Source organism: Maylandia zebra, linkage group LG19 (genome assembly GCF_041146795.1).
Source record: "Maylandia zebra isolate NMK-2024a linkage group LG19, Mzebra_GT3a, whole genome shotgun sequence".
NCBI lineage: Eukaryota > Metazoa > Chordata > Actinopteri > Cichliformes > Cichlidae > Maylandia > Maylandia zebra.
The window spans coordinates 27,781,346-27,852,966 of record NC_135185.1 but is presented as its reverse complement, the minus strand read 5'-3'; the positions used below and the strand labels follow the sequence as shown (position 1 = coordinate 27,852,966).

Sequence of the window (71,621 nt, the reverse complement as noted above, 5' to 3'; positions counted from 1 at the left end):
TCTGCATTGCTTTCCTGCCAGGTGTCAAAGGAAAAGGTAACATAGCCTCGACCATATTTTACCCATGATGCACTGCAGTCACACAGGAACAGGTTCTCCAGGCAACCGTCAAACCAACACTGGTTCATCGAAATGCCAGAAGGAGAAGAGTGATCCGTCGAGTCCAGTAGCGGTGTGTTTTACACCACTTTGCATTGCACTTGGTGATGTAAGGCTTGGATGCAGCTGCTCGGCTATTCCATGAAGCTCTCTGTGCACTGTTCTTGAGCTAATCTGAAGGCCCAGTCGCTTCCACTTTGTTACAATACCACTAACAGCTGACTGTGGAATATTTAGCAGTGACTGCACTTGGACTTCATGACTGGACTTGTTGCACAGGTGGCATCCTATCATGATACCACACTGGAATTCACTGAGCTTCTTTTATAAATGTTTGCAGAAGGAGTTTGCCTCCTAGATTTTAGACACCTTTATGCATTTTTTAAAAACACCTGAATAGGTGATTTGGATGGGTGAGGGAATACTTTTGGCAATATTATGTACATTTGAATTGCTTTGATCAAACATTAAATGCTCTTCACCCTGCCAGCTCTACCCAGGAACCATAATTGAAACCAACGAGTATTTTGGGTAATTAGAACATGTTCTCCTGTTGTGACAACAATGGGCCTGATTCTCCTGACATAGTTCATGGTTGAAAACATCTTAAAGCGCAGAGTACACTTTAAAGTGCCCAACAGGATGTGGAGAAAGAGCAGATTAAATGAAATTGGGCAATCATAAGAAAGTACACAGCACACAGTTCGCTTTTCAAGTTAGCTGAATTTCCCATGGAAATGAGATCACAGCTCTCACCGCTGCTCCTGATGGATCATCCTCATCTGGCTCTAATATCCTATCCAAAACTTCATCCCGCATCACCCTCCTCTCTAAAATGAACACCACACACAGCCTTGTGTTTGATTACAGGTCTTGTCTGCTCACCTGCATTAAGTACATCCAGACATGAAGACTAACCTCATTTTTTGTCCCCCCGCCCAGCCGGCTGGAGTTTGTGCAACGTGTTCAAACACAGCAATTTATCATGAAAATTTATTTTGGGTGCAGCTGGATAGAAATAGCAAAGCCCCAGATGTTTTGGAGCAAATAATCAGTTTTTGTAATTGTAATGAACTGGCCTTTTAAATAGCCCTTAGGGAGAAATTCCATGTTGTAATCGAGGGAGAAAATCTCTGTGAAGTCTAACGGCCGCGCAAAACAACAATATGTCATTATTATCACATTAGCCCAAAATCTGTCGTTTGTTTTGTTGATAAATTTCTTTTATTAGTTTATTATGGACTTCTTGATTTCGTAAAATTAGGAACATGTATAATGATAATTTATTTAACAGTTAATGAGTCCAAAAAATGTGTTTTTATTGTTACCAGACTAACCATTCCAATCTTTTTGTTGTTTTAATGATTAGAGAGGGGATAATACATTATAAATACTCATGTGTAGAATAGAAATATTGCAAATAATGCAAATAATGACTCTAGTCCACACATTAGACTTTTATGTAAAGTTAAATGTAAAGGTTCTGAAAGCTGTGATGAAGCTCAGGGCCCAATCTTAACATGGCCTCATTAAACACTTGCAGTGACTCCCTGAATACTCCAGCCAGCAGGTGTTTAGCTCAGCACAAAGACTAGGGTCAGACGTAAACCTCAGCTTTCCCTCATGGAGCGCTTAGGCTCTGTGTGTGGACATGAGTACTTTCAACAAAAATGCTCTTTTACAGGGTTAATGCACAATCCCTTCCATTACTTTAAATTCAGCTGCACGAGAAGTTTAAAAAAGTGCACGTTCCCAATGCTGAACTATTCCTTTAAATAAGCGTTTCTTTGAGGGAAGCTGTGGATGAACCAGGCAGGCGGAAAGCGAGGGTGTGTTTCATTTATTTATGGTCAACTCCAGGACTGCGATCGGGTCTCTGCTGATGTTATATCTGGCTACGAGTCCTGCCACGCTGCTAATCACACTAACCACAGCTCCTTGAGGGTGTAGGTCGACATTTTTGACCTCAGCGGGGAATATTTTTTCAAGCCTTTCCAGAAGTCTGATTCGCAAAAGAAAAAAGGAGATACATAATAATTTTCTTCTGTGGATCGCATAACTCCACTGTTTGTGTTTTTGCAGAGGGAGCAGTTAGAGAATTTGAGGCTAGATTCCTATCTGCTGTGTTGCCAAATGTTAGTCTCAGCTCCCTCCTTTGCTATTAGATCTCACAGGAGGAGGTCTGGCCATAAACCTGGGCTACATAAAGTAATCCATCACTAAGCACGAAGGAGTGCATTATAAATCTCTTAGTATTACTATTTTCTGGACTTTTTAATTTAACAAGCATACACACAATTTTATGTGACCTATAGTTTGTATTTCAATTAGCTTTTAAAGTTCTTTCTGCACACATAAATCGTGAAATGTTATACTCGGCTGTTGTTGCTGACAGTTCACAATAATCACTACTCCTTCCTTTTCTACCTCTCACTTTGTAATCTTCCGCAGGCCCTGAGCCTGTTTGTCTTTTCAAAAATATAACCCTTTCCTCATCACAATATGAGCCACAATTAAAGCTGAAAAACGAAACAGTCACTCACTCAATTGGGAATGAGAACACCACAACCACCTGTTTAACATCAGTCGATTTTAAGTTTTATGTCATCGTTAAATTTGTTGGTCAATGAATTCTTCTTTGTTTGACAGTTTTGCAAGCAAATGTGATAAACATTACCAGAAAACTCCAGTTTCAGATCGGTTTTGGTCTTTTTTCCTTTCCTATGAGACACTTTTACTTATCAAAGCACAGCTGTTAATCAGTGAATGATATGGCTCTGTTTGGATTAGTCTGCTCTGACACTCATAGATCGGATATAACTGTGAATACCCAGAAAGAAAATAAACACATATTTTATTGCTTGTACCTGCTACATAATAATGTGCCGGATATTCAAAATTATCTCTGTAGCATTAACTTTTTATAAGGCAATTCAAATTTCAGGCCCGAGGGTGTTATTGGAGGATATTGAAAGCTACTTTCAGCTGCTCCCTTATTCACAAGGGGTTACCACAGTGAGTAGTTCTGTTCTGTTTTATTTGGCTGATGCTTTTTATGCTGGATGCCCTTTCCGATGCAATTCCAAATGGATTTGAGTCTCCTACTTTTGCTTGTTCAGCAAATGTGTAAACCTGGGAGGATATTACAACATTTACAATATATAATCATACTTTGTCTGTTGACAGTGTGAATCAGTGTTAACTTTTTAAATTTAAAGCAGCCAAATTCATTAAACACAACAGAATTTAAACCAACAGAATTTGCAGCAAGTCAACAAGTTGCCATTACTTCTCTACACAATGTGTGAATTGGAGTGTAAGCTGTCCCTTTACATTTGATGTAATGCTCTTTCCGACAACAATGTCTCAACAATCAGGAAGACAACCAGGAGAGTTTTCAGTTGCAACCTGGAAAACAGCTGAAAGGAAAATACAAAGTGTTTACAAAGGCCCCAGTCTGAGATCAAGCTCACACTTTATCTAGCCTCCCTGTGTATGCAGAGGACCAAGATGTTTACTAGAAGCAGATTAAAATATTAAGAGAAAATATTTTTATAGCCCAGTGATGGACTGGCAGCCTCTCAAAGGTGTACCCCGCCTCTTTCTTTGGCAGCTGGGATAGGCTTCAGAACCCCCAGCAACCCTGAACTGGATAAGCAGAAGAAAATGTATTTTGTTCCCAATAACACCAGCATGCAATTAATCTCCCAGTGACAAGCATGCCCACCTTTATAATTTAACAGTAATGTTAACTAAGTAACACTACCTAAGTAGCTAATGTAAGTGGAAGATGCTGTTCAGTGCATTTGGTGGTCAAACTGAATAAATTAAGTCAATCAATTAACTAACTGGTCTTATTGTAAAATATAAGATCAGTTACTCCAAGTAGAGCAACCCAACAATCACAAACAGTGGGAATGATGGCCAAATCCACTCGTCTCAACTGCCCAGGCTGCTGGCACCAGCAGCTGGCAGCAGTACACAAGGTCGCTTTGAATTGCCATCAAACTATGTTGGAAAACAAAAATCAGCCACCAGAGTTATCCGTCTAAACGGGAGAAACTAACTGATGTCAAACAAAAAGTGAGCCTTTATTACGGCTGATACAAAAACAGACAAACAAGGCAAGACGAAAAAGTGGATCTAAAACAGGGGAAACTATTACTGACTATGAAAGCGATGATTACGGCGAGAACATGAAACTGAATGGGAACATGCGAAAGTGTAACTGTGAAATAATCCAAACAAGAGCCTGAGCCTGACAGTAGGAAGCAGAAACGCCTTTACATAATCTGAGTCAACATAAAGCGAGACAACCCAACCCTGAACAAAGGAAGACAGAGGACTTAAATACACAGGAGGGTAATGAGGGAAGTGGAAACACAGCTGACACAAATGAACATTACGCCACAGGGGGAAGTAAAACAAAACACACTGAACATGGAAACACTGGACTCTTCAAAATAAAACAGGAAAGACTCATAAACAGGAGACATTGACGGAACAAAAACTAGAATAAAACTCAACTAAACCCTAACTACATAATAACACAAGAAATTAATATTATCACAAACTTAGCATAAGAAAATCAAGTTACTACTAGTAAAATGAGACAGTATCTGCAGCCCACTCAGGGAGCCGGGGAAGTCCAGATCCTGCAGGATGCCGTCACAAGGTTTGCTGTTTCTCCTAGTGTAGTCTCAGGACTAGGAAATGCCATTAGATGGACAGTTATACAAGGAGCCATAGGAGGCTCCTGCTGTTTTGTGCAAGGAGGAACAAGAGGAGGACTGCAAATAACCTCCACCAAGCTACTGACGTGTATGTTTATGACAAAACTGTCAAAAACACACTTCATGATGGTGGCATGAGGTCCTTTATCCTTTAGTGGGACATTTGCTCACAGCCCAGCACCAATGATCAGATATTCACTTCATTGTTTGGAGCAGTTTATTTACCGATAGCTACCAAGGAACGAAGAGCAGAAAAAGAAAAAGCAGAAGAAGATAAGGAAGAAAGAATTTACAGTTTAGACTGAAGTGCTAAAGTCTAAAATGTGATTCAAGTAGGATTAATATTATTTTCTGAAAACCTCTGGCTCAGGCAAAAGAGAACATGAGCCACTGAAAGACACATCTGCTGAGCATCACTTTCAGAAAGTAATCTAGTCACATTATCTGGCAGCATTAGCGCCTAACTTGTTGTGTTAAATGAGATGATTACATAAAAGCCGACATTCATGAAGTTAGCTGAAGTGGGGTACAATTTCCTGTACTAGAGATTGCTGTGCTTCATAATTATTTTGTATTAAAGTGTATATTGAATCAAATGTACCAACAAATGACTGATTTGCTTAGTGAACGGATGAGTGGAGCTTTCGAACCTTTGTGCTATTCAAACATGTCACACAGGCATGACAATGTGAATGTGAGCCAGCACGAACTATACTTGGCAGCGATACCTAATGTCATCATTTTCACATGTGCTTTTGCAGTTGATATGTCAAAATCTTCTAGGACAAAAGGATTATTTTAATAGACAACATGTCCTGTTACCAAACAATCTCTTGATTAATCAAGAAAATAAACAACAAATGAATAAACAATGAAAATAATTGTTACCGGTAGTTTTGACTCGTGAAAGTGACGCAAATTCAGGCCTCTGATGCATCTGAGCTCAAAGATACGCTGTAATTTGTAATCTTGTTAGATCGAATGACAAGAAGAAAAATCCTGACACATCTGGTGTGCGGGGAAAAAAGTTCGACTATGGCTTCATATTTTATTGCATGATGACAGGGCTGTCTTTAATCACTTTTATTTTCAAGTCTTAGGTGACAGTCCAAGACATTCCTTGCATTAAGGACACTTTTTCAACCACATGTGATCTAGAAGCCCAAAAACTGAGTAGCTTAACTGAAAAGCTGCATAAATGATTTATTACAGATCATGCAAAACAGGAAAATTTTCTTTTTCTCTGTGATAATGTCAAGAGTCTCTTGAGTTATCTGAAACACATGATTACAACAACAACTTCATCCCCATTAAATCCCTAACAGTTTGAAGTAAAGGCTTCAACTTTCAGGTACCATAAAAGACATAAAATGATGTTCTTTCCATTTCCAGTGCTCGCTAATGGCAGGGGATACAGCTGGGAGAGAAACTCGAGCTTCACAGTTGTCATCCAGTTGATTAAGCAGAGTTTCTGTGTCTAACTGCCCGGGCAGGGCCATGCTGACTTCAGCTAGAGTCCAAACCAGCAGCTTCACTGATCTCAGGCCAAGCTTTACTTCAAGCTGTGGCCCAATTTAACACAGCATGCTTCGCATATAGCAGACAGACGACAGTGAGATAATGAAGGAGCTAAGAAATAATGAGAGATAGAGGTGACGCAGACACACTGACGAGTGCAGTGTAACTTGAGTGTGTTGTTAATACTAAGTATGAGAGTCTCCTCTGTAATGGACGAGCAGTTTCTGTCATTTACCTTAGAAATTTCTCAGCATAAACCAATGGATATTCAATCCCAATTGTAATGATGGTCATGGCTAAAGCAGCAGAAAAACAGCAAGTTTAATCTCTTTATAGGACACTTTTAATTATTTTAAATTTGTTTCAGTATCATCTGTAAAAGGTGGGATTGTGGGTCACACTTTTACAAATAAAGCAGGTAAGAAAGGTTAAGACTTTTAGACTTTTCTACTGCGATTAACGTTTGGTTTTCATCACATTCTTATCAAATCTTTCCAAACCATGACCACAAGAGATTCTTTTTATTGTTGTTGTTGTTGTTGTTGTTTTCAGTAAAATACATCAAAAGTCATTTTTAAAACGTGGGATGTGGGACAGAGTGCATCACTGCTTTGCTTTACTTGCAAACTTTTTTTTTTTGTCATTAAAATAAAATATAGAAATTTACCCACTGGGTATTTTTTCTTTCTCTTAGTTCCTCCCGAGACACCTCCTGTTTACCAGACTCAAAAATGGATGGTGCATTTCATGGTCAGGAGGACCCCCATTGCTATTCAGAGCTAGCATCTGGTGTAATTGCCATAATTAAAAACAGGTCAAATAAGCCTGCTGACTTGTTAGTGCCACTGCAATTTGCAACAAACAACTCCATTATAGGATCGATTGGAAGCCATGCAGGAGCGTCACAGCTTCTCTGGGGTTCCTTTTAACCACACCAGCGGGGCTCTGGCTGTGCAACACGAGGCAAAAATCTTTTCTACTTCGGAGAGGGGAAACTTTAATGCATACAAACTTATCAAAAGAATAAAGGATCTGTGTTATGAAAGATTAGTGTAAAACAAGCTATGTGGCATGTAGGATGGTTGTAAATAAAGATAAGTCATAGTGTAACTGCAACCTTACATTTGTCAGATACAGTTTGTACTAAAACCCAAATTCCAAAAAAAGCTGGGATGCTGTGTAAAATTTGCATAAAATGTTTAAAATATAAAAAAAAAAATTTTCATTTCATGATCTATCAAACATTTTCATTTGGTGAAAGGTTTGGAATGCAGACATGGCCAGGTCAGTACACAGTCTCTTCTGCTGTTGTAATGGGTCCAGCATGTGGTTTCGTATTGTCTTGCTGAAATGTGGAAGGCCTTCCCTGCATAGTCTGGCTGGAAGCATATGTTGGTCTAAAATCTGTATATACCTCTTCAGCACTGATTGTATGGGGGTGCATTAGTGCCAGTTTCATAGGCACTAATGCACCCCCATACCATGAGACATGCTGGCTTTTTAACTGATCTTTAATGCAGGGTCCATATTTTTGAAAAACAGTTACAAATTTCAGATCATTGACCACAGAATAGGCAGCATGGTGGCACGGTGGATAGCATTGTTGCCGCACAGCAAGAAGGTCCTGAGTTCAATTCCAACACCAGGCCGGGGTCTTTCTGTGTGGAGTTTGCATGTTCTCCCCGTGTTTGCGTGGGTTCCCTCCGGGTACTCCGGCTTCCTCCCACCGTCCAAAGACATGCAGCTTGTGGGGATAGGTTAATTGGAAAATCCAAATTGTCACTGGGTGTGAATGTGAGTGCGAATGGTTGTCTGTCCCTATGTGTTAGCCCTGCGACAGACTGGCGACCTGTCCAGGGTGTACCCTGCCTCTCGCCCTATGACAGCTGCACTGTAAACCCCAACAGTCTACCTGACTTATAAAGTTTGTGGATATAACAATTAAAATTCCTCACAAAGTTGAAACAACTTAAAACTTTTCTGTTCGGTTAACGATTCAAACAGTTATAATTGTACATGGCTTAGAAGTTAAGAGTAAATACTGCTTTCTTAATTATGATTTTTGAGTAAATGTTTTTTTCCGAGCTCCGCATGTGGACGTCATGACGTCATGACGTCTTCTCTCTAACCTGAACGACGTTGACAGAAAATTCTGTTCAATATGGCTGCCCTTCTCGAGCGACTGGAGAACACATTTGGAGAAACTTGTAAGTAAAACGGAACCTTCGTTATGTTTATTTTTTCCGTAAAAAAGCAAGTATATTAATATGTTGCAGCCAATAACTTGTTTTCGAATGCGCTGTTGTGTTAAAAAGCACAGACCCAGGTGGTGAATAGTTGTTCGCGGTTGTTCGCGCTCTTTTTCAAACATAGATTATGTCGTCAGTTTTACAGTTTTAACCGATTAAAACACAGTTTTACGAAGAATCACACATAAAGAAAGGGTCTTAGTGATATTTTAACGACCCCTTGCCAACGCAAGAAAGTTGGCGTTTTTACAACAGCAGCCTCATTGTTCGGCAGGTTTTTGTTTTTTTTTCTTCTCATTAGCATCATTCAAAAGTGACTTAGCTAGCAGTGGCAACTTCTATCTAAAACAATTGAAATATAGCAAGGTGTTGTATATTTAGTGTGCTGATAAGGTTTTCAATATTTTTATTTTTTCTTCCAAGGCTGAAGGCCAAAGACAAAAAGACAGAAGAAAAAAAAATTCAGACTGCAATTAATTTCAGGTGGAGACAGTAAACACAGGTGAGTTGAAAGATCTATTGAAGAAACCATTCATTAAGTCCCTTAAGGTGAAGATTTCATATATTGATAATGATAAAATTAACACAAATTAAAGGTTTCACTGATAAACACACAATTTTTCCTTGCTTTGAACCCCATGTTCTATATAGATCACAGCTCTGATCTGGAGAACACTATTTTAAAATACTGTGTAGGGTTTTTGTCAAATGATTAAGAAACATACTCTCTGTCACAAGAGACAGAAAGGTTGTATCTTAAAAGAAAAGTCTCCAAAATTTAGTAGAGTCTGATGTCATGCAGTTTCATAAACATGTATTCTCCCCAAAGAATGACACCTGAAAACTTTGTGTTCAATGAACTTTTCTTTTCCCTTTTTAGGAGGTGCCTGATATCAACGTGAAACGCACTGCAGTACTTCGTGCCCTTCCTGTATACCTGCGGGAGGAGGACCCAGAATTCTTTTAGACATGTAATGTAAGTGTATTTTTGCATTACTTAAATTCTGCCAGTAAGATAAAATGCTATGGATTTTTTTAAATACAATTTAATACCCTAGCAGCTACCAAATTGTACAAACAAAATACCCTCTCTGTAGAAAACCCACACACACACAGGTCAGGAGCAGGGCACAGGCGTATCACAGCACTATGGCTATGCTGCAGGTGGCCCAAAAACCAGGCTGAAGTCAAGATTTAGTTTCTTTTTGAGATAAAGTCATGAAATAAAAAATTACTTTTTTTTTTAGAAAAATAATAAAAATACAAATTATGTAATGCAAGAAGCTAACACGTTAATGTACATTTTTCAAAAAAAGTAGAGTACCCTAACTCGTTACAAAGTAACCCACTACACTGCTGAATGTTTTGCTAGATTACAGTAGGTCATGCTTGTCACATTCTCTCAAACCAACCTTACTTATTTAATTGGGGCGATCGTGGCTCAAGAGTTGGGAGTTCGCCTTGTAATCAGAAGGTTGCCGGTTCGAGCCCTGGCTCCGACAGTCTCGGTCGTTGTGTCCTTGGGCAAGACACTTCACCCGTTGCCTACTGGTGGTGGTCAGAGGGCCCGCTGGTGCCAGTGTCCGGCAGCCTCGCCTCTGTCAGTGCGCCCCAGGGCAGCTGTGGCTACAATGTAGCTGCCATCACCAGTGTGTGAATGGGTGTGAATGTCTGGATGACTGAATGTGTAAAGCGCTATACAAATACAGGCCATTTACCATTGATACTGTGTCTATTCCAGGCGGACGCATTGGATGAGTCGACCCTCATTGACACTCCAGTTGCCCTTCTCACAGTGGTTACCGACGGCGCTTCCCAGTCCAGTCCATTTTACTTCCTCAAGCATGGCTGTTTTGGTGAAAGGCGACTAGGTGATGCGTGATATTCCCAGATTTGCAAATGCATTTGCTTTATTGTTTGGCTTGATCTATGCTCTGCATTTAGACTACCCCAGGAAGCTGGTTCACACATTTGCCTTAGTCCAAAATATCTTCATGGGGCTTGATGACGGCAAACCCCTGAAACCCCTGCCTACATGCTCTTAAGGAATATAAGGCAATGTTTGTTAGGACACGCACTCTGTTACTGAGCACTTTGTTTGAAGCACTTTAAGCACTTTAAGTTTACTACAGGCTTTGGGTGGATTTAACTCCATCAGTTTACCTAATTTTCCTATACTTGACTGCCTTATCTGGTTATTTGGAAGCTGATCATCTTTGTACCCATTTTAAAAAATTGTTTTTCATTTCTATTTAAAAAAAAGTGATTACTTAGTAAATACTGATATCTATGACTAGCTAGTTTATTGTGATGGTATGGTGCTTTGTTTTCTCTATTATTATGTTGCTCTTTGTTGTTTGCTGTCTCCTCTGTTTGTTTTTGTTTGTTTGTTTGTTTGTTTTTTTTCTCCATACAGGTGACCCAGGAGTTTTTTTTTTTTTTTTTTTTTTTGTCTCTCTTCCCCCCCCTTCTCACCGTCTCTTCTCCCCTTTGGTTTTCTTTCTTTCTCTCCCCCTCTCTCTCTCATTCATTCCCCCTGTCCTATTTATTAAAAAAAAAAAAAAAAAAAAATGACAAAGGATGAACTGAAGCTCTGCCATCACGTAATGTCGCATACTGCTGTTTCTGATGTCATTTAAAAAAAAAAAAAAAAAAAAAAAAAAAAAAAAAAAAAAGTGATTAGTATTTGACTTTTTGTTTTGCATTTTTGTGTATTTTGAGAAAGATGCAATTAGGACTGATGTCGTCCTTTGTGAGTTTATAAAAAGATAAATGTTCTACACAGAATTTATAATGCTCACTTTATGGTGCCGATGTCCATGTTAGTTGTTTTATAAAAACATTTGTGATGTTTTTAAATTTTCATGAAAAAATGTTAAATAAACAAAATGTAAAGTAACTGAATTTCCGTACTTTTTTTTTTTTTTAGTAGTCTACACTCACAACATAAATATCTTTTAATTAATAATCAGATAATTTGAGTTTAGGTTGTAATATAATTGCATTGTGTTGCATCAAAATAATAAACTACAAGAAACACAAAAATATTGAAATTAAAGTATACAGTCTTTGAGTAAAGCTCAATTAATAAAATATAATTTAAAATTTTTAGGTTAACAATAAATACAAATTTTGAGTACCCCATACTTAGAAGATATGAGTTTTTGTACTTAAATCTTTTGAGGTAATCAGTTTCCACAAAAGTTTTAAGTTCAGTCAACTTGTTCGGGTTTACAGTGTGGGATAGGCTCCAGCGCCCCCCGCGACCCTGAAAAGGATAAGCGGAAGCGAATGGATGGATGGATGACCACAGAATAGTTTCCCACTTTTCTCACATTGACATGTGGTTTCTTCTTTGCTTCATAGAGCTTTAACGTGCTTTACAGTTATGGTTGTTTTCATAGATAGCAAAAGTCTGAAGATCTGCATGACTGTTTAATGCATTGCTTCTTCAGAAATTTTCTCTGTTGATGTTATTCACTGCAGATGACGTGATATTTAAAGTCTTCAAGTTTTTGTTGAGAAACATCATTCTGAAACTCTCTATGATGCTCTTTTCATACCCACTCACGTTTCTGTTGCCATTTAACGTAAATTGTTGCAAAGGGTTCTTCCAAGTGTTTCTTTTTAGTAACACTTACTTTGCCAGCCTTTTTATGCCCCCTCCCAACATTTTTGAGACTTGTTGCGTTCGTAAAATTCAAAATGAGCTGATATTTTTTATTAAATTGTAAATGTCTCAGTTTAAACATTTGTTTTCCATGTAATGACTTGTTATGATTTGGTGCAAATCAAAAGACTCAAGACGCAAAAGAACATAAGAATTCATAAATCAGCCATCACCATCAGTGTTACAACGTAATCTTGATTATCCACAGCTTTAACAAAAAGGTACAGAAAAGGTGACTGTGACCTTATTTCACATTTCACTGAGTACTGAACTACAGACAGTGATCTTGGTTAGTGAATTTTCAAACAGCGGTGCCACTTACATAATGTACGCAAGGTAACCACATGCTTCTTGTCTCCAATTTCTTCTTTTATCAGTGTCATCTTCTGGCAGACACGAGAGTACATATGATGAATTTGAAACACATTATTACATTACAGATTATTCAGATTTTTTTTGTATTGAGGGTAATTCATTCATTTAGGTAATTCGTTAATGAAGAAGCAGCAGAGGAGCGGGTATACTGTATGAGCGTGCTGCCTATTGAACACACTGAATAATTCTCTCTCCGACTGGCAGCAAAGGCTAGTGTAAAAACATAAAAAATCTGGTTACTGACAATGTCTACTTGTCATGAGAAAGACTGGTTGGACTGAGCCATGCCTCAATTACAATAACTTTCATAAAACCTTAGAAGAAGAATTATAATGATGCGCAGGCTCCAAAAACATTTCTAAAGACCCAAGTGTTTATTACTCCATGATAAGATAAATTTGTCTCCCTTCAAGAGGACCGTGTGAAACACAAACAAAGGTGAAAGAAATCCTAAGATAAAAACACAGTTTGCAAAGTACCAGCTGGACCTTCCACAGTACTAGTGGGACAATTGTCATGGCCCCTGGTGTTCCGGTTCCTCGGTGACAGCTCACCTTTTCTATTTATTCCCTGCTCTTCTTGCTCCATCTTTCTCTACTTCTCTTCCTCGGTGAGCATGTGCGCTTTGTGCTCCGTATTTCCAGAGGCGAGGCTATTCCTGGTTTCCGCACACACGCACTGATTACTCACCCACTGCAATAAGAAGCCGGTCCTTCCGCTCATTCATTGCCAAATCGTTCCACCATTTACGTGATATTACTATTCAGGCTCCCTAGTGTTTTGACTCACAGTTAACTCCCTGTGCCCTGTTCCTCATACTTACCTGTGGACCTATGCTCTCCTCCTCTGTGCAGACTCTGCTCATGTGCCAGTATCAAATCTGTAACACTCTGGTAGGTAATTCGGGAAATCACCTCGCTGCCCTCTGGCTCTCCACTCCGAACCTCTTGCTTCCCCCACTTCCCCTTCTTTGCAGACTTTTTTAGGTCTGTGACAAAATATTGTGTTTGTAGGAAAACAAGAAACTATTAGCAAACACTGAATTGTCTTTGAAACAATAAAGATTGATGGAGGTGGGGATCAAACTGCTTTGCTACCCCAGGGCCTGAACGCCTTGCAGTGTGCGGGATAAATTAAGTTTCCCCTCCCTGCAGTGTGTGTCATTACTCAGAGTGTTAGATAGATATGAGCACAACTATTTGTGTCCTGACTTAGATGAAGATGAGACCACAATTCATGAGTAATCAGTTATTGCAAAAAACTCTAAAACCTATTCCTGTAATTGAATGTATCCCCATACCACAAATAATAATAATAATAAAAAATCTCTACATGCGGCTTTACTATCCTCCGATCCTTGACTCGGATGAGCAATGACTTCTATAAACGGGCGTAATGGATAAACATAAAACTTGACTGGCCGGGGGAGGATAGCCACCGGAAGGGAATATGTCCACGATGACAAAATGTGGAGGTGATAAAAAGCAATAATATCCATATGTTTAGAGAAGAGCTGTGTGTTTATCATCAGTGTCGTAATGCGTCACAAAACGGCCACTAACATTTTCAACATAAAATGTGTGCCGTACGGAGCCCGCAGGGGACATGGGAGAAAAAAAATTAAGACGCAAAAGTCCGACTTAATTTTTTTTTCTCCCATGTCCCCTGCGAGGCTCCGTAGTGCCGCATTAATATGCCAACCAAAAGATAATAAAAATCACTAGAAAAGAAACAAAAAAAAAATAATCATAGTAATAATAATTCGGAGGCTATGTGATCCTAATGTCTCAAGGAAGGGAACAAATAGGATTTATTAGCAGTCCTAAAAGTGGAGACAAAAAATGTGACTTAATGACTGAAAACAAAGAAAGGGAAAAAAATCTGCTTACAATTACACCACTGTTGTTAAAATTAACAGGGAATTTATATGTGTGCAACATCAACAACAGAGCCGGCTGTGATAGACTGCTGATTACTGGAAATCTGAAATGAATCTATAATTAACTCATTTTTTATTCTTGCCTCTTTTTAGTCTTCCTACACAGCTGTTTGTCTTTCTTGGAATAGTTTTTTTGTTTTTATAAATTCTCTTGAGGACAGTGAATGAGTGTTTGAGGAAAAACTCGAGAAACAGCTATCCAAAGTCATCCACATCTTCTTATCGCTGTCATATATCCTACTTTTAACCATTTGTGTTGAATCTGATTTTTTTCTAGCCAATGAACAGAGACATGAGGTGGGATGTGGATGATAATGGTGGAAATGAAATCATGAATGAGTGAGCTTTTCTCTTCTCTTCACTTCACAAACTTCTCACTCGTCACGATTTGGCTTTTGGACAGAGAAGCAGAAAAAAATCTCATTTAAGTGATCAAAGGCGTTGCTGATGCTGCTACTGCTAATTCTCCTGAGTCAACACTATCCCTACAGTGTGTGTGTGTGTGTGTGTGTGTGTGTGTGTGTGTGTGTGTGTGTGTGTGTGTGTGTGTGTGTGTGTGTGTGTGTGTGTGCATACTCCAGCATTCAATGCAAACCTGAGTTTGGCCCAAAATGTGATCATATTCTCTATTATGTAGATTTTGACATCAACAGAGTAGCCATTCATATTTGGTATTGTACTTTTTTCTCATGCTATAGTGGCTTATCTTGTTTGGGGATTAAGGAAGATACTTATATAAAATGCATTCTTATGAAGTTATCCTTTGTTTTATTGTCTTTGAAGTCTGGAAAGTTTGGCATGTTTCCTTTTTATGAGGGTAAAGTGTAGTCAGAGGGTAGAATGAAAATGGAAATAAGTGCAGAAAGTATGGCGTACAAGCTTCCTGTGCAATCTATGTGCAATTTATCAAAGAGTAACATTTTTGTCAAATACAAATGCTCAGAGCACAAGCACAGATTAAAAAAGAGGTTCAATTCTTAGACTTTAATTATCCTGAGTGATGCCTCCTTTCTTTATATTTTACTTGCAAGGAGTCAGAGTTTCAAAGCTGTTGTTAAAAAAAATTCTCAGAAGGTGTCTCAAAGTCTTTGAATATTTGCTGCTTTTTCTCTCATTTTCAGTCCACTCCTTGTACCTGACCATTTTCAGAGGAATGCTTTTTGTTTTTCTTTGTTTTTTTGTTTTGATACTTAATCCACTTCTTAAGCCACACACTGGTCTATGAATGATTAGAGCATAAAAAGGCAAGGGATGGGCTAGTGTCTACATACGACAGACAACTTAGCAAAGAACCGATTTTAAATGGCATCTTTTGGCAATTTGTTTTTGGCAGCCTGTCACAAAAATGCATTATTTGTTCCCACGTCTTTAGTGGAATCTTTGATAAAATGCCAAAGATAAAATAGTTTGTCCAGCATAAAATAGTGTTTTTGCACCAACAAGGTGATTCCTAAATAACTATTAGCCAAAAGCGGTGGCACACCATGATATATTGTGCCGTTGTGTGGAGTATCTGTTTAAGGAAAGGTCAGGAAACTGGACAAGTAGAGGAGAAAAAGTGGCAAAAATATCAACAGCAGATGACCAGAAAATAAAAGTTGTGTACTTAAGAAATTGGGGGGAAAATACTGAAAAGTCCTGAAAGAGGACTGAGAGATGCATCTGGGGCTACAGTTAATCCATCTACTGTTTGCCAAACCCTCATCACAGAAGGTCTCAGAGGAAGGGTGGCTCTCAAGGAATAATTCTTAATGAAGGGAAACAGGGAGAAAGGCTGAGATATGCAAAATTACACAAGAACTGGACTGAAAATCAGTCAATCTCGTGGAGAGATGAATCCAAAAGTGTTAGTTCAAATCATTGTCAGCGTGTACAGGGGAGGTCAGGAGAGAGATCGGATCTGGAAAACATCTGATTGGCAAGAGCTTCATTTTTCAGCATGACAACAATCCCAAACACTTGCAATACAGTAAAAGCATACCTGGACAGAAAAGCACACGATGGCCTCCCCGGAGCCCTGATCTCAAGATTAAGCTTTTTGGGAACATCCTTACGGAGAACAGTACAAAAGGCAGCATCCAAAGAACACTTTCTTCTCCTTCAAGAACATACAGAACGATTCCTGAAGGCTTAAAGAAATTAACTTGCCAAAGAGAGATCAGGCTGGGTTTCAAAAATAATGATCATACCAAATACTGACTTTAGAACTGTACAAAATCTGTTTGTCTTTGTCTTTGTCTTTATTGTATTTCCTCGCATACTTCCTTTGCACACTTCATTTACTTACAGAACCTTTTTTTTCTACCTTTTTCTAGCAAAATACACTGCCATCTTACAATTATATCAAAGTGGAAAATAGCAATAAGAAACAAACAATTTTTGTACTAGACTACAAACATACCCATTTCTTCTTTAACTTCATTAACACCTTAGCTTCCAAGTATTAAAAGGCCTCAAGTGGCCATTAAAGGAACTGCAATTTTTGGCACCCTGGCGATTTGTTGCCACAGCAGATGCTGGAGGGCGAGTGGGCTGGTTTAAAAAGGAAAAGAGAATATTTCTTTCCTTTAGTATGTAAATAATAATACATCACAAAAAGGGTTTTTATTTGGTCATATGGGATTTGTTTCCCTCCATTGATACTGGAATAATTAATCCCTCACAAAAACTGACCGATGAACCATGTCACGCAGGACAGATGTGTGTTAGCTTTTTAATTTCTTTTGTTTTGAGTGATCAGCTAAACTTTTGCAGTTGATGTGGTCTTTGATGCTTTCACCAAAGATGTTGGGAATATAAAGCATAATGGTATAAATACTGTTTTTTAGATTTTGTTCTCATTCGTGATGTTTTGTGTATAACACGCATATGTTAAAACTTACACGGCTGATTTGAGAAAGCATCCGCTTTTTAAAAAAAAAATTATTTATTTATTTGAGGTCAAGTGATACTCTTAACTGAACAGATATGAGGGCATTTTTTCTGAAGCCTGCTCATCCATTGCTGCCTTTTTGGTTACCCATTTACTTGTTTTCCATCACTTTAATCTGACAGCTACAAAACACTTGAAGGTATTCTGGGTACGTGCAGCGTTCATTTTAATCCCCAAAAGTTTGAGCAATCTTGAATCCCAAATAAATATTTACTCAAAAGCAGCTGCTGGCAGGAGGTATTAATAATCTTATAACCATGAGTTATATAAGAAGGAATCAGTGATAGTGTGATGTTTGGCTGAGTGGAGGAGGCAGAAATGAAGAGCCTATAAAACTGTTCAATAGTCTAGATTTATTTTATTTCACCTCTCTTTTTTTACAGCAGTTGATTCTGTTCACATATTTTACGCAGGTTTGTTGGTGCCAGGATGATCTCCTTGCTGCCTTGTATGAGTTCACATTGCTGCTGGTGGTGGGGGGGATATTTTCGTGACACCCTTTGGGCCCCTTAAGACCAACTGAGCATTATTTCAATACCACAGACCACAGTGTACCCATCTGCTGATGGTTGCTTCCGGCAGGATAACTCCCCATGTCACAAAACTCAAATCTTTTCAAATTGGTTTCCTGAACACGGCAATTAGTTTGCTTACTCAAGTGGCTGCTATAGTAACCGGATCTCCAATAGAGCACCTCTGGGATGTGGTGGAACGAGAGACTCACGTCATGGATGTGCAGCTGACAAATCTGATTCAAGTGTGTGATGCAGTTATGTCAATATGAACCAAATTCTCTGAGGAAGTTTTCCAGCATCGTGATGAGTCTGTGCCACGAAGAATTACAGCAATTCCTGTAAGAAAAAGCGGTGCATGGCACTGGTGAGGTGGTGATGCACGTACAGTGGCTTGCAAAAGTATTCGGCCCCCTTGAACTTTTCCACATTTTGTCACATTACAGCCACAAACATGAATCAATCTTATTGGAATTCCACGTGAAAGACCAACACAAAGTGGCGCACACGTGAGAAGTGGAACGAAAATCATACACGATTCCAAACATTTTGTTGGGCCTGTGAGTTTAGGTGGACGGCCTTGTCTTGGTAGGTTTACAGTTGTGCCATACTCCTTCCATTTCTGAATGATCGCTTGAACAGTGCTCTGTGGGATGTTCAAGGCTTGGGAAATCTTTTTGTAGCCTAAGCCTGCTTTAAATTTCTCAATAACTTTATCCCTGACCTGTCTGGTGTGGTGTGTTCTTTGGACTTCATGGTGTTGTTGCTCCCAATATTCTCTTAGACAACCTCCGAGGCCGTCACAGAGCAGCTGTATTTGTACTGACATTAGATTACACACAGGTGCACTCTATTTAGTCATTAGCACTCATCAGGCAATGTCTATGGGCAACTGACTGCACTCAGACCAAAGGGGGCTGAATAATTACGCACACCTCACTTTGCAGTTATTTATTTGTAAAAAATGTTTGGAATCATGTATGATTTTCGTTCCACTTCTCACGTGTGCACCACTTTGTGTTGGTCTTTTACGTGGAATTCCAATAAAATTGATTCATGTTTGTGGCTGTAATGTGACAAAATGTGGGAAAGTTCAAGGTGGCCGAATACTTTTGCAAGCCACTGTATGCTATGATCTTAAATCGTCCGATCGATAAATAGATGGATACTGTAATGGTTCAAAGTACACAAGCTGTTCAATCAAAATGATATTCTTAATTAAAATATAATTATTGCTGTTATCCATGGATTTTTTTAATTTACTGATGTACAAAAAAGCATAAATCAGTATTGTGATTATTTTGACTAAGATGCTAAATTAAAGTTATTTACTTGCATTCCTGAGCAGAAAAATTAGCTTTAGTGGTTGAATGCATGCTTGATTAATTTCTGACTTTACAGAGAAGTTCAGGTTGCCGATTCAGATGTGGGTTGCTTAAAACTGTACTAGAGGAAAAGAAATGCACTTAATTGGTAATACATATGCACAATGTACTCAGATCTTAGGTCAGAACCACAATGGCAGCTTTCACGGCTACATCTACAACACATGAGGACATGCTCCTGATTCAAGAGGAAATGGTGGAAATTCCACAGCAAATTGATGCTTTGAGCCGAGGCGACTAGAAGCTGTGCTATTCCCAGTGGGCTTTCCATATGTGCTGAACACATGCAGCAGATTTCAGGAAGAACAACAGGCGCACAAAAAATTATCTAAACTATTCTGAGGAATATGAAGCAAGGCATGAAAAAGATTTGTAATAATAAACCAGAGAACTAGAAAAATAATATTTCTGGCCTGATTGTCTTAGTTGAGAGGCGTTCTCAGGTTAGACATTTTTAGGGGCCAAGCAATGATTGAGCACCGCACAGGGAAAAAAATGCTAGTTAGTGTGGTTTGTGTTGGCAATAGTTTTTCTATCAAAGTTTATATGCATATTTTTGTAACCATTGCTGAGTTGGTTGGTGTATTTTATAAAACCAGCTGCATTTGTGTTAGAAAGGTTTAGTGTCCTTTGATAGCTGAAATGGAAGAGATGAAACTGAGGAGAAATGCCACTGTAGTCTTTTCCCTGTGGATGAACAAAATGTACAGCAGTGCATTCTTGTTGCACTTTGCACCCATAGGACACCAGCGAGGCCCACACACCACAGTTTGAGCACCCTGACAGTAAGAGGAAAGCTCGATCTCACATCTTAAGTTCTGAAAGTTCTGACCTACACTATCCTATGCTTTAATCGCCTTATAAAATCATAGCATTATTTTCATTTCACAACAGAAGCATCTTGTTTGTATCCACAAAAACTTGAATGATTCATGATTGATTATGATGTCATGTTGCCTGGTAACCATCTACAAATGGGCAAAAACACAGACCAAATAGTGGTGTCACTACAGTGGTAGAGAGAAAAGAAGGAAATTCTCTCTTTACTCACAATTGGAAGTGCATGAACAAGCGTAGGAATACAGTCCATACAAAGCAGTATTTATGCTGTGGTAGTCGATAAATAATTCAATATACAACAACAGGATTACAATCCAACAACAAGATCAGTCTCAGCTCAGTGCTTCTGAGAAGAAGCAGGCCTATGGGAGACATCCCCGGTGATCTTTCCCTGCCTCATGTCTGTTTACACTTTCATTTTATAGAAGTGTTTTTGTTCACCTGCTATGTTCTCTGTTTCCGTCCACAACATGTAAACAGCCTCGAAAGAACAAAAATAAAAAACAGAAGATCCACATTACGGTTTAAAATGATGTGACTGAGCAATGTCATGGATATCTGCACATATGGAATTTAAGCACAGCACTACACACACACACACACACACACACACACACACACACACACACACAGGTCAGCAGAAATAATATGGCTCTGGATCTGCCAGCTGGATGTGAGTAAAGGGGAGGAAGAAGCAGGGGAAGAGACCACCTATTTCTGTGTCTCCTGTCCAAAAATATTTATGAGTTTGGAGTACAGCATATCAATCTCAGCTTGTGTTTTTTGAGATCTTCCAAAACAAAAAGCAAATTCATATAACAAACTGCATCAAACCACATGAGTGTTAAATAGCTGGATCATGGAGAAGGGAATTTTAAAACCAGATTTTCCTTTTGCTGCAGCAGCATTGCACAGCTGCATGTGGATACAGAAAGGTTGTGTTTGTGTATGTGTGACATATCATTTCTTTCATCATGTCAATCGAGGTGACCAGAAATTTCTTTAAGGTGTCTGAAGCACTGAAACATTGATAAGCTGTGTCTCTTCACTGCCTTAGAGCTAAATGCAAACATAAGCCAGTTAACCAGTGTTTGTACAAGATAGATGGCATTGCTGTGGCTCCCGGTTACACTGTGTGGTCAGTTATTTATGAACAGGACGCACATATTAAACAAATATGTAGGACTGCCTTGTTGCATTTTCTTCCCCTCTGCTTTTGGACACATGAACAATAACCGTATGACTGTTCGCACCACTAACACATGACCCTACGCTGTGTTCACTGCATCATTCCATTTTTGCACTGATCACCACCTGCATTCATGTATATATCTATCTACTTAGCACTTTTAATTTTAATTTTTATGTTTATTTAAGCGTTGCCTGACAGTATGTTTGCACTAAGTACTGCAGCAATTTCCTAATGTTGTAAACCTGCTCAACATTTGGCAATAAAACCCTTTCTGATTCTGATTCTGCACAGTATCTCTAAACTTAGAAACATCCTGTCCCAGAGTGATGCTGAAATAGTACTTCATGCATTTACTCTAATAGTTGTAGGCTGGTTTATTGTAATTCATTATTATCACAATGACCTAAAAACTCATTGAAAAGCCTTCAGTTGATCTAAAATGCTGCAGCAAGCTTAGGGAGAGGGACAAGAAAGAGAGACTTCTCTTCATTGGCTCCCTTTTAAATCCAGAATTTAATTTATATGCTTCTCTTCACATACAAGGTCTTGAATAATCAGGCCTCATCTTATCTTAAGGACCTCACAGTTCTGTACTGTCCGAATAGGGCATGTTGCTGCCAGACTGTCAGACTGTCTGTTGCTGACAGACACGTGTGATTTCCATAAGCAGATAGAGAGGCAGAGCCTTCAGCTTTCCGGCTCCTAGTTTGGAGTTGGGAGACAGACACCCTCTCTACTTTTAAGATTGGGCTTAAAACATTACTTTTTCATAAAGCTTATAGTTCACTTTCCACGCCATCATTGCATTTAATGATTGGTAATTCATTTTAAACTCTTGCTCTTGTGTTTCTTTTGTTCTGCCTCCTTCTCCTCTCTTTTCTTTCCTGTCCCTGAGCCTGGTTCTGCCTGAGGTTTTTTTCCTGTTAAAAGAAAGTTTTTCCCTGCCACAGTTGCCAAGTGCTTGCACACAGGGGGTCGTATGATTGTTGGGGTTTTCTCGTTATTGTAGGTTATATAAAGGTTATATAAAGGTTGCCAATCCATCACAGGGCTAACACAGAGGTAAAGATGTCAACAGTTAATAAAGAACTGTGACAGCTTTAATAGGGACAAAACAAAATCCTGAAGTCCCAATTCATGAAGCCGGTTTGTAGAGGATAGATTAACACAATGTTTAAACTGATCATAAGTGGTTTTCTCTCAGTCGATTGTGCCTTTCGACATCTTCTAACTCAGTAACGACACACACACGCACACACAAGCACACACACGCACAACAGGGCCTGTTATTGATCATTACCTGGATGCCAGTCTAAAGCAGGATCATTCTGCACATCTTCAACTACTCACTTGATCACTGTCGCTGCCGAAGTTGTGTGTGTGTGTGTGTCACATCACACTAATGGTGTTTAATAGATAATGATTAATGCAAAGCTGTTTTTCCAAGTGATCACTTCTGTATTGATGGTTTTAATGGGTTTATAAGTACATCCATACACCGCCTCTTTCTATGTCACTCTCACAGACACACACACACACACTTATAGATCTAATTAATTAGTCTGTACTGACTCATTCACTTTGACCTCCTGTTGTGCCACAGAAATGCTATCCTTATTGGGGGTTAATGGAAAAGCTTAATTTAACGTTCAGCCTTTTCCATTTAGGAGGAAGTTAATGTGTTTTTAACACGGTAATTAAGCTGTAAACACAGGTTAGTTGTCTGTGGTGGCATCAAAAACATATTGTGACACATAGTGTCCAAAAGTAAAAATGGAAGCAGTCTTGTTAATTGAAAGGAATCTTTAAAAGAGATAATATTTGTAACACCATACATGCAATTAATATTTTCTTTATATCGCAAGTTTTAACAGGCAACCTGTGAAGAATTTGTACGATTTAGATGTTTAAACTACTACAAGAGCAGCTTCTGGGTGCCTTCATGTTAAATTGAAGGGTAATCACAAGCTCTTGTCAGATAAGCGCTTTGAGGGGTCCCGAAAAGCGCTATATAAATGCAATCCATTATTATTATTATTATTATTAAAATAGAACTTTTACAACCAGCAACAATATGAATCTGTATAAGGGCTGAAAGTCAGTTTTGCTGCAGGATACTCTGTGCACTCACAGGAAAAAATGTATAAGTTTCAGATTTTAGAGCTTAAGAAAGCAAACAGAGGTGCTCAGGGCATGAGTTAGGCACATCCAAAAGCATCCAAGCTGGTCAAACCCCATCAAAATTATTTGTTATTTTAAAGTAGAGGTAAAATAGGAACTGGAGTCATTGGCACTGTCATGCTTAGCTGAGCAGGAAATGTTATCAACACAAAGTGATTTGATGAGAGTCCCCACAAAAACATAAGTCACCAGGAGTCATCTAATACAAAAGTTCCAGAAAACACTGGGAACAGGTGACCAGGGAGCACAGGGAATACAACAGCATTAATACAGCTCTACAACATGAAAATTAACAAAAGAATGACAGGACTATTTATAAACTAAAGACTCAGCCTACAACACATAACAGTCAAAAAATACTAGATGTTATGATCACAGTAACATCACAATTTCTATGTAGAAAACATAACTGAACCACATGAGCTGGATCAGAGAGAGAGAGTATATTAAGGTACAGACGTAGGCCAAGTTTTTGGCCAATCAGAAGCCTTTCTTCAAATTGTATTTTTTTTTCTTCAAATTGTAAGACACTGCTTATTTTTTGTCATGAACCAATTTAAAGAAAAATTAGACCATAATTGCTGCATAAGCAAAAGTTTTAACTTATAATCATTACTGCTCCTAGTGGCTAAATGTAGGAAAGGTTAGCATTTGTATTTTTAACTAGGATTGCGCCTCTGAGGTTCTGCCTGGAATCTGCTGGAGAGACTCTTCCAGTTTTGGGGTTACAGCTCCTATTACCACTGGGACCAGTTTGGACTTTACGCTCCACATCTGCTACAAAAAGCGCTTTACAATGCCACTATTCATTCACTCTCACATTCACACACTGGTGGAGGCAGCTACAGTTGTAGCCACAGCTGCCCTGGGGCAGACTGACAGAAGCGAGGCTGCCATATCGCGCCATCGGCCCCTCTGGCCAACACCAGTAGATGTAGGGTAAGTGTCTCGCCCAAGGACACAACGACCAGGACAGAGAGCCCAGGGACCGAACCGGTGACCCAACCCCCTGAGCCACGGTCGCCCCCGTACCCACATATACTTTAAGTCCTGTAAGCTGCAAAAGTGGGGCTTCTATGAACTTGTTTGTCCAGCACATCCTACAGATGCTTGCTTGGACTGAGATCTGGGAAATTTGGAGACCATGTCAACACCTCAAAGTCGTTGTTGACTTAGAGGCATCAGGGAATAGAGTTTCAATGAAAGGCTGTACACAGCCTGCAGCAATGTTTAGGTAGTTGGTACGTGTTAAAGAATCATGTACAGGGATGGCAGGACCCAGGATCTCTGCAGAATATAGTCCAAAGCACCACACTGCCTCGGTCAGCTTGCCCTCTTTCTATCCCGGTGTCAGGTGTTACCCAAGTAAGTGCCGCACAGGGCCGTCCAAGTGATACATCAGACCAGGCCGGCTTCTTCTGCTCCATGGTCCAGTTCTGATCCCCCTTGTTGGTGCCTTCAGCAATGGACAGGAGTCAGCAGCTGGTCCCCATATGCAACAAACCGAAATGAACTTTGTATTTTGACACCTAACTGAACCGCCATTAACTTTTGAGCTACTGTAGCTCGTCTGCTGGATCAGACCACATGGATCAGCCTTTGCTCCCCACATAAGCGATCAGTGAGCCATGGCCACCCAGCACCCTTTCACTTGTTTACCACTACCACTGACCCAGTCTAGCCATCACACTTTGGCCTTTTCAAACTTGCTCAAAGCCCAAAACACTTCTCCTGCTTCTAACTTTGAGGACAAAATGTTCACTTTCTTCCAAACACATCCCACTCACTAACAGGTGCCACGATGAAGAGATAATCAGTGTTATTAACATCACCTGTCAGTGGTTATAATGTTATGCCTGACTGGTGTATTATCATGCTATTATTTATACAGTATATATATATATATAAAACACCAACCTGGGAGCACACTGATAACCTTCTGGAAATCAACTTGAAGTAACTATAATTTGATTAAATGATAACCATATGTGCATATTAGGATTAAGCTAGCTAATGTCTCTCAGCTTTATAAGACTTCATGTACAATCACACCTCAAATTACGCAGCCATTCTAAAACTATTAACAGTGGATCCCAAAGATTTTGTGTTATGTGAAAGGTGACAACTGGGGAAAAAACAACTATCCAGAGGTTTAAGGCCAGCTAAGTGTTTTAACAGTTGTGGTTTTACCGACATCAAACCAATAACAGACACCTGTTTTCCTCAGCGCTAAACAGCAGGCAGACACAGTAAAAGACTAGCTGATGAACACAGGGAAACATTTTACCTTTGATTTGAGCCCCACAAACTCCTGAGGGAAATATCAGGCTTTTTAGTTGCTAAATGAGAGCAAATGTTGGCCCTACGTTTGGCAGGTGGCCGGAGGCACAGTTCCAAATGAATGCTAATGTTGCTCCATGTCTGGTGGATGACTAATAAGGCAATTGTCTGTTAATGATAATAATCAAGCAATACCGCTTTACCAGGAACATAAGTCGTGAGGAAACTACACAGATTTAGACACGCACAGGCACAGGTTAGCAAACAAATGGAGGAAAGTTGCTTATAGCGGTAGTAGTAGTTTTGTCTGTTGGCCTCTGAGCTGCAGCACATCAGACTTTACAGTAACAACTGGCATAACTTATACTGACTTAAAAATGGCTGTAAATTATGAAGTGATAATACTGCATAGTGCCCATTCATTATGATTCATATTTGTGACTATTTCTAGCTGTCTCCTTTTAGCTCTTTGGAGAAACAGCCACTTAAACCGAAAGATGCTAAAACTGTTAACAGACACGATGTAATCTGTGTATTTCAGTGATGTTTCCCTGTGAATTTCTCATGAGAAGCAACATGTTTCACATGAGTATCAAAGTCTTTATGATGCATGCTTTAAAATCTTTTTAGAGGTAAAGTCTACAGGCTAAAACAACTGTAGTCATAGCAAACAAGAATAATCACTATTCATGTTTTCATACTAAATCAGTCTTGATGTTATGGTTTCATTGCGCAAATATGTGTGAGTTAATACCAGCTGCATATGTATACCATGTAATGTTCATTCTGTGATTTTTTTTTCTTGCCTTCCTGACTTTGGGCGGTGTCTGGCTATTGTCATTCAGGCTCACATACTATGTCTGGCAAGGCAAAAAGGAATAGCAAACTCACATTAAGTCCAAGCTCATGCTCTACATCTCCATATGTTAACATTTCTTTGGCTTTTGTTGCCTCCCCCTATCTTCACATACATGCACATGTGCACATCACATACAGCAGAAGCAGAGAAATTCCCAGGATGTTTTTTGGATATTTTTTTCTTTTCTTTTCTTTTAACTGGGCTTTCAGTCACTTGAGTAAGAGTAAACTGGCGAAGCCTAATTTGTCTTTCATCCTGGGATCCACAGCTCAGCCTGGCTGGAGAGGCTCAGCCTTTGTTAGATCAGTGCTAAATATTTAATGCTCTCTAAACTACAGAGGAAAGAAGACGGACACAAAAAAAGAAAAAAAAAAGACTGGAGATATGAGCAGCAAACCTGACAGAAACACGCGTGTGTTGCGCTTTGAACAAAAAAAAAAACAGCAGATGATGTAAATGAAGGGTGTTGGCGCATATTAGGGCAAATTTGTTGTAAAAAAATAAATAATTAAAGAACTAAATGTAGACTTTGATCACGATCAGCTGACCTGTTTCTGTTCTGGTTGGTTTAAACTTTTATTTTTATTTTTTATGAATGATCTAGGGAGTGTAGGCTACTGGGGCTTTGGAGGTTTGTAGCACACAGCAATGAGCAAATCAGCTCCTCCATGAATTTACATTCATGTATTCACTGTGTTCTTTTTCAAACACTGAACCCAGCGAAGCTCTGTGCAAGGAATAAATCAATACTCACTAGTAAAACTTCTGTGGGATGCAGTTTAAAAGAAAAACGTAATTCACACAGACAGATAAAAATTCAATAACGGATAAATGCGTGCTGAGCTATTTATGAATGCAAATTCCTTGTGCCACACGTAGCCTGCTCTCAGAGTTTCTTCTTTGTAAAGTCATATTTGCAGGTTTAGCCTCCTCTCCTCTCACAATGTTTCCCTCTGCTTGTTTTTCTAGCTGCCATATGAATCGGTATGCCCTCAAGGCAGGCTTTGTTAGCAGGACATCGTGAGGGCATCGTGTCTTCTCTCTAATGAAATCAGTTTCAGTGAATTACAACAGCGCCTAATGGCATTAGGACCTGGTGACACTCATTTAGTCCAGTTAGCTTCCAGCATGTCCCAGACTTTGGAAAATTTGGAGTAGAGAGCGACAAGAGTTACATGTGTCTAAACAGCACCTCTCCCTGGTGAGAGGGAAGAATTACAATTAGGATTTTACTCTGTGTCCGATTCTCCAAAAAAAAATCTCTTATCGATTCACGGCACTGACAGAATACTTAGTCATAATAATCTGTCCTAAGGGGGTTTTCAAGGAGTTTAACAGAGTTGAGCTTAAATTTGTCATCAAAATTCAACATATTTTTTTCCAAAATGCAAATATGGAGAACCTCAAACCACCGTGAGGCTGCAAATCTCTCCCAGCTCTGCAAAAATAGGAACACGGTTACGTTTTAGTATAGCTTTTAAAAATGTAAATATCACCATTAATTAATGATAATTAATGATTTGGCCTTTAAATAGTAGTTGAACCTATCAGAGTTCAGATACTTTCTGTTAAATGCTGCCTGAGAGGCTGCACAGCAGTGCCTTGAGCTAAATGCTGACAGGTGCCTTTGTTTTCTGGAATAAAACATGAAGCAGCTGAGACTGAAAGAAGCTGTCAATTCCTAGGTATTTGGTTTTAAAGCAAACCAGTAAAATGTTGACATCTGGTGGTATCTGTGGGAATGTCGATTCATCAGTTATGCACCAAAATGTATAGTTTATGGAAAGTGTCAGCACATAGTCAAAGCAGCTTTTGAGGCCCTTGTTCAAACACTTCACTGGTGTTGTGAGATAAAGGCTGCGGTATTAAGGCTGCGGTATGCTTGTTCGTCAAATTGGCAGACTGACCCTGACAGTTCAGCTATACTCCAATCACAAAACATGAAATGTTACCTCAGTATCTTTAGACTGTTAAAAAGGTTTGTATGAAACCAGAATTAATAGATAAAGGAAACAAAAAGAAGTTGTTTTTTATGATCAATAATACACACATACACATAATAAAAATCTCAAACATCACCTAACAAAATGTATTCAAGCCCAAGTTTGAAACCCCCATCAGATAAAGTACAGTGTGCTCGCTCTTAGTATGATAAACAGCACGTGCTCGCCCTCATACCGTTCAGATGCATGTGATTCTGAAACAGATGAGGTGGTGCTGCACACTGTAAAAGCTTATTTCTCACCTTTGATGGAAAATGGCAGAATGAGTAATCCTGAGGGTGTCATAGTTTAGACAAATGCAAGCATTTATATTATTATGTTTCTCAAAAGCTGAGTAAACACAACAGTGACCACTCTCAGTTCTTTAGACCTGATCTATTTATTATTTATTACTTCCTGGGGTTCTTGTACAAACATTGTTCATTCATTAACACAGAAACTTTGTTAGCCACTTTCTTGGACACGAACCCAAATTTCTCCTGCAGAAACGAGCATTTGACAGTCCTTGCTTTGCAGCCATTTCAAACCAAACCTAAACCTACAAACGAGAAATGTCCTGATTTCTGATCTTTGTGGTTTTTTCCTCAACTCAGCGTGTTCGTAGGCAAGATCCTCAGGGAAGTGTCCTGGTGGATTAATTTTTAATCATTTGACTCCTCTCAGACTGATGCTGCAGCTCATGTTAAAGGAATTCATGAAGAGAGAGCAGCAGACTGAGGAAATAAATGACCATCTTTAAAGAGCAGCGAACACGTATTTAATGTTAACGTCTATCAGTTGTGCTAACAGTGTGTAAACGATGCAGATTTTAATAATAAGTATGCATATCTAATGATCATATGTGGACACTTTTACCATATGATAGAATAGGTATTTGTCGTTTATAAGCAGGTGCAGTGCAGGTCATGTTGTTTTAATATTGTGACGCCCATCACACATTCACATGTGTCACACATTCGCCGCAGAAATCAAATCAAATCAAATCAAAATTTATTTATATAGCACATTTTTAAGACCGAAGTACACCAAAGTGCTTTCCATTAAAATCGCAGTACAAATAAAATCACAATAAAATATAAATTAGAAATATATAAAATATAAGATAATTACATAATCTGAATACAGAGCCAGATGTAAATTACCCTAATTCGCCTTAAATGCCAGATCAAACAAATACGTTTTTAAACGTGATTTAAAAGACTGAATGGAATCTGACGCGCGAATATGAAGAGGGAGAGTATTCCATAGCCTGGGTGCAGCAACGGCAAAGGCACGGTCTCCTCTGGTCTTCAGCCGAGACCTAGGTTGCACCAAGAGCAGTTGGCCCGATGATCTTAGAGCTCTCTGAGGGCTGTACAGACAGAGGAGATCAGCTAAGTAGTCAGGTGCCATATTGTTCAAAATTTTATAAGTAAACAATAGAGTTTTAAAATCAATTCGATATTTGATAGGAAGCCAGTGTAAATTTTTCAGAACAGGGGTGATAGAGTCAAACTTTCTAGTGCCGGTCAAGAGACGTGCTGCGGCATTCTGGACCAGCTGCAAACGCTGCAGAAGAGAAGATTGTAGACCCAAGTAGAGTGAGTTACAATAGTCCAGTCTTGACATAATGAAAGCATGAATGAGTTTCTCCATATCTTTGTGTGGTATGTAGGGTTTAGCCTTAGCAATTAGGCGTAGTTGATGAAAGCTAGTTTTTACCACTGTAGAGACCTGTTTGTCAAGTTTGAAGGAACTATCCATGAAAACTCCAAGATTCCTGGCAGTATCAGTAAGGTAGTTAGCAACTCATCTGGGCCTTTCTGACTATAAAGCTCCACCTGGCAGCAAACCTTTGTGGCATTGGTTTTACTGTTTTATATTCAAGGAATTGTCTTTTAAATTTCTTGTGCAGACTCCCTCGTTGTCACGTATCTTGAGTCAGATTGGGACATAGAGGACTGGCTTGTCTGAGGCTTCTCTGTTCTTTCCTGTAAGGCCTGTTTTTGAGCTTAAAGGTTGTCTGTCAGTGTAGCAGGGGAAAGTCCAGTGTTGGTCTCTATAGATTACTAGTTGGTGTTCCAGCTAGTATAAGATTCCTTTTTTCGTAATTCCCATGATGGCATTTTTATATTACTGTTGGCTGTGGCCCTGACAGTAAACATATTCACAGATTTCTGGCACATTTCTCAGGTATGCCGAGTCTCACCTGCTACACTACATCCAATTACATGTGACAAGACACCAGTGTCAAAACCCACCACACCTTTAAGAATAACTTATTGGCCAGTGTTACCTTAGCTTTTGCTACACCGCATCTAGATTCATTTTATTAACTACAGCAGATTGTATACTTATATATAAGTATAGCATTAGTATAAACTGGACTAACCTGTACGAGTGGAAGAAACTGATTTAAAGAATTCATAATAGTTTCAATGGCTCTGACTTTTTACACCTGTTAATTCAAAGCAGGACCTTTATTTGATATTTATTCAGAATATTAAAACTTTCCCACTGCACCAAATGTTCTGTCAAACCACCAGAAATGAAGAGCGAGTGGCCAATTGTTTGCCAATTATCCAGCCTCTTTATTTCAAAGTTTAATCACAGAGATATTAGTTTTATGGCTTGATTCATTTTAATTTCCTGTTTTCTTGTCTCAAAGAGGCATGGTGTGAATAAATAAGTGTTTTACTTATGGTGTATATTAGAATTCAATATCCTATCCTAAAATCCTAACAGTCACAGTGACTACTCTGAACTGTTTGTTGTTTTTTTAATTAATATGAGGTGTATAAAAAACACTTTTTTTCAGTGCAAAACAGATAAACATGTGTTATGCTCCCTGAAACAGGTTAGGGTAAAGTACAGTAAGCGTCCAGGTGGACAAAAAATGGAGGATGAACATGGCTACTGTTAAAATTTCCCAATTCTTTTAATCTTTGGGCTGAAGGAAGGACAATACTCGGTGTATAAATGCTCAATCAACAATCATTTATTTCCATACAATTCAATACTTATGAGCATAAGCCATCATGATGGGGAGACATGCATGAAGAGGGTCACAGCAAATCTCGAAATGGTGACGGGTTTCACAGCCTCTTATACGCTTCTGTCGACCTCCACTAGTCATAAAAGCCTAAACATTCACATTCTGTCTCTCACACGGCGCCTAAGTTATGACCTCGGCTCCCTGTCTTTCTGCTCTCTGAAAAAGGTGGGGGTATGGGATGTGGTCTGTTTCTTCCATTATCAGCAGCACAAGGCCCTCCACACAGAGTCTCCTGCATACAATCCTTCTTTTTATGATTCAGCAGTAAAGCATGTCAAGAAAACCGTGTAAGACATTCACAGCCGATCAAGGATACAGAGTGATGCACCCTTATCTAATGAACTACAAAATGATTATGTTCTTTTAACTCAAAAGTATAATGAGGACTAAACTACATACACAGCACACCATCTAAACTAAAGGATAATATATGTCCTACAGCTGTTATCATAATTCAACTACTTTGGTTACATATATAAGGTAACATATGATAACAGAATAATCTCAACACTACCATAATGTAAAGGACACTCCTTCACCAGCAGGAACATTTGCAACACAAGTACTCATTTGTATGACCGGGAGAGAAATTACCACAGCAGACATTGCAAAGTAAATGAAGGCAAGTAACTCAATTGAATCATTAATGTTTTAGGAGTTTTAGTTGAACAGATGGATGTATAATGGTGGTCATAACCAGTCTCAAACTGAAGTGAATAATGACATTGCTGGGGAACTTTCCATCCTACATTCATGTGAACGTTACTTTGACACATACTGTACATCTAAAGATTGCTGCACACCAGCACATGCCCCCATGACAGCTGCACTCTCTCAGCAGGACAGCATTCCTCAAGAAGCAACAGAAAGTAATCAGAAACAGCACGAGGAACACAACAAAGAGCACAAGGCGCTGACGTGGGCTCCAGGTGCACCAAATCTGATGGAGCTTTTGCAGGATGCTCCGAAGAAAGCCCGATCTCCAGAGAACCAACAGCAGCCAGAGGAGCAGCTGCCCGCATCCAGGACACCACAGGAAACAACCAGAGGATTCATCGCTGTGGCGTAAAGTGTCAGAGCTGTTTTGATACAAACAGATATGTGCAAAATATTAGGCAATGCTTTTAATTGTTCACTTGAGCATAGGGAAGTGTAACCTTCACTTCCCAATGCTCAAGTGAAGTAGCACGAGTAATTTAGTGTAACTGGAAATAAGTAAAAAAGAAAATATTTCAGTAACACACATGCACAAAGTGAACACGTATCACTGAACTGCTAAGTCAAAACTTTTTTTAAAGGGGAAGGAAAAAGAACTCACTTGAACGTGGTTGTGTTGACAAAGATCATCTTTACATGGAAAGAGGTTTTGAGTTCAGCCATGAATTCTTCGAGGTGTGTCTTCACTGCACGGCATGCGGCTATTATGACTTGGATTTCATTACAGATCAACTTCAGCTTCAATATCAGATGCTGTAAGAGTCAAAAAACACTTATATTTATTGGATTTAATATACTAAGTCATAGAATATTCACTGTCCATGTATAATGACACTAAAGGACTGTTCTATTCTAATTTACCTCTGCACCTCAGTTACAGTTTGATTTCCTCACAAAGGATAAGAATTGATAAGACTTTAGTAAATCCAATCCCATCATCGAGATCGCCCACCAATAAAATTCCTTATCGATTCTCATTCACTCCGTTTTCAGAGTCACTACCATTGCTAGGCAGCAATAATTAACATTCATGTCAATAAATGCATGCTGTGTCGATCTTACGTGCTGCACAATCGTGTTTAATAGTTAGTATTTACTGTTATATTCCCATAGATCATCGTGATGTTGTTTATTCTATTACTCTCTTTTTCTTCCTCTTATTTTCTTTTTTCTTTCTCAACAGGTGATCCAGGTGATTGATATATGTATTTTTTGTCTGCTTATTTTGTTGTTTTTTGCCCTTTATCCCCGTCCCTCTTCTTCGCTGTTTTTCTTTCCCTCTTTCTTTCTCCCCTTTCTTTTCCTCAGTCAAGTCTGTCCCATATTTAGCAAGTGAAAATAAAAAATAAAATAAACAATAAAAGCTGAATCAAATAGACCATTATGGCAAGGCTGGGGTGGTCCATTTGGTAAAGTAAATCCGTTGGGCATCTTTGCTCACCTTTAGACAATAGAGCAAAAAAACGGACAAAGGGGAAAGAATTAGAAATCAGTGAACACAGGATGTAAAGACCAGAGAAAGAGAACAGGATCACAAGCAGTAGGGGGAAAAAAATTACTTCAGGTCTCCACATCCTGTTTTTCACATACCGGTAAGAAAAAACCAGTGCATGCTAAAAAAAGGACAGTAGTACCTTGCATGCTGTGGACCAAATGTTTGTGCATTTTTATATGTTAGTGTTATTTCTTAAATGTGTAAAATCTGTAACATAAGGTATTGTTTGGAGTTTAGTCTGTTACTGTTACCATTTTTACCATTTCTTCTTGGAGCAACTATAACCCACACAATTTCCTTAGGGATTAATAAAGTATTCTGATTGTTTCAGGATGACCTGCCATTATCCAATGACACATCTTCTTATCCGTATCTTTTGCTCGTTTCTTTTCTCTTTTTTCTAAACTGAGCACCTGATGGCTTTGAACTTTTCTTGTCCGTCTTCCATTGGGTTTAATTTTGCACTCCAGTATGAACACCCACCCCCCAACCCGAGGATCACGCCCTCTCCTCTCTGTGCAGCAGGCGCACCTCGCAAACGGAGGGTGCCCTTACTCCCAGCAAATGGGTGATAGAAAACCAATCGGTGCCTATGACATTCCCGATATGCGCTGGCATGACGTCGCCCGTTTCAAAAACCGCTACTGCATGTGTGAGAGGTCGCCATGGTTGAAATGGAGGCGCGATACAGAGGAAACACATGTCAAGGATAACTACCTAAGCACTTAGCCTACTGCTTACCTTATTTGGAGTCCAGTTGAAAAGGAAAGTCTTCTCAGGAAGCTGAACGACAAAAATAAATGTTAAAGGAGCTAAAAATCAGTGGTCAAGGTGATATTGACTCCACATGCATCCTTTAACATAGCTTCCACACAGTGTCCGTTAAAATAATAAAAAAAAAAAAAGAGATTATAAATATGCAGGCAAGACTAGACACCTAAATCTGCATCTGTACTTTTACTGAAGTGTGATTTTAAATGCAGCACACTAACTTTTCACAATATATTTTTTTACAGTTTGTCTTTTAAGGTTGCAAAGAGCTGCACTTTCTTGATTAACATTAAACACTTATAGATGAACACTACACAATTCAAGTGTAACTTATCATATTATATTATTTTTATTATTATTATTATTATTATTATTATTATTATTATTATTATTATTATTATTATTATTATTATTACTTCAAGATTATCTCCCATACCTCCAGAGAAATTTCCAAGTTCACCTTCTCGGCATCATTGGTGTTGATGACTTCTGTATTTCTACAGAATCCAGTCCAGGCTATGGGGGGTGGGAAAAAACATGCAGTCAAATTTGCATTTATATTTTAGATGCTTCTCTTGAAAAATGTCCCTAATAATGAAAACAATATATTAATACCGATTCCCAAGATGCACAAGAGGACAGACAACTTCATCGTGGAGAGATTAATTTATAATGCAGAAGACACACACTTACCACAGGCACTGTAAGTAACACACGGTAAGTGTGTCTTCGGCACTTCCTATCTGGGAAATACAGGAAATGTGTCACTTACTACGCTATTGCTTTCTTTGACACACCACAGTTTTACAGACCTGTGAAAGTGGACTACTTACATGTAGTTTTACATATAAATCAGTCAATTGACAACACATGTTTCTTTCTTTAGAGCTGAAAGAATGCCACATAGAGGTGGGAGGGTTGCCATATTCACAGCGGCACAAGAAACCCTCATTGCAGATATGGTCCGTGAGAACAACTGCATTAGACTCCGAGAGATCAGAGACAAAGTCATTGCAGATAATGTAAACTTTGAGAACATTGATGCTGTCAGCGTGTCCACAATAGACCGAGTTCTCCGGCGCCAACAGATGAGGATGAAACAGGTCTACAGGGTTCCCTTTGAGCGCAACTCTGCGCGACACATAGGACAACGTTACGAGTATGTGCAAGTACGTATACATCCATGTCCACAGTACAGTTAGTGGACATACTGTGTTGCTTAGTGGCCTACATTACTTCTGGACAATACTGTGCTACCTGATTGACCGTTCTGAACACCTGTACGCTTTCCCATGTTCACAGAGGATAATGCAGTTGGACGCGATGGCCAGACCCCATGAGTACCTCTTCCTGGATGAGGCTGGCTTCAACCTCCAGAAACGAAGGCGAAGAGGCCGTAACATCATTGGCCAGAGAGCCATCACTGAGGTCCCTGGCCAACGGGGGGGGGGGGGGTAATATTACTCTTTGTGCAGCTATGGGTACGGAGGGGCTTGTCCACCGGCATGCTGTCCTTGGGTCTTACAACACCCAACGTCTCCTCACCTTCCTAGAGGAGCTAAAAGACATCCTCCTGGACCGTCAACAACACCATCCTAGGCTAGCACATCACATGTATGTGATCATTTGGGACAACGTCCGCTTCCACAAGACACACCAAATCAGAGAGTGGTTCACCACCAACAGTGACCACTTTTTAAACGTCTGTCTGCCACCCTACTCCCCTTTCCTGAACCCTATAGAGGAGTTCTTCTCATCATGGAGATGGAAGGTGTATGACAGACAGCCATACACAAGAGAGAACGGGCAATGGAGCTGGCCTGTGCTGACATCCCAGTGGAGGCCTTCCAGGGATGGATTCGCCATTCCAGGGCGTTTTTCCCGCGGTGCCTAGCAAGGGACAATATAGCCTGTGATGTGGATGAGGTGATGTGGCCCAATGCAGCTCGGCGACATGATGCCGCACAGTGACTGTGTGTAATACTGTAAAATGACCGTGTAGACAATAAAAAAGACTTCACACCCTGATCATGTTTCCGAGAGTACTGTTGTGTGCGATAGATTCTGTTTTTGCATTGAGTTGTGTTACAGTAGTGTACGTACATGCAGGATGTTTTTATAGATTTATAGTCTTCATGTGAAACTCACAAATCTAAATGCCTAATCCTCTGCAGGGTTCTATGACGATCCGTTACTGTACAGTTTATAAAAATATGCATTGGCAGTTATGAACCAAAGAACCTTCTCACAAATTGAGCATTGTGTTTTCAATTGTTTTGCTGTAGTGTGTAATGCTGTGTATAGTGTTTACAGTTTTGACAGCTTCGAGCTGCTCTCTTGGTGTGGGAGTTTGAGTTTTGCAGTGGGAAGGTGTGGTTGTGTTTATGTAGCTTTAGAGAAGGGTGTTGTGTTTGGCCATTGGGGGACCTGGTGGTAACGTTTGTGACGTGTTTTAGCATTTGAGAAACACTGTAATAAAACTTTTTAATCTAATCATTTTGCCTCCTTGTCTCTTTTTCGACCTGGATACTTTGTTACTTTCCCTCATCCCCTGGACCTTTTTAGGGGAACCTAACACAAAGACGATTGCAGAAATGCAGGTATACCACCTAAACCCACTTACTCTTTCAGCTGTAGCACAAAAAGTCGTGCAACAATTATGCAAATATGTTAACATTTACGAACAGGCAATTAAACAGGAAGCTGTATGTACCAACACCGCAGGGGCACTTTCGTTCCTACATTCATTTTAGTCTCAGTTCCCCCATGAATGTCTTATTTACACAGGATGTTTCACAAACATACTAATATTAAGAAGGTAAAAATTTCAGAGCTCAGGTTTAATGGGATAAAAGGTTACACATTTTATTCAAACATCACTGTTTTATTTACAATCATTTCAGGCACTAGTGAAGCAGGAAGAACTGCCCTGCCATATTTTTTTAAGAACCTGGAACACATGGTGGCATTTTTTGCAAATATACAAACATATTAGTAACAAAACAGGAAGAAAACATTTGACATTTTTATTTAAACTTTGGCCTCAATGTAATAATTTTCAGAGAATTTCCGGTGAGAGCCTCATCAGGCTACCATAAGCACTAGAAACTGAGTCTAACTCAGCTTTAGTTTAAAGAAAAAAGGGCCACAGAAACAACTACATGTGACATTGTTAGGCCTTGAAATGAACATCTCGCTGTGGTGCAGCACCTTCTGCTTTCATAATACCGCATCTCACCTCTGCCTAGCCTATTTTGAGAATACAACCCTGTTATTTTTCTTCAGGTTTTTTATCACTCTTTTCAGTCTCCTTTGTCAACACTGCTCTCCTGCAGTCCCAGGACTCTCTCCAAACGTTTGGCCCTAATGGGAGGCAACTGTTCGTACATGTCGAAGCTGAGCTGTAAGTGATGCTGGGGCAGACGGAAGAGCAGCAAGTGACTCCTCAACACCTGGAAATGAGAGAATGACAGTGAGAAAGATGTGAGAGGAGCAGCAGGAGTGATTGTGTGAACCAGATATTCCCAACAAGACATGCTTGTGCCCCATGTGGACCCTGCTGTTACCAGGGGGGATAGAGACACCAGCTGAGGTTAAACACACACATTTCCTTTTTCATACTGACTGTTACACACTATGTGATTTAACCGGACCTGGTGTTTACATGCTAGGCTGGACGTGCACTTAATCAGAACAGTATGAAATGTGCACAAGTGACAGCTCCTCGCATGCCTCTGCCTCAATGACCATCTTTCATTGATCACCTCCCTGAAGATGGATTTCTGTCGTCAATGAAGTGCAGCACTTCCCGTTACGGAAATAAAAGTACTTATTAACAACATACTCTCCCCCGAAAATCAGGGCCTTGTTCCAGAAAGCAGCTTTAGTAGAATTTGTTCACCCTGAGATGACGAGCTCTGTGAGTTTTCTGTTCCATGATGAGAGCTAACTGAACCCAACCTGCTCCCTGCCACATTTCTGAAACAAACGCTGATTCCTCTCCTCCTGCTGCTCCTGAACCCGCTGCCTGACACGTAGTTTGATTTAGTCGTTCATGTAAATACGTCAAAGCCCATATTTGCACTAGTTTAAAAATATAAAATCCCCACTTGACAGTAGGAAACAGACAGCGATCACTGCACACTCTGAATATTATCAGTTTAAAACAATAAATCTTTAAGCTTTTGACCTTTCAAGCCAAGAAGAACTAAATATTTGCCCCCATTGAGCTCCACAAACGTGCAAAACTAAGTCATTCGAAACTCAAAACCTACTACGTTTCTAAATATAACTGCAGGACATGCAGGCCTATAATGAAACAGTGTTTTGCAAATGCACTCAACTGAAGTGAGGCCACTACTTAAAACCTGGATTTAAAGAACTAATGTACTTTTCACTATTTCTATCATACATATAAACCTTTTAAAATATCCATGCTCACAGTGAGGTCACCGTATGTGTAAGTAATCCCAGTGAGCTGAAAGCTCAGACTTCATAATGTTCTAAACAATCGGCTTCAGACAGTTTTCTAATTTGGTCTCATAAGAGCTCTGGCTTTGAGCACAGAAGTCCTACCAATCTGCTGTTTACATCTTTTGTTTGTGAGCAGCAGCCACTCAGAAGAAAGCTGGATTAAATGGATGGAAGGAGGAAGGAGAGAGCTAAAAGAGGAACTAAAGCGGCTGCGCAAAAGCCCAGTACAAAATAAATAAGGATTATTTTGTATTGTGAGTCACACAAATCTACTCCAGTACAGTCCAAGTATAGAAATGTGGAGCTAGGACTGAGCACAATAGCTCCACTTTGGTAAAGCACGCAATGAAAACAGTGAGAGTTTAGCAAGACTGTAATAACTAAATCATCAAGAAGCAGAGAGGCAAGGGGGGAGAATGAGTAATCAATGAACACAGCATGTAAAGACCAGAGGCAGAAAGAGAGCAGGAAAACTACCAGTGCATGCTAAAAGGAGAGGAGTACCTCGTCAGTCAGGTAGTAGATCTTCCTCAACATACTGTGTCGAGCGGTTTCAACCTCCTGGAAAAGAACAAGGGAATTAAAGATCAAAGCCTGGCTCGTGCACTTTATGTCTCCGTGTTTAATGCTGCTCCACTGCACGTATGAATGTTTTCAGCTTCACCCCTCTAAAATAATGCCTTTGTGAATTGAGCAAATATGATGTGTTTCTCATTTTAACTTCAAACACTTGTAGCCAATTCAAAGTTACAAACCCATGAATAAATAGAAATAATATGAGGACTGGTTTTGTGCATTTGTCAAATTGTCAAGACTTTCACCCAACAAGCTCCTTTTTGATCCAAAAATGTACAAAAGCAGATGTAGAAGCTGTTCCCACAAACCCAGGGTCTATTCAGAGCAGCTGCAGGACATGTGGCAGCCGGGTTTAGCTTTCACTGCCATTGATACAAAGGACAATCTTAATATGAATGCACACCTAAAACATTCAGATAAAGCAGAGCAACTCAGTGCTCAGTGTGTCAAGTGTTGCTGTACCTGTGCAGCAGCATCCTGAGAGAAGATGAAGGAGTTCACGTGAGACAAAGCAGCCACATATAAGACAGGACACCAGGAGCGCTTCAAAGTCCCAGTTACCAAAGAGCGGAAGTAGAGACGGAGGAGAGGGAGGGAATCTTCAGGTGGGGAGGTGAACCTCTCGATAGGAATGGACAGCTTCAAATGACAAGACAGACATATAAACAATAAATAACTTATTATAACAGGAAGTGGAAAAATCACTTCAACAGAGATCATTACGCCATCATCGTTACCTGTTCTAGAGTGACCCCCAGAGACCTCAGCATCCCCACGTGCTCGCCAAACACCGCCAGCCTCATGGTGGTGCTGTACCTCCTCTGCAGGGGCAAGAGGACCCAGCAACCAAACAGCCGGTCTCCAAAAGACACAGCTTCATACTGGGACACAAGGGCTGAATACAAGTCCTGGAATGAGGCCAGACCTGGAGGAGGGACGTTCAGGTCCAAAGAGTCCAGCTTGGTGCTCCTGAAAATGAAGGGTCACTGTTAACTTTTAGAGATTAGTTGGTGTAAAAGAAAAAGCTAAATGTGTCATATCAGACCTGGTGAGCAGTCTGAACAGACCCCAGGTCAGCCTCTGAACGGGTCTCTCCAGGAACAAGTCACTGGAACAGAGGAACACACAGGACAGGCGGGCGAACTTGGCGACAGGGAGGACCACCTACAGCATGACACAGAAGCAATCAATTTATGTGATAAGGAAACAGATCTACAGAAGAAACATCTGAAGGGTGTAGGTTTTCTGTGTAACTCCATTGCATGTACAAAGTACTTCTCTATGAAAATTGTGAACTATCTTAAAATATATGTGAACTATATTTTAAGACTAGCACTAATAAACTGACAAATAATTGACATTTGATTTACTGTGAAAGGAGAATATGAAGTAAAAGTTATAGATTTTGGATAACTGCGCCTGCTAGTCACCTAACACAGCAAGCACGTCAGACATCCTACATCAGTTTCTATAGAGTAAAACAAGCACATACCAAAAGAAGTCACATATTCAGACACTCGGTGACTCCAGAATGAATACAGTGAACGTTTATCATGGCCTCTAACTCTGCCTTCCCCTCTCTACCACCCCTCTGCCTCTTTCTGTGTGAGACCGGTGTGGTGGGCTTAGAGCAGAGTCCCACCTTCATCACATCCTGCTGTCAAGACTCACTTGGATTAGAAAGAGCTTGGTTCAGCTCCAGGTTTCTCTGCTGTTCTGCACAGCCAGCAGTCATCCACTCTTGGCAGGTCTAGTGTTAATGTGTTTTTGCCGTGTGTAGCACTTTGTAACACTGGTTTAAAACTAAAGTGTTACTATGACAGCATCTCACTATCTCACGCACAAAAAAATTAGTGTGCTTGTTTGTCTCTGTCCATAAACTCCTCCCACACCATCTGGAGTTGAGCAACCAAACTTGGTATACAGGTGTATTTGTGGCGCTTGAAGGTTCCTATCTATATCATATATTAAAGGTGTCATTATGTTGCTTAGCAACTGCCTAGCAATGAACTGAAATGGCCTATATTTAGCAATTATGGACCTGTAACAACTTATAAAAGCTTCATATAATTTTTATTTCCTGAAAATAACTAATTTATATACAAAAAAGTTGAACTATGCATGATACATTACGCCACCATCACGCTGCCTGGCAACCAACTAGTAACAGACTAACAGGACGTGTTTTTAGCCTCGATGGACCTGCAACCTCTTATGAAGGCATCCTTCTGTTTTCATTTCATGACAATAACATCTGTGTTATATTACCAGAAGTTGCATCATACAAGCCTAGCGATGACCTCACATAAAAGCCAAAATGGCACGAGCTAAACGACAAACAACAGCATCTACCACATCTATGTTTTCATTTTTTAAATGTGATTAAGTACATCAGTTTGCCAAACAATTCAGTAGTATGTGCATGTACTAGTTATATTATTATATAATGGATCAGTTCTGCTGTTACTGATATACATTTTGTTGGCTGACATGGAATATATAACACTTTTCCATTTATATGTACAACAACCCCACAAAATTGCCTATTAATTAAATGTGTTAATAATCAGATTTCTATGTGGTCTCCGCTGAGACTTGACACCAAAGCCCTCTGAGAAAATTCAGACGGGCAACTGACTTGACTTGTTTGAATACCTTTAGCGCTTCCTCCCTCCAGACCTCCAGCAGCAGCAACCACTGCAGACAGTGAGTCACAGCCTGCAGAGCCCCCTGAGGAAGCTCCTCCACTGCCAGCCCTCCACCATCAGACACCCCCGATTGCTCATACAGGCTGAGAAGTGGAAGGAAAGGCCAATCAGATGGCAGGATGGGACCGGTGAGCTCTGGCAAGAGATGACTTTTGATCCAGGGGTTGTGGCCCAGGAGAGCATCTCTGGACACTATTACAGACGACTCCAGGTGGGCCAGGTGAGTGAGGAAGCAACCTCGTATGGATGGCAGCTGGACACAGGCTTCTCTCAGGAGAGCCCCGACAGTCTGGAGAGAGGGAGAGGTGTCCTTTTGTGTTTCCTCATGAAGCTTCAGCTCCCCCAGCTCCACAGCCTCAGGTCCTCCGCTGTGTCCTTCTCTGGAAATCAAAGAAATAGACATAAACACCCTGATAATTTAATAAGCGAAGAAACAGAACGAGAAATTTTTGATGGAAATGGGTCATTTGTTAATTTAATCTTATTTCAAAGAAATTAAATTTTATATATAATGTCGTTAGCAAAATTAGAGGACAACCATCAGTCACATTTTTGAGGCACTAATTTAAACATCGATTTAGACAAACTATCAAAATAAAAAGTAATTATAAAAATTCAGGCACTTTAGAGTAATATTGTAGGTGCTTCACTTATCTCAGATTAAACTGATTAAAGGTAAACATACGATATAAAGTCCTTGCTGAAGACAATGGTGGAGAGCAGTTCATGTACCAGGTATTCACTGCCTGGCAATAACCAAGGCAGTACAACTAGCGCCACCTGGTGGTAAAGTGAGGCATGTTTTGCTATTTCTGAGTCGAGGGGAACCTGAGAGAGGTAAAACAGAGGGGAAAAAATAACATGATTAGGTTAAAATAAATAATTAAACATCAACAAGTGAGCAGATAAAATCTGATCTTATGCTCAAAACACCAAAATCAAGTAGAAAAGGGCTGCACCCATTTTCATTCCATACAAGGCAAAAATAAATGAACTAGCCAGGAATCATACAAGCTGCGGCATAAGAAGGAAACTAAAGCCTGAAAGAAAAATGGTTTAAAATACTGTATAACATGGCTCAACATTAAAGATGGAGTGGACGTACCAGTCTGTGAGCCAGTCGCAGCAGCAGGTAGAGGAGGTGGTGTTCGTGACGTAGAAGCCAAGCCTTGGTGTGAGACAGGCTGGGTGTAGCCTGACTGCAGCTGCGCAGGTAACCAGTCACAGGCTCCGACAGAAGCAGTCCGGTGAACTAGTGAGTGAGAGCGGGGACATCTAAATATACGATCAGCCAATCACATGGCAGCATTTAGGCACGACGTTGAGGTCAAGACGACCTCTTAAAATTCAAGCTGAGCATCAGAATGACACGGCATGGCCGTTACTGCCAGATGGATGCATACATTTAAAGCATGCAGAAGAGCATCTCTCAGTGCACAACATATCGAGCCTCGAAGCCTGTCAGCTAAGAAGAGAAAATTAACACTACAAGCCATGTGGACTCACCACAACTGAACAAAAGATTAGAAAACAATAAGTCTTGATTTCTGCTGCGACATTCAGTCAGAATTTGAAATAAAAACCTAAATCATGGATCCATCCTGCCTTGTATCAATGACTCAGGGTGGTGAATGTGGGCCCCTTAGTATCAGCTGAGCTCACTGTACTCAGATGACCTCCATAGTTAGCGGATCCTAATCCAATAGAGCAGCTATGGGATGTGGTCATCATGTTCAGCCAAAAAATGTGTGTGATGCTATCATGTCAATATTTACCAAAACCTTAGAGGAATGTTTCCAGCACCTCGTTGAATCATTGCCACAAACAATTAAGGCAAAAGTTCTGAAGGCAAAAAGGGAATCTAACCTCATACTACAAAGGTGTACCTAACAATGTGCCCCAGAGTGCAAAGAGTACCCATACCTTCATTACAAGGAGAGTCCACATGCTTTACTCATTAGTTCTATGTTTTGGTTGGACATAAACGAAGCAGAAAATGTATAAAACCAGCAAACAACAACAAAATAAAAACACCCCAAGGACAGTCAGTCCTACCTTGCTGCTGAGGCCTTTATGGATCCCTGTGATCGTCTCCAATAGGAGCCCCAGTCCAGTCAGAAGAGGGAAAGGGGAGCTGGGAGCAACCAGCCCCGGACGATTCCTCCATCCCATGCACGCCAATCCAGGGAGGTTATTAGTGATTTCTGGGCCCAGAGGTATAGCCTGAGCATTACACACTACAGAGGAAGACCTGGTGTGGAAAAAAACATTAAACTGTGCTGTTATAATGTGTATGTGTTAGTCCCCATAGGGAAATAGTTCCTCTGCATTTAACCCATTCACCCAGTGAAGCAGTGGGCAGCCACCAATGCAGCGCCCGGGGAGCAGTGTGCAGGGACGGTACCTTGCTCAGGGGTACCTCAGGGTAGCCGTTCAGTGGAGTCGAACCCCCGACCTTCCGATCATGGGGCCACCACTCTACCTACTGAGCTATCCCTGCCCAACTTTTTTTTTTTTTTAAATAATAATGAATGATGTTAAAGGTTCAACTCAAACACAAATTTTGTGGAAAAAAGGCTAAATTGCCATCTGTTTTCAGACATACTTGAGATTCTTTATCAGGCCTTGCACAACACTGTGAGACATCAGAGGGAGAAGAGCATCAGATGTCAGCAGCTCGAGCTCTTGAAGAGTCTCCACGGGCTTGAAACAGTTCTGTGGAGCAACATGTTCATCAGTTTCAAGGAATTTGAGACGTAAACAGCGAACAAGATAATCCTCAAGTTCCTCTTTGTCACATGTAGCGCACAACAGGACATAATTAGCTGCATTCTCACTGTTGCTTAAACTGAGCGTGCAGAAGGAAGGATACACGATGACCACTCGCCAGCTGGGAAATCACATGACATCAAATTTTAACTTAGCATAAGTAACAATAAATATGAAACATCTCATTTATGGAAGGGAAAGGCAGGAAATACCTGTCTGGAGAGCTGATGGTAGTACGCTTCTAGGTAAACAAGGTAAACTGGTATCAGAGTGAGGCTGCCGTCTTTCTGAAGTGGATCATCGAGGTTCTTAATAAAACCCTTCAAATGCCCCATTAAGGATGTCTGCAACCCTGTGACATGACCCCAAGATACAGGAGGAGGGGGAGGGCACTCTTCTCCACCGGAGCTGCAGTGAAAGCAGAGGAAGTGACATGTAAGATCAGAGCGTTCAAGCCAACACTGCTTCCTCCAGATTCTCTAGCAGAATGGCTTCATTGATCTGTACCTGACCATCCCAGCCTGGAGCTCCTGATGGCAGCCAGCTGTGTGTGTAACTTGCGTGAGCAGAGAAAGCAGAGCCAAAAACCGCTGGAGCTGCAGAGGTTGCAGAGGATCTGAGGCAGGTGGAAGTCTGTGAACAGACTGCAGTGCTGTCACTAAGGCTGGATACAGGTCTCTGCGGGAAAACACAGCAAATCAAAGCAATTAAATACTCACTGTGAGTGAAGAGGAGAGCCTGGCTCTTACGTTTGGACAGAGCGCGAAGGGAGCCACATACAATATAAACTGGTAAGGGACCCTTTATCTAGCAGGCTGTTGGCTCATCATAAAGTAAATGTGCAAATTCCTGATAGAATCATTTGCAAATTTTCTATCTCAGTGTAGATACAGACATTAATTGTTTACATTTGATTCTATTTTCTCACTAGTGCATCAACATAGCAACATTTTTTTAAATATGACAGATATAACTGTGTTAAGAACTGTGGCAGTAATCGCTCTCACATTATAACTTACATGTATAATTTGCACGCCTGTCCATAGCCGGCTGCTACGGCCCACAGCCTGTAGGCCTCTGTGGTGATCCTGAGGGACTCGGTCGGCTCCAGCAGCAGCTCGTTGGGCTCTGCACTCAGGAGATGAGACAATCGCTCACTCGCTCCCAGAGAGTTTAACTGGAAAGGCCAAAAAAGAAGGCACAACACCGATTACCCTTCTTTCCAGCGGTCTCCACAGAGGATGTTTATTTGGCACAGATTTTACACCTTTCTGATGCAACCCTCCCATTTATCCTGGTTAGGACTGGTACTAGGAGCACACTAGCTTATAACCACTGGTCTCAAACCAGGGATCTTTTGAGTGCAAGCCAAATGTGTTTTCCCACTACAGTACACCGATGAGCCTCCAAAAACATGTTTGCTACTAATATTAAAAACAGGAATACATCATAAGTAACGCTAAACACTGTTTTTATAGCTTTTGTCTTAAAAGTCGGCCCCTGGACTGGCAGCTTGCAGAATCAATGCATTATAAATCTTATTACTCGAGTATCTTTGCAGTTAAAAAATTACACTTATTGATTTTACCAGTCTTGCACAGGCATGTCTGCCAGAGGTAGCCAAAACTCTTAGAAGCTTCATTGCGCTGGAAAGTGGAAGTCCATAAATGGACTGAGATGATGGTGACCAGGAAGTGGGAAGAAACTCTGACATTACTGTCTCCATCAGACGAGGACAATCCAACACCTGAGAATGGGATACACCAAGAGGTATTTCAGCTATGAAGGACTTTGAGTTTAAAGACTTCTCAGTTGTTAAAAAGTTGCTGTTGTTACCTGCGTAGCAGATGAGGAGGAATGCCTAGCAATGCGAGTCAGGATCTCCAGGACATCCTGAACCACCCGAGGTGACGGCCGGACCACCTCGAGAATGTAACGCAGCCTGGGGAGCAGTTTCATTTTTAACAAACCCTGAAATCAGAAACCTTTGATCAGTTTCCATCCACAGGTCACGAAGGCAACATGTAGAATGCAAAAAAAAAAGGGATATTGAGATCTTCACCTTGACAGCATCCTGTCTGGCCACTTCATGATCGCTCTTCCTCTCTTCTTTCTCCTTCGCCGTCTCCTTCATACTTTCATCCAGCCCTTCATCCTCCTCATCTTCTTCCTCCTGAGCAGATGGCAGCAGGGGGAAGGAAGACAGACCGCGAAACCAGGAAAAAGTGCAGTCCAGACACTCCTGAGTGAGGGAACTCATTTGTAAGAGGAACTTGACTGGGGTTTCAGACACTTGTACTCATTTACAGTAAAGAAACAGTGTATTCTATTCTATTCAGCTGATGTGTTTTAAAAGATATTATCCGATAATGAGTCAATGCTGTGCTGTTTATGCACAAATCATCGAAATAAAGCTTTGAGTTTTACATGATATAGTTCTTTCTTTATATTAGTCCTCAGTATGAGGACAAATTTCTGTGATATTTGTATTTATTTATTTGCTTTTTTCAAATAGTGCATATAGAAAATTACAAAGAGTAAATTAGTGCAGGTTAAACAATTATTATTATTATTATTTTTATTATATTACTATTGCAATATTTGGCTTTATGCTTTATAATCTTACTTCATCTTCTGCACACACAAGCAGTGCTTTAAGAGCGTGCACAGCTGCAGACATCACTCCCTCCACGCTATCGTCCAATGCAAAGCGGAGCAGAAAGAGCAGGCCGGCGTCGAGCAGAGTAGACGTCACGCTGCCTTTCAGAACTGACACGTATTCCCCAGCACACGCCTGCAAAAAAAAAAAGAAGAAGAAGAAAAAAATCCAGCAACATGACAGAGGCACGCTTCTTAAAGCTAAGAGTGGAACTTCATGCGTCTAGGTTCTGGTACCTTTGAGAGGATGTTCGCCAGAGTGCTGAGCGACAGCGTCCTCTGCTGGATGACCTGACTCCGAGACAGCAGGAAGAGTTCCTGCAGGGAATAACCTGCCCGCTGGGGACAAATGTCAAGATGAGATCTCATGATAAGAGTTTATACATTTTTACAGGTGCAGATATGAGAAGAACTGAATTTAAATGAATGAGAAAGAAATTGAGTCTGATGGGATCAATCAGACTGAATAATAACAGAGAAAACTTACAGATAAATGGTGAATGGATATGTACTTATTAGTGCTTTTCTACTCTTACTGAGCTCTCAAAGTGTGTTTCACTACAAACCTCAATCTTATTTAAATCCTCTGCAGTCTTGTTTTTGTACTTCAGTAAAAAAACATGACATAAACTTAAAATTAAGCCACAGGTTGTGATATTTAATCTACACGCACAATCCAGTAGGTTCTACTGTGTTCTACCAAGGAGTCAACTGGAACTTGACATTGTTGTCATTTTATAAAAGCATCACTCCAATTTTAAGGAGGTAAAGTTGTCTTTTTGTTGTGATTTTGTGCTGACTGACCTCAGGCTCCTCTCCATGGTGGTGGAGGCCCAGGTGCGTTGGCAGATCCTCAGTGGGCGGAATTAAAGTCCCCGCGAAGTCAAAACGAGCCTGCATGGCCTATCAGGACACACAAAAACAACGGAAAGTGTTGAATAAAATACAGAATTTTAACTAGATCTTTCATTACTTGCAAGTCAAATACCAGATCTTACTTTCTTGGTTCCTTTCCTTCTGGGTTCAGGCAAGTCTCTCAACCACTCCAACTTCTCCGGCTCCAGCTTATCCATGTGGACCCATTCCTTCTGAGGCTTCACTGGCAGATCCTCCTCTGTATTCACAGACGCATCCATTGTGGTAAAAACAGCGTAGCATTGTAAATGAAAATGACAATTAGTTAGCCAAAAACAACTTCTCCAAACAATTTTAGAAGCTGCATCTGCTGCAAAAACCTCAGCACTCATTAAACGTGACTAGAAGCTTAAACAATCTGGCTATTAATTGTAGCCAATGCAAGCGGGACAGAATAACATAATGAAGTTCTAACTTTTTGGGGGGTTCGTGTGATGTATAAGCAACAAATTAAGGGGTGAAGTTGATTTTTGCATTTTCTGAAATAAAACTTCAAAGAGAGGCTTCTATCACTCCAAATGGAGATATGAATCAGTTTTAGCCATGCAGCAACTACATCTGACATTAAGTTACACAGTGAGAGGATGGACAAGTACGAGAGCGGAAAAGCGTGCAGAAATGAGAAGAAGATATTTGACCGGGAAGTGAGGGAATGCTGGTTAACAGCTAAGTGTCATCGTCTCTTTAAAAAGTGGATAAAATTGGTCTCCTTAAGCAAATTTAAGATCCCAGAAATGAGGATTCAATCTTACCAGGAAAGCAGGCACAGGAACAATGTGAAAGTGTGCTATTGCATAGGCACACTTAATAACAACATCATCCACATATATTAGAATCTAACTTTCATCTTAATCACCAGCAGCAGAGAGCAGAAACTGGTGTTGAATTTGAATAAATCATACCCGTCACAGCAGGTGGTGGCGCTGACAGCTCCTCCTCCTCTCCTTCCATCTTCACCTCTTGGGGTTTCTGACACAACACTGCAGCACTGCAGGAGCCTGACTCTCTGCTCACATCCTGAACTGGAGGATCTTCTGTGCCACTTTTGTCCTTGGGGTGTTTGGATGGGGAGGGAAAGGATGGGACGCTCTGTGCTTTGCGAGATCTAACAAAGTCCACCAGTCTAGGATCTGAGAAGCAAAAATAACTGCATTACATGCTGTACAGAAATGGTGATAAAAAAAAGTGTGATGTACGTGACTAGTACATCTAAATGGATAGAAAATCCACCCCATCACATCTTAATTATAACGTGCATTATAAAGAAAAGATCCTGCCGACAACATCAATGCCTACCGAGCTGAAACAAGAGCTTCTTCTGCTCCTCGAGTATCTCAGACTGGGACATGGCTTGGAGCTTGGCCTGGTTTTCCATGTGGATCCTCATGGTCTCTCCTGAGCTATCGGGACCCTGAAGCCCCTGCCCGGACACCAACCTGGGACCGGGGACTGCTGCTGGATCTACTGAACAGAGAGACGAAGAGGATGGTATAGAAGGGAGGAAAAATATTTTTCAGAAAGTGTTACTACTGCTGAAAATATGTAATTCCTAAATTCTTCAAAAACACACAAATAAACTGAGACCTGTGTTGCATTTGTGATATTAATGGTTAACCCCACCTGCAGCATCACACTGATCTGTATCCATAGTAGTTTCTGGGGTTGGAGCAGCTTCAGATAAACTATGTAATGTTGTCTTGCACTCTTTTAGTTTCTGGGCAGCAATCTGACGAGCAAAGATGCTCTTCTTTCCTCCAGCTGATGACAGAGGTGCCTGCAGGGAGGGAACAAAAAAAAACAAAACAAAAAAACCAGGATTATTTCACACAACACCAAATGAATGCAAAAATAGCATGCCATCGTACGAAGAGGGGGTGACTTACTGCAATAAATATAATAACTGATTATGAATCTATAGTGGCTGATAAGAAATTTTAAAATTTAAAGAAGAGATGATATTATTGACCTTTACCTGATTGCTGGTTTCTGAGCGGTGCAGCACTTTGGGGAAAGCCATGCCTGTAAATGCTGGTAGAGATATTGGAGTGGAGCTGGTATCTCTCTCCTTGACACAAAAAAAATACATATACGTAAAATAAATAACTAAAAGAATCCCAAACTATGGATACACCAAACAAGACATTAAACAAGTCTAACTGAGAACAGACAAGAAGCTTCCACTTACAACAATTCTGGAGAGAACGGCACTGATGTGAGTGTCGTGTCTGTCCAGCCTTTCCTCGGCATCCTCATCCTCAAAGGTGACACGACTCGCTTTAAAGCGAGACTTCTTAGGAGGGGCTGGGGTCAGAGAAGGGAGCTGATCTGGAAGATCTGCATTTAAGAGAACAGCTGAGCTTTAGCTACTTACACAAGAGACCCCAAAAAGTTAAAATCAGACAAGTTTTAAAACACAATATGCTCTTGTGAAAAATCTGTGTCATCTGTAACCTTCAATGGTGACCACATCCCTCTGGCTCCCTTCATTCTCCCCACTCCGCCCTTCTCCCTCTCCAGCTTCTCCTCTCCTCTTGTCAGGGCGGCGGACAACACTGGCGGCGGAGGGAGCGCCTGAAGTGAGAAAGTGCTCCTGCTCTCTCAGGAGGTCTGCCTCTGAGTCAGTTGGCTTGGGACGCCGCAACATTGCTGTTAAGGACACAAAGAGGACATTAAACATAGGCATCTTGGGAATATTTTAACAGCAAAACAAGCCTTTGTAGCCACAGCTGGTCTGCATGTTGTTACGCAAAGCCTATGTTATCTAATATTACAACAGTCTTTCAATTTCCTACTTACTTTAGGGAATTTTATAAACAAAAATATATTTAAGTTTGAGTAAACTTCACGTAAAAAAAATGTTTAATGATATTGTTAATAATACCATTTTTAATATGCAGGGAAAACCCTGACTTTATCCCAGCCCATCACCTTCCAACACCTAATCCTAACACAAGTCTTATTAATAGACGCATCTGTTGTGTCAGGCTGTTTCATTGCTGTGTTTATCTGAGACTCAGGTTCGTCAGGTTGGAAACTACAAATACAATCTGTGGTTGGAGATCATAGTCAGTGGAATTTGACAGTGTCATGCCCGTAGTGCTAACTAAGCCCATATAAGAGGGCATTAAAGGATAAAAATACACTATCTTCAATTAAGCGTTTAGACATTAATAAATAGTGATTATATGAAAGGAGTTGGGGGGGTTTTCATCCATTTTTCACGTGTAGTTAAGTTTACCGCGGATGAATGTAACGTACAGCTGACGCTAGCTTGAATTCCATCACAGTTCCTTTTTATCTGGAGCTAAATTTGTCCAAAACAGTACCAAGGAGTATAAATTTAAACTATCTGTTTTTTGCTATTTGAAAATCTTGATAATAGCGGGAGCTAACCTTCATTTATTAGCTGGACCTTTGAAGAATCCACACAAGACTCTGCAGCTCGCACGGAAGATTTTTGATGTGACACAACAAGGCGGAAGGGGAAAACGTACTCCGGGAACCTTCAAAATAAAAGCCCCATCAGCATTAAAAAGTGCGGAAGACATTTCCTTATTTATTCCTTCCTTCCTTCTTCTTCCAAGGCTACTGGGTAATTTGTGGATTGAAAATATAAATTCTAATGAGTTGTTGTGCAAACACTTTTAACGCGTCTCGGAAACTGAGTTTACAGTGTAAACAATGCATTTGATGTGCAAGCTTTACCTATAAAATCTGACGTTTCTCTTTCCTTTCTTTAGGAACCGGCTTGGCTTCACCATGTCCAAGTTCACGTCAATCATTTGGCCTAAAGTTATTTTATTTGGGGACTCCATCACACAGGTTAGATAGTGTTTACACTTTAATCTATTTTACTATTTGTCTGCTCAATCACTGTCCACTTTGACTGTTAGTGTGGAAATAATTAATCGGTGCTGTTGATTCTTTCAGGTTTCATTTCAACCCAATGGGTGGGGAGCAGAAATTGCCGATAAACTTGCAAGGTGTGTAGTTCCATTTAAATTGCATTCCCTTCATAATAGCTCTGACTTCCAAACAGGTAAAAATACACACTTCTTCTAAGAGAAATTGTGCTTGTGTTATGCAGCAGTTGCTTAATGTGACTGATCTCTGTATCTGCGATTTTATTTTGCCTTTAGAAAATGTGATGTTATAAACAGAGGACTGTCCGGCTATAACTCCAGATGGGGCAAGATTGTTCTTCCTCGCCTCATAAACCCTGAAAATTCAGCAGACAGCAAGATAGAAGCAGTTACCATTTTCTTCGGAGCCAATGACAGTGCATTGGAAGGTACAGCTTCACTGGAGCATGCTCACTCTTGTTATAATTTAACAAATACTTGCACATTTGCAGTGATCTACACTAGGGGTGTCTAACATAAGGCCTGGAGGGCCAGAATCGGCCTGACAGAGATTCCATTCACAGGCCATTTTATTAGGTACGGATTGCTAGTGCCACTTTAGACCACCTTTAGCTTTTAGGCCTGTCTTATTTCTTTATGGCATAGATTCAAGTGCTGGAAACATTTCTCAGAGATTTTTGGCTATGTTGACATGATAGCATCATAGACCTGCTGCACATCCATGATGTGAATCTCATATTCCACCACATTCCAAAGGCCCTCTATCGGTTTGAGATCTGCCGATTGTGGAGGCCATATGAGTTCAGTGAACTCACTGTCATGTTCAACAAGCCAGTTTGAGACAATCTGGGCATTGTGGCGTTCAGTCTGCAGTTTCCTCAGTTTCCTGTTCTTACCGGACAGCAGTTGTACCCGGTGTGGTCTTCTGTTGCTGTAACCCATCCGCTTCAAGGTTCACGCATTCAGAGAGGCTAGTCTGGACAACGTAGTTGTATGCAAGTTGAAAAACTGAGAGCAGCCCATCTATCACCAACAACTATGCCACTTAAATCACTTTTTCTCCTATTTCAATGCTCAGTTTGAACTTCAGCAGGTCATCTTCACCATGTCTACGTGTCTATATGCGCTAAACTGCTGTGATCGGGCGATTAGATATTTGTGTTAACAAACAGGTATACCTAGTGCTGGTCAAGTTACTTGAAAAAAGTAATCAGTACCTAATTACTGATTACTTCCCCCAAAAAGTAATCCCATTACTTTACTGATTACTTATTTTCAAAGTAATTAATTACTTACTTACTTGCTTACTTTTTAAAAACATGATTTACAACCTGAATAGGTGATAAAGCGATAGATCTCTCAGCCCAATTCTACTTTTTCTACATAATCCATCATTCAAAATGTAATCAAATGGAAAAGTCTCTTTTTAAAACTTGTTTTATTAGTTTTAACTTTATGCATCAAGCAAAAATTAAATTAAATGCAACATTCTCTGACCGGAAGAAATTAGTTTAACATTTAAACCTATTTTCTACACATTCCAGCACATAAAATAAAATATTTTTTGTGTTTACACTCAGTCTTTCAAATAAATGCAAGTGAAACACAGCAGCAAATAAATAAAATCAAAGACTCAGCGGTCCTGTTGCTCTATTTTCACCTGTAAAGCAGGCGGAGGTTTGCCCTGGTGCAGGTGAGCCGCAGCGGTCAGTGGAAGAATCCGCGAGTTTCTCTGTGAATTTCCCGCTCCGTCGTTGCGCACTCGGTGCTTGCTTGGAAGTTTAGGGTTTTTTTCGCTGTAAAAAGAAGTTTTCTTCACACGCACAACGGACACTGTTTTTGTCACTTTTTACAGAATCAAACTCAAAGTAAGGTCAGTACTTCCGCGCTTTAAACGCTGCACGCTCATACTCTCTCCTGCACTCCATATATTATCTGCACATAGCTGATTGCCACGAACGTCGCACTCGCTTACGTCACTGTCATGACACATTCTTGCAAAAAAAAAAAATCACGGTTTTAGTAACGCAGCGTTCCTACGGGAAAGTAACGGTAATCTAATTACTGTTTTTGCAATAGTAATCCCTTACTTTACTCGTTACTTGAAAAAAGTAATCGGATTACAGTAACGCGTTATTGCCCATCTCTGGTGGCCAGTGGGTGTTTATTGGCATCTTGAGAGTTTCCAACAATGTCATGACTGGTAGTCAAGACATCACAGACCATATTGGCTTGGACAGCTGGATTTATTGCTGGATTTTTTTTAAAAAGTCACCGGCTCTCCTCACGGATGAATCCTCATTTCTCCGCTGTTCTTATTATACATTAATGACTGCTGGGAACATTTTTTTTTGTGATGACAAGAGACTGCTGGATGTTTATTATAATGTCTCAATTGCAAGTGCCACAGCCTTAAATGAATTTTTATGACATATTTTTATTAATAAATGTGTCTGTATATTATCATCTCCTTGTTTACAGGTAAGAGCCAGCAGCATGTGCCTGTGCACGAGTATTCTGAGAACCTGAAGGAGATGACCAGGTTTCTGGCCTCTGCTGGTGTAACTGCTGACAGAGTTATATTCATCACACCTCCCCCCTTGCATGAGCCATCTTGGGAGAAGGAGTGCATTCTTAAAGGTAACAGGAGCTTTTCTCCTTCTTCATTCCTGTCTTTTTACACACCCAGTCCTACGCAGATCCTGAGCATCCCTTTGCGTCTCCTGCAGGATGTCCTCTCAATCGCCACAACTCTGTAGCGGGGCAGTATGCACAGGCGTGTGTCGAAGCTGCTGGTCAGTGTGGTGTAGACGTCCTGGATCTCTGGACACTCATGCAAAAAGATGGACCGGTGAGGATCAATACTTCTAGCTGCTGTTTGTTGCTGATATTGAGGCTTTTGGCATTCAGGTGCTGCAGTAATCCAATGAGATCCATAACATAAAAAAACAAATGCTTTCTCAAATGAATAACAAACATTTTTTTTATTATAATTTCATTATTTTGTCAGATTTTCTGGTATTAAACGGTTAATTTTAATATTGCCAATCAATATTATAATGTATATAATTTTTTATGCACTCACTGTGATTTCCTTTTTTAAAATCTGATATGATCTTGTATTCCTGTATACAGTGTTTCTGTTTTCAGGTCTTTTGGCCTCAGATGTCTTATTTTATCATCTTTTGTACAGGACTACACGGTCTACCTGTCTGATGGGCTGCATCTCTCAGAGAAAGGAAACCAGTTTGTGGCCCAGCATCTGTGGAGGCTGCTGGAGAGCCGTGTGGCTGACCTGCCCTTCATCCTGCCCTACTGGGGAGACGTGGACGCCAAGAGCCCTGAGAGCAGCCTGCTCTGTGATCAGTGAAGGACACTTGTTTCAAGATTGTGCAGAGAGCCTTATAGTAGATTGCATCATGCAACTCAACATGCAACACAACATGCAAAAAGGTTCATAAGAATTAATGTGTCAAATGCTAGACCATGTATGAAAGCACAATAAAGATTTTTACATTTTTTTTAGATTCTGTGGCATGCCTGGATAGAAATCATAGGAAGACTTGTACATAAAAAGCTTCACTTGAGCATCTACTCCCAGCATTTTTACACAAATGTCAAAACTTTCTTCTCCTTAAATTTTAAAAACAGGCTTGTTACTTTAGTTTTAACACATTTGATCAGAGTTATTATTTGATGGTGTTGCATGCCTTATTTTTTTCTTTTTTGCAGATGAGCCATTTTAAATAAAGAGGTGGTTTATTTAGTGGACTTTAAACACAGTTTGCTGAGGCATTATGGAGTATATGACACCTTTGGGTGGATCCAGTGGTTGACCCACTGAGACAGACTTTTTAAAAAAATATATATATACAGTATATGCAGGCCTTCAAACTGATTCAGCCTGAACAATAAGGCAATCCTAATGGTGTAGCTGGTGATTCCTTTTGGGTTTTGTTTTTTGGCTCAACACCCGATTGTGCAGTTGTCTGTAAGTTGTGGCCTCTATTCTTTAGCATCTAGCTGGCGCTGCAGAAGAAGACCGAGCTTAAAGGGAGTAACGTTGAAAGCTCACTTCTCTCAGAGATGGAGAAAGAAAGGACTGCCCAATGTGATTTAACACATTTTCTTAATAAACTGAAAGCCTAAAGAGAATGTGTTAAATCAGATATTGAATCTGTTTATGATGTAAAATAATGGGGGGGGGGTCATATTCTACAACAAAAGAAATATGATAATCTGAGCTATGCTAACTTTGTGTTATTTAAATGGTGGATGAAAGAGGTTTGATGGATTTAAAGTAAAGCACTTTGTTGGACAGTAGCTACAGTGTTCATGGTCAGATTTAGGTTATGTAAAGAACAGCAGATGTTAATGATCCTTAGATGCATTTACTGAATTCCACCTTTATACAAACTTGATAGGATTTAGTGTAAAGACAGTATAAACAGTATACTGTAAATGTAGGGGATGGAAATTGAAGCGAAGACAATTCATGAAAATCTGCTTACATCCTGTTGAATTCATTTGTGCAAATCCACAAAGCGCAGTAAACCTCAGAGCAGCAGTAACACAGTAGATGCTGCTATAAAACTACTATAAAGATCACAGTGACTTGTGATTCTTTTTCCCCTGCTGATTTTTCGTTTCCTCACCTCCCATATCTCACTTTAACCCAACTTAACTCCGTTTCCTGTTTAGGTGTTGAGGCAACATCACCCTCTAGAATGTAGGCAACGAAAAAGAAAGCGTTTTTTATAACTGATTCAAGCTGAGTTCATTCATTAGAATAAAAAAATAGGTCTGGTTTGGTTAACTCCTGTGCAGCTTCAAGTATCATTGAGAGGCTAAAGAGATAGACTGCATCATTCCTCATTTACAAAAAAAGATCATTTTATAATATGTATGGTACATACCTTGCTCTGCCCTTGCTTCTGTCTTGATGAGGGAGAATCTCCCATTTTAAAAGCTTTCGATACCAAAATAACAAAACCGTCCTTTAATCTACATTCCAGTTGAACATCTCCTAACCCACCTTTCATTTTACTCTTTAGTAATTTCTATATAAGCTTTTTGTAGATTTGTTATCAGCAGAAAGAATAGCTGCTAGAAGAAGAACTTGGAGAGGACAACAGTTTTAACCATATTAATGCTTTATTATTACTATTATTAGTCTCCCATTTCGTTACTTCTTTTTTCATTTCATATGCTTTTTTCCCAGTTTCTTTTATTACATTCTGTTCTATAATTTGTCAAACCAAATATTCTAATTTCAGATTTGACCTGCAAATTAGTCTTGGTCATATTATTCTCCAAACCAGTCCCAAATCTGTTTTCTGCTGATTCTTCTTCTGCCTCACTGCCCCATTCAGCAGCTCCCCAAGATGAGTCTTAGGCATTTTCATCAGGAGTTTCGATGAAAGGCAAATCAATGGCAATTTGAGGCATTGTGTGCACAAAGCGCCTGTGAAAACACAGAAAACACACATTCAGACACGCTGGTCAGTACTGCTGCTGCAGTAGCAACACTATAGGGTGTTTGGGGCTGTGGGACCTGGATGACATTGACTATAAGACAGTTCCAAAACAAATCCATCAGCAGCCACAAAGGGAAGAAACATGGATGTCAAAAAATGGAGAGACTGAGTTTTTTTGCCCAAGAAATGAAGCACCGCGCATGGCTGCCAATGTGGTGAAACCAGGGTTTATGCACAACGTCAGCTCTCATGCTAAGCTTACACCTCAGATCCCATTTAAAAACGTATCGATATCCGGAAATGTTACCTGATCTAAATAAAATAATTTTGTAAGTCCAGTAGCAAAAAAAAAAGAAAAAAGCTGCAGTTTGGGTAAAAAAGGACAGAAAGACACAGACACATTAATCCAGTGAAGATCTACTAGACTAACTGTAGACTACATAATCACAGCGAGTGTGGCTTGTTTGGAAGGGTTGCTAAAAGAAAGCTTGCTGTATCTTAAAACAACAAACCACAAGAATAGATACGGTGATGTTTGGAGTAGTGAGATTCTGCAATCATGGAAAAGCAGATAGTTGGCTTATAAATATTCAAAATATTGAAGCTTGTGATAGAAAATATTTTATATTAAACTGAGGGGACTTGTTTCTCTCTTATTCTACTGTCATGTCCCTTATTGTACTGTACTATCCATCTCCAAAACAATCAATGCAGTGTGATTAGAGTTTACTTTGTAATACATTTCCTAGAAACAAGAAAGAAATTGTTACTTTGGACAACCCACACCTACAGAACACAATGTCCATATTTTTCAGAGGAACTGCTTTCCACTGAAGAAATAAAAAAGAGAAGTTTGTTCTTGCTTTTGTCCTGTAAGTCTGACCACTGTCATTACACACCATCTCTGCCATGCTTACATTTTGTCTTAATATTACTTTGAAAGAACAGTTACAGTTCACTCCTTTCCTTCATCTTTACACAGGAAACTACAGAAGAGGAAACAAATTTTATTTTAATTTTACAGATCTTACCTTTAATTCAATCAACCAGAAAGTCTCTACAGTACACTGGTGCAAGAAATATGTTCTTTTATTGTGTCCCAGAAATGTACTCACCTGTGCAGTATCCCCGCCATGTCAAGCATCTTTTTGGATGCTTTGGTTTCAGGTGTCTTATGGTACTTGTCACAAAGATAAACCACTTCCTTCAGACCTGGAGAGAGTGAAGAAAGAATTATAAAGGAATCCAGAAAGCTGCATTGAAACTTGAAGGGTCAAGACTACTTAGCAGGAATACGGGGATCTGTGTGACTCTTAAAAGGATAAGGATATCTTTCTGGAGGAAAAAAAAAACAGTATGCACCAGTTCTGTTCAAAACTGCAAACTGAGAAGACATTTGGGACATTTGTGCTGTCAGCAACGCATAAACATTCCCAGTTGCACACTTGGACAAAACAACACTTCCAGGCGTGCATGAATTTAGAATAGGTTCTCATTACTTGTTGATTTGCTCTGCAAATACAAAAACACAAGCACTTCGGTTCAGCGTGGCTGCACCCTGCAGGCTGTTCCGTGCACTAAACAACACAGGATAACTTATGTGTTGTTGTTGTTGTTGTTATGTGTGTTATGAGAGTGTAAGTAATGTGGATGTCTAGGTTGTGAAATAAAATTGAGGCACAGGTGGCCAGAAGGGGACAGAGGAGGAATGCCTCCCCTGCACCTCAGTGCAAAAATTTTTTGTTTGAGTATCCTGAGCCAACAAACACAGCATTACCATCAAAATAAAAACATGTGTTAATACAGTTCAAACTATATTCATGATCTAAAACTATTTAACTATAAGTTTAGCCACATGGCAGCCACACCTCTGGGGAAAACAAAAACACGATTGTCTTCCTTTTTTGTATCACAATCAAGTAAACTCTTTGTCCCCCATGGCACACAGAAAAACATATTCAGGGTGAGATTTGTTGTGACACAATCTAAATGACAATTTAAGGGGGAAACCCAAAGAATCTGCCTGCTGCCAGTTTAATATTATTAATAAAGGTAACATATTTCTTAGTTGAAGCTGAGGACTTCCTCGATCTCCAAAAAGTAGATCAAATGACAAAATTATATTTTCGTAGTTCACCTGGACATGAATAGCATTATGTGAGACTTTGACACGTGTATAACTGTATAATTAATTGCAACTGACTATGTGTGTTGTCAGCACCCACCTGCCTGGATGATGAGTTTGGCACACTCATTGCAGGGGAACAAAGTCACATACATGCTGCAGCCTTTCACATCAGCATTTGCGCTCGCGTTCACTATGGCATTTAGCTCAGCATGGCACACTGTGGGACATGACATTGAGACAATCCTCAGTGAGTGCATGAAATTCATATTTTAAGTATAATGAGCTTGAACGCAGGTGTTAAAAACAATAAAAAAGTCTAAAACTTTGTGGACAGCAAAGCACATTTTATTTATATGCATATGTAAGATTTGAAAAGAGACTGGACAAAACTCAGTGGAATTCAGCGTTTTAATGCATTGTTCTTATCCAAGGAAAACAAAATCTTCACGTCATCGCTGTTTAGTTCACTGGAAACACTGCAGTAGAGAACGTTCACTGGATGAATATACACAGTATCATCAAAAAATTCTGGGAAATGACACTCTTTACACTTCACAATCTGTGATTGGCCATCAGCATTTTACTTAAGATGTATTTTACCACCTGAATGGTCTTCCTTAGAATTCAGTCTCTTAATACTACTACTACTACTACTACTACTACTACTACTACTAATAATAATAATAATAATTGATATGTAAAGTGATAATTAACCCAATTCAGAGTGTATACTGATAGGAGTTGGCCATGTTTTACAAATTAGTCTTGTAAAACAAGTCATTTCTTTAAAAAAAAAACACAAAACAGTACAGCGACTGTTAAGAGAATCTATAAGTAGAAAACTATTCTTAAATGTGTTTGACAAGCAAACAAAAATTTAATCAGATTTTTGCACTCTGATCACTGAGTAATAATGTATTAGCCCAACCTGTTTTCTTTTTTGCACCTGTTTTAGATTCAAACTGAAGTGTCTTTGATCTTTTTGCCCCCGCATGCTCCTAAAGTTTGCACTTTTGGTCTGGTTTAAAACCAAAATGACAACAAATGTTTTATTGCTGGGCTGACAGTAAAGTTGTCCAAATTTTCTTGTTATTTTTCTGAAGTCAAAAAGTAAATGTGATGAGCTCTGCAGCCTCCTGTATATATAAAGTCATTAGTACATTGAGGATCGTTGTGCACCTTTTCTGCTCCATAATATTTCTGAGAACACAATCCTTTTGCTCCTGTTGGCTGTTGCATCAAAGTTTTTCCTCAAAGTTGACACCAGCTGAATTCTGGGCCCACCTACTTTGCTTTAGTGCAGTTATTTTTATTTATTTATTTATTTGTTTGTTTTAGTTATTTTACATGATTTTGCTACAAATCACTGAATTTGATTCTTCACACATAAAGAGAGCACAGCATAAAATGACAAAAACCTCTTCAAGAGGAATATACAGACATCCTCTAACACATTAATACTGTCAGTCAAACTGAATAACACAGGAGAAAAAAACAAGTGTGTGGAAGTGCATACTCACCATACATGTATTTTGTGTCAAGTTTATCACCTTCACGATTCCATGGCAGTTTGCCTTCACAGCCATTGGGCATACAATTGTGACCAGTGCCAACTATCTTATTGTCCTGGTTCACTAAACATGCTCCCACCTGCAAACAGAGAGAGATGTGGGAGAGAAATTTACCTCAAAAGGTTACAAATGTGTTTAACATAATCCACAAGGATCATGGTCATTCATTTATTTATATAATACATTAAATTACAAAACCAACGCCGACCAAAGTGCTGCACAGACAAACAAAAGAACTAGTACCAAATAACTTATCCCTCTACAGCATAGCGTTGCCCTGAGGCAACAAACCACAACTTTTTTTTTTTTTTTCAAATAATGCTACCAGACACATCTCTTTCCAATAAAATGATGAGTTGAAAGTGGTGTGACTTTCATTTTCTGGGGGGGGGAGGACCCCTTTCTGCAAGCTGCACTACATGAGGGACATCTCCATTAGGAGGCAAGATAAAGATCACTATTTTACATGTTTATAGTGAAATAAATGTATATTAAAAAATACTTGTATGTGCATGAATATGTTAAGAAGCATATTTGATTGTTTGTTCTACTTTTTAAAATTTATGTATACAGTAAAACTGTTAATTTTCATTCGTTGCCTCAAGGCAACACTGCGCAGTTAGCCCAATTTTTTTCAGGCAATATAATGCATTTGCATATGAGTCTAGAGATGTGTTTGTGTGCATTTATATGATCATAGTTAATGTTTTTTACTTTACAATCTACTCATAATACTCACATACTCACATGGATGTAAATACCTTTTATGGAAGGAAACCAAGGGAATGTTCACTTTCTGTCCTCAGAAAGTGAGGACAGTGAGCTTTCAGGGAGTGACATTGAAGTAGAGGAGTGGATCCCTGAATGAGGTTTGCGGGACACTTAGGAGCTCAGGGGTCAGTTGGTAAAGTAACTGTGTGTGCTAGTGCCCACATAGCAAGCAGGTCTGGCCAGGATCTGGTATCAAGTCGGCACTGCTGGCCGACTTCCGGCATGATAAGACATATGTCATCCAGATGTGGGCCAGGCCTGGCAATGACGCCACTGTTTATGCAATGGCATGCCATATCTCAGGTGGCAGAGCAGGTTACAAACTGATCGGAGGGTTAGCGGTTCGATCCCTGGCTCTTCCAGTCTGCATGTCAAGAGTGTGAATGTGTATGAATGTAGTTAGGAAGCACTCAATTAAGCAAAAGTGGCATGTTGTATAGAGCAGTTTGAGTAATCTGGGAGAATAGAAAAGCGCTATATAAAAATCAGTCCATTCACTGTCTGAACAGAGTTTCGGCATGTTACTTTTGCACTGTTTTGCATGTTCTGGCACATGTTGTTATTGCATGGCTTGATTAAGGTACACATTAGGCTGACATCTGGGGCTAGAGCTGAAACTGTTCTGGGCCAGCACAGGGCCAGCAGTGTGTCCACAACTGGCCCGTGGCTGCACACCACCTACAGATGGCCCACATACCGCAATGAATGACGGCCCTTTGGTGGCCCAGATCAGGTTTGCCAGAGGTAATCCACACATGGGCCAGCACAGGACCACCAGTGTGTCTGAAACTGGCCTTGTGCTGGCCCATGTGTGGGCCACCACAGGCAAACCAGGTCTGGGCCACCAAAGGGCCGTCGTTCTTTGCAGTATGTGGGCCATGTGTAAGCACATTGTGTGGGCCAGATCCGTGCCATACCAATTTTACTCTGTGTGTGTGTGTGTGTGTGTGTGTGTGTGTGTGTGTGTGTGTGTGTGTGGACATGTATTACTTATTGTTGTGGGGACACAAATTTGTTTACACACTCCCATTGTGAGGTCTCGCCTACTTTATGGGGACAGATTGCAAGGTAAATCATTTAATTTTAGGGTGAAGGCTTGAAGGCGCGCGCACGCATGCATGGGGTTAGGGTCAAATGTTGGATGTATTTTGGTGTTTTATTGTTCTGTGAAATGTTTACATTGTTTATTTGTTGTTTATTTACTTGTTCATCCTTGTTGTACTAATACAACTTATTATAGAATAACTTGGCATTTTACTACCCTTGTTGCACAGTGTTGCCTTGAAGCAACAAACCAATATCTGTTTTGGGGGGGCAGGGTGTCAAATTTTATGATTGATATATTATTGGGGACCCTAAAGCTCCCCCAAAATAGGGAGAAATATTTTTTCCCAAAAAATTAAAAAGTCATGCAGTAGAGGGTTAAAATATTAGTATCAAACGCCAAATACCAAATAACTCTCATCCTGTATTAAATGCCAGTGAATACAAATGTGCTTTTAGATGAGATTTAAAAAGATTGACAGTAGTAGCCTGTCTGATGTGTAGGGGTAGATTATTCCACAGTTTAGGCGCTACGACGCCAAATGCTCGATAAGCTTGAACCAGCCTCGACCTTTATGGCAAGGCCATGATGATCCACTTGGTAAAATAAATCCGCTTGGCATCTCTCTTGGCCTTAAGACAACAATTCTGATGGCTAAAGATCCAAACGGGACACAAAAAAAAAAAAAAAAAAAAAAAGACAGTTCTGACTAACTCCTACATATAAGGAGTTACAATAGTCCAGCTGGGATGTAATAAAACCATGGATCACCTCTTCAAAGTTTAGTGAGTCAAGTCATGTGAGACTGTCATGTGGTAGCCGGGAGTGGTTTCTGAGTCAGCTGAGAGGAGAGGTGTGGTTTTGTTTGATGAGGTGATTTTTGTGCTGGTGTAAATACCAAGCTGAAAGATTTTCTGCAGCATCATCTCTTTTCTCTTTTCTTAACAGTGTAACATTTTTACATTTTTTAACTTATTGTATAGATTTTTATCACCACTTTACCATCATCTAACAACGCCTCTGACTGCAGTAGGTGGCACTCACAGGAATCATTTTGGGCAGAAGCAGAGAAATGATGTGTGAAATGCCTCCTAATTTGTGAGCAGACACAGCCTGAAGCCAAATGACCGGCTTAACAAAGAAAGTTGACAACAACAGTTGTGATATCCACCATCTCTAACTGGGGATTTAGGTTTTGCTGAGCCAGCTCACACAGAGAAAGCTATGTTGGACTTCCTTCATAGTACACACCTCTGAGAACTGATGTTGGATACAAGCTTATTGTGAAGTATCTAACAATCATTCTTAGTACTTTAGTGCTTATGCAGAGAGACACATACCTGAGTGTTTGGGTCTTTGCTTCTTTGAGCTGAGAGAACAGCTACAGCCATGAAGTAGTCTGTATCGATCAGGAAGTCTGTCCTGTTACAAAGAAGTAGAAAAACCACAGACATAGTAGATCCTATGAGCAGAAATATAAAGACAGCCTTTAAACCAATTTTGGTTTAAGACACCTTGTGAGATCACTGCTTTGCAAGCAGTCACTCCCTCTATTAATACAGTTCAGTTTGTATAACTTGATCTACTTCTGCAGTAAATTAAACACAACACAGCTGGTTTTACAGGTTTCAGGTGTCAACATGAATACAACAAAGGCTCATTACAGAAATAAAAAAATGCATTTCTACTCAGACTGATGCTTTAAATATTTAATTGTTATGATTTTGCAGCAACAGATAACAAAGGCTATGTTAAAAAGTCAAATAATACATTTCCACTACGGCTCAGTGACACAAAGTTTAAAAATAAAAGTCCATAATGTGTCTGAAAGAAAGATAAACGATAAATTAAACAAATAGGTAAAAGATAATTACCGCCCATCATAATCAAGCTCCAGATTTTGCGCCATACTCTTAAAAAAAATCTTAGCAAGTACAAGATGTTTGTAACTATGGACTCCTGAAGTCTTTCCTAAATGTTAACGATAGAGGATATATATGCGCATATGAGCACTGTAGACCAAAGCAACGCCTCCAATGATCTAGGAGGTGTGTCAGTTTTGTGGCTGTGCTTGTTGCATGTGCGTGAGGGCTATGTGTAGGATTTGCCTTTAAGAGGTAAAGTAAAATAAAGTTGACTAGACTTATGCAAAACCAACTTATGCAAAACTTATGTGATGACTGACTCTTCCTAGCACAGCCACCTCCAGCAGAAAGCAGCAGGTCATTTAAACCACATATTAACCTCCACAGGCTACTGTGTAGTGCCTGCAATTTGTAAAACTATATTTATGAGTAGAGGGGCGATGACGAGCTATTCTGTTTATTTAGAAGTAGAAATGCACGTTTTATTTAAAACAATGCAGGAATTCAGAGGAAGCCCAGATGTCCCAATTTTCCACTGGGACATGAGCTCAGTTTAAATTTGGAGATCTTAAAATATTGTGTGTAAATGATTATTATTTTTCTTTCTTCCTTAATTTGACAGTAATTGGTTTCACTATCTATGACTGTCAGGCTTGGCTGTCAGTCAAACACTGACAGCCAAGCCTGACAGTCATAGATAGCGTACCATCGCGGTACTGGTAATTTTTCTTATACAGATAAGACCTTAATTCTGTATCATTTTGTATGGTGAGTATGTATCCATACTCACCCCCACACTCTCATTAACATAAATGATGTGAATACACACATATCCCCCCCCCCCCCCCCCCCCCCCCCCACACACACACACACACACACACACACACACACGCACACTTAAAGAGTAAAAACTGGGCTGGGCTCGCATGAGCCAAGTGAGGAAACACTATAACAGGGAGCCGTCTGCACCGGGAGCCGGTCACAGACTGCAGCCTCCAGGCTGGGCACACAGCAGGAGGGAGGCCAAGGAGCCCCCCAGCCAGGCTGAGAGGACCCCCAGAGACCCAGCAGCCACGGTCAATCACAGCCCCGGTGCAGAGAGCGCCCTCCGAGGAAACACTGGAGATATGACACAATAGGATATATACAGGGTAAAATGATAAAATAAATAAGAACAGGATACAATATAAATATAAATATAAATAGAGTAACAAGATTAAAAAATGAATAAGAATAAAATCAATAAATATTAGGTAAATCCTAAATTAATAATAGAATGACAGGATAGAATAAATAAGCATAAAATAAATAAACGCTAAGTAAAAGCTAAATTAAAAAGGTGGGTCTTGAGCCTGTTCTTAAAAACATGTACGTTCTCTGCGGCCCTGAGCTCCTCCGGCAGGCTGTTCCACAGACGAGGACCATACCACTGAAAAGCTGCCTCTCCGTGAGTATGTGTCCTGACTTTAGGGACAATCAAAAGGCCAGTACCAGAGGACCTCAGGGTCCGCGAGGGTTCGTATGGTAAAAGCAGATCTGAGAGATAAGAAGGCCCAAGACCATTAAGACATTTAAAAACCAATAAAAGAACTTTAAAATCGATCCTGAAACACACGGGGAGCCAGTGCAGCGATTCTAAAACCGGTGTAATGTGGGCCCGCCCTCTGGTCTTCGTCAGCACACGAGCTGCCGAGTTTTGCAAAAGTTGTAAAGTTGAAATATTCTTCTTAGGAAGACCAGAGAGCAGGGCATTACAGTAATCAATACGACTGGTAATAAAAGCATGCATCAACATCTCCGTGTTGGCCCGAGAGAGAATAGGGCGGACTCTGGCTATATTTTTTAGATGATAAAATCCAATTTTGGTTACATGTTTAACATGTGGGATAAAACCAAGCTCAGAGTCAAAAATAACACCCAGGTTTTTCACTTGTAGCGAAGGACATGACGAAAATGCCTCTAATTTAGACAAGAGTTTCTCTCTCTGAGCCTCAGGACCGACGATTAAAACTTCAGTCTTGTCCTGGTTAAGCTGTAAAAAGTTTTCTGCCATCCAAGATCGTATATCTAAGATACAGTTAAAAAGGGCATCCATTGGTCTGGTGTCATCAGGAGACACGGAGATGTACAGCTGAGTGTCATCAGCGTAACTGTGGAAGTTCACTCCATGCCTCCTGATGACACTGCCGAGAGGGAGCATATACAAATTAAAAAGTACAGGGCCTAGAACCAACCCTTGAGGCACACCACATGTCATTTTATGGATCTTAGAGGAGCATGTATCCATACTCACCATAAAAGATCTGTCAGAGAGATAGGAAGTGAACCAGTTATGTACAGCACCAGAGAGGCCCACCATGTGTTTCAGTCTGTTTAAAAGAATAGCGTGGTCTACTGTATCAAAGGCTGCGCTTAGATCCAGTAGCACCAGGACTGAGAGCTTTTGGGAGTCCCAGTTACATCTAAGATCATTTAAAACCTTTAGGAGAGCCGTCTCTGTGCTGTGGTTCACCCTAAATCCAGACTGGAATATCTCCAGGATCTGTCTATCATTGAGAAAATCAGTAATCTGAGTAAAAACAAGTTTTTCTAAGATTTTACTTAAAAATGGTAAGTTGGATACAGGTCTGTAGTTATTAAAATCATTACAATCCAAATTGCTCTTCTTCAGAAGGGGCCTCACCACCGCCGTTTTAAAGGCAGCAGGGAAGATACCCAACTGAAGAGAGCAATTCATCATGTATAAAAGCTCAGCCTCAAAAAATCCATAAAGTGTTTTAAAGAGTGAAGAAGGGATTGGATCTAAAAGACATGTGGTGGGTCTCACTGTGGAGAAAACCTTCTGAAGGTTCTCAGCATTAACCAGGACAAAGCTGTCCAGTGTCTCCTCAGGTACAATCGAGCCCTCAGATGTGTTTAAAATCATATCGCGATTAGATAAAATATCAGATCTGATGGCGCTGATCTTTCCCCTGAAGTGGTCTGCAAACTGCTCACAGAGCGAGTCTGTGGGGGTTCTTTGGGAGCTGTTAAAATCAGGGTTAAATAAATGATCTATGGTGGAAAAGAGGACCTTGGGATTATTTTTGTTAATACTGATTATTTTGGCGAAGTATGAATTTCTTGACTTCCTTAATGTATTATTGTACATTTTAAGTTGCTCGCAAAATATTTGATGGTTGATAGTATTTTTATTTTTCCTCCATCTCCTTTCTGCTGCCCTGCAATTTCTTCTGAGTTTTTTGACTTCTTCGTTTCTCCAGGGTGATGCATGTTTTACGTTAATCTTTTTGGTGGTGAGTGGAGCAACGGAGTCAAGGCTTTTCTTCAGTTTGCTGTTGAAATGATTAAAAATCAAATCGCAGGGTGCAGGTAAAATCACAGGGGGGCATTCGTCTAAAACCCTGGTAAAATTTGCAGCCACTTCAGAGGTTAGATAGCGCCTCCTCACAGTTCGCACCGAGGTCTCCCGCTGAATAAAACCGGTGATGTTAAAAAACACACAGTAGTGGTCAGAGACAGCCAAGTCAACAACAGAGGACACGCTGGTGGACAGCCCATGGGTGATGACCAGGTGCAGAGTGTGTCCTCTGTTGTGAGTTGGCTGCGTGACGTGCTGGGTAAAATCCAAACAGTGAAGAATGTTTAAGAATTCTTTTGCTGCAGGATCAGAAGGATTATCTATGTGCAGGTTAAAATCACCGGTTAAAATTATCATATTATAGTTTGAATGTATGTTTGTTAAAAATTCTGAGAATTCCTTGATAAAAGCAGCGCTGTCTTTAGGTGGTCTATAAATTGTGACAGATAAAACTGGAGGGCTGCTGAAAACAATAGCATGGAATTCAAAAGTGGTAAAATGATCAAATAAAATTTGTTTGGTGGTGAGTGTGTTGTTGGCTAAAGATGCAGTCCCACCACCTCTCTTACCACTTCTAATAGAAAAAGAGAAATTAAAATTTGGTGGGGAGGCCTCAGTGAGAACAACTGGTGCATCCAAACCCAGCCATGTTTCAGTTAAAAATAAACAGTCAAGTTTATTATCTAAAATTAAATCATTAATAATAAAAGACTTGTTCGACAGAGAGCGTACATTTAAAAGTGCCATACTGATTGAGACTGGTGGATTTTTGACAATAGAGTTGAATGGATGTTGATATTTTTGAAGAGGCCGGAGGTTATTAATGTTTTTGGAGTTACTGGATTTATGATAATTCTGTTGCTCTCTGTTTGTGATTATGACGGGTATTGTGTTGACTGTGGGAGAGAGAGGTCCTAGTCCAGAGTTTTGTGTATTACTGTTAAAAGTGGAACAAATATAGGAGCTGGGACCAAGGGGACATCAGTCAGTGGCAGACAAACACAAACATATGTGTCTGGTAACTATTTTTCTTTCCTCCTTTGTTTTTCATTTTTTCCACAGTAACTGGTTTCACTGTCTGTGACTGTCAGGCTGGATTGTCAGGAATTTCAGGACCGTCAGTCAAACACTGCTTCCATTCTGTGGAGGTAGGGCAGGCTGCAGAATGATGGACAGACAAGTAACGTGAGGTTGTCATGTGGTTTCTGGATCAGCTGAGAGGAGAGGTGTAGTACTATGAGGTGAGGTGGGTTATTTGCTTAGCATGCATTTGGAGTTGGTTTGACACGCTCACACACCCTGACATGGGAAGAAAGACAGTGGACAACTGAAAACAAGAGATATAGAGGAGATTTGTATGTCTTTCACCTGCTGAGTAGACGTCTCTTAACTCTACTTCAAGCTCTTCACACAAAGAACAAAGCCATTCTTATGTTAAATTCCATATTAGAGTTAAACTGTGTGTCAACCATTGAGACAAGGTGTTCATCTTGAAGTTGTCAGTGTTATCTTACTGATGATTCTCATCTTAATCCAAATACAACAAAGACAGTTTTTTGTTCTTTTTAAAGAGATTCAAGCAAACAGTCTTTTGAATCTGAACCAAATTTGAAAGGTTTACTATGTAGCGAGATGAATGTGTTAGTGATGTATGTCGAGCTTAAAGTCAGCGTTTGCCATCTTATGAAAGTGTCTCTCTTGTCATCATAGCAGCCTTTTCTGAACACATAACCTAAAATGATAAAGTATGCAGTTATTCACGCATTCCTGACTTCAACAATGCTGAATGGCGTGCGAAGAAACAAACTGAACAATGAAAATAATGAAGTATGGTACAGTAGCATTAACTTTCCTAACTGGCAGCTTTGGAATTGTGATCTGAGTGCAATGTTGTGCCAAACACATTTGTCTTTCCACAATGAGCTCTATTAATTCTTAACAGGTCTCTCATCTTCAAAACACCATTTTAAAATGGTGTTTTGAAAACTGGTTTTGGTGGTTCGCTTTAAAAACTGTGTATTCTGTCCATGACAATTTTAACATGGGTGATACTCTCAACTTCAGAGACACAGTAAACCATTACCAGCTAAAGTACAGAACTTTCCAGATGATAATTTAACAAATACTTGCACACTTGCAGTGATCTACACCAGGGGTGTCAAACATAAGGCCTGGAGGGCCAGAATCGGCCTGACAGAGATTCCATTCACAGGCCACTTATTTCTTTATGGCATAGATTCAAGTGGTGGAAACATTTCTCAGAGATTTTTGTCTATATTAACATGATAGCATCATAGACCTGCTGCACATCTATGATGTGAATCTCCCATTCCAACACATTCTAAAGGCGTACTATAATTTTTCTTATACAGATAAGACCTTAATTCTGTATCATTTTTTTAATTCCAGAGGTTTTTAAGTTATTTTTTTATACTTCTTGACTTGTAAAAGCCTATATGACATTTTTTTATTTCGCCATTCATTAACCGCAGAGAGAAGGCATCGTTTAAATATGTTAGAATTTTCTTTAGACCAACAGTATTAATAAAGTTCTTCATGACTGGGAAAAAAAAGAAAAAAAAGAATGATGGACAGATAAGTAATATGAGGTTGTCGTGTGGTTTCTGGATCAGCTGAGAGGAGAGCTAGAGTATTAT

General features: G+C 40.0%; 4 protein-coding genes across 5 annotated transcripts; 2 read left to right on the top strand and 2 right to left on the bottom strand.

Annotated features, from left to right (window-relative positions):
• Positions 1-35,688: 35,688 nt before the first annotated feature.
• On the top strand, positions 35,689-36,242 carry LOC143413932 (uncharacterized). Its single transcript, XM_076877385.1, has 2 exons — positions 35,689-35,953; positions 36,087-36,242. The coding sequence occupies exons 1-2, from the start codon at positions 35,744-35,746 to the stop codon at positions 36,240-36,242; spliced, it is 366 nt and encodes a 121-aa protein (XP_076733500.1). The 5' UTR covers positions 35,689-35,743.
• A 1,381-nt stretch (positions 36,243-37,623) lies between these two features.
• Positions 37,624-52,355, bottom strand: rpap1 (RNA polymerase II associated protein 1). 2 transcript variants are annotated; one of them, XM_024806285.2, is made up of 27 exons: positions 52,277-52,355; positions 51,335-51,529; positions 51,069-51,217; positions 50,856-50,948; positions 50,504-50,657; positions 50,180-50,347; positions 49,786-50,013; positions 48,967-49,082; positions 48,773-48,871; positions 48,206-48,307; positions 47,937-48,104; positions 47,373-47,552; positions 47,147-47,281; positions 46,899-47,057; positions 46,330-46,487; positions 45,818-45,988; positions 45,523-45,718; positions 45,147-45,256; positions 44,597-44,792; positions 43,647-43,793; positions 43,227-43,369; positions 42,489-42,921; positions 40,879-40,997; positions 40,571-40,802; positions 40,296-40,472; positions 39,762-39,818; positions 37,624-38,236 (listed from the first exon to the last, which is right to left on the bottom strand). In XM_024806285.2, exons 2-27 carry the CDS (start codon positions 51,525-51,527, stop codon positions 38,087-38,089), a joined length of 4,233 nt encoding a protein of 1,410 aa, XP_024662053.2. In that variant the 5' UTR covers positions 51,528-51,529; positions 52,277-52,355; the 3' UTR covers positions 37,624-38,086. The 2 variants fall into 2 exon arrangements, with proteins under 2 accessions (XP_024662053.2, XP_076733461.1); XM_076877346.1 differs by having other exon boundaries at positions 50,180-50,344.
• On the top strand, positions 52,355-56,270 carry iah1 (isoamyl acetate hydrolyzing esterase 1 (putative)). Its single transcript, XM_024806286.2, has 7 exons — positions 52,355-52,475; positions 52,624-52,705; positions 52,814-52,866; positions 53,023-53,174; positions 55,228-55,386; positions 55,476-55,597; positions 55,940-56,270. Exons 2-7 carry the CDS (start codon positions 52,643-52,645, stop codon positions 56,114-56,116), a joined length of 726 nt encoding a protein of 241 aa, XP_024662054.2. The 5' UTR covers positions 52,355-52,475; positions 52,624-52,642; the 3' UTR covers positions 56,117-56,270.
• Positions 56,271-57,881: 1,611 nt separating this feature from the next.
• LOC112436602 (deoxycytidylate deaminase-like) lies at positions 57,882-65,728 on the bottom strand. The gene is made up of 6 exons (XM_076877347.1): positions 65,613-65,728; positions 65,079-65,160; positions 61,872-62,001; positions 60,449-60,568; positions 59,339-59,435; positions 57,882-58,210 (listed from the first exon to the last, which is right to left on the bottom strand). Exons 1-6 carry the CDS (start codon positions 65,645-65,647, stop codon positions 58,138-58,140), a joined length of 537 nt encoding a protein of 178 aa, XP_076733462.1. The 5' UTR covers positions 65,648-65,728; the 3' UTR covers positions 57,882-58,137.
• Between the last annotated feature and the right edge of the window lie 5,893 nt (positions 65,729-71,621).

Excerpts from the sequence above, each read along its gene's own strand:
- rpap1 (XM_024806285.2), bottom strand. The coding sequence starts at position 51,527 with ATGTTGCGGCGTCCCAAGCCAACTGACTCAGAGGCAGACCTCCTGAGA. Across the intron at positions 47,282-47,372 it reads CCAGACAGGATGCTGTCAAG|GGTTTGTTAAAAATGAAACT; the intron begins GTGAAGATCTCA and ends TTCTGATTTCAG. Across the intron at positions 42,922-43,226 it reads TTCAGCAAGGACTTTATATC|AGAAGGACACAGCGGAGGAC; the intron begins GTATGTTTACCT and ends TTTGATTTCCAG.
- LOC143413932 (XM_076877385.1), top strand. The coding sequence starts at position 35,744 with ATGGTCCGTGAGAACAACTGCATTAGACTCCGAGAGATCAGAGACAAA. Across the intron at positions 35,954-36,086 it reads AACGTTACGAGTATGTGCAA|AGGATAATGCAGTTGGACGC; the intron begins GTACGTATACAT and ends CCATGTTCACAG.
- LOC112436602 (XM_076877347.1), bottom strand. The coding sequence starts at position 65,647 with ATGGCGCAAAATCTGGAGCTTGATTATGATGGGCG. Across the intron at positions 62,002-65,078 it reads GCAAAGACCCAAACACTCAG|GTGGGAGCATGTTTAGTGAA; the intron begins GTATGTGTCTCT and ends CTCTGTTTGCAG. Across the intron at positions 58,211-59,338 it reads ATGGCGGGGATACTGCACAG|GCGCTTTGTGCACACAATGC; the intron begins GTGAGTACATTT and ends GTGTTTTCACAG.
- iah1 (XM_024806286.2), top strand. The coding sequence starts at position 52,643 with ATGTCCAAGTTCACGTCAATCATTTGGCCTAAAGTTATTTTATTTGGG. Across the intron at positions 53,175-55,227 it reads CAATGACAGTGCATTGGAAG|GTAAGAGCCAGCAGCATGTG; the intron begins GTACAGCTTCAC and ends CCTTGTTTACAG. Across the intron at positions 55,598-55,939 it reads TCATGCAAAAAGATGGACCG|GACTACACGGTCTACCTGTC; the intron begins GTGAGGATCAAT and ends TCTTTTGTACAG.